A 72,089-nucleotide genomic window follows, 5' to 3' on the forward strand; every position below is an offset into this window, starting at 1 on the left:
GCAGCCTTCTTTTTGCATTGTGGCTCATGACGACTGTGTAGTCGTCTTCCTATGACTCGAAACCGTCGGAGTAGAGCTCCGTTGCCTCGCTGTCTGTGCCACTTGAGGTGGTCACACGTTTTCTAGCCGCTGCCAGACGTTGCGGTTGTCCGCCTCGAAAAACCTGAGAGGCTTCTTCATCCATTCTCGCAAGGAGGAAGCGGCAGCTCCCAGAATGTGCGGTAAAACAAATTGAAAATTTGAGACAAGGGTACAAGCGTTCTATGAAGTAGACACTTCGTTGTCGTCCAATTTACAATACAATAGCAATACGGAAAGTACAATCGAAATATGGAAAATTCAAGGCTACATAACTCTATTCATAGTCACATGCAAATTTTTTTCAAGTGGGCAAAGTGAACACTTATATACTGGGGCACGATAGTGAGCACATCGTTAAATTTTATGCGTGAGTCGGTCACCAAGAAGCAGCTTCGCTTTGAGCACGTCGGTAGCTGTCGACGAAAGATCACAGTGAAGTGAGCGCATGCGTATTTTATACGCTTATTTGTCCTTGTTCGTTGCTGTTATTTTTTTCTTGAGACAGGATGTGAGCACGAATGTCGTATGTTTGCGCGCTCTGTAGGTGACGTTTTCGTCTTCCATCTACAAACAGATATGGTTCATAAAATTAAGGAACATCCCTTTTATTTTTAGCTTTAGTGCCACGCCTGAGAGAAATTCCCATAAGATGCGCTTGCTTCAACGATCATGCTCCGATGGAGGCATTCCCCAAACATACTTAAAAAAACCTCTAATATGTCGGAAATTTGGCACCTTAGCATTCTTTTAGCAAGTGTGGATGAAATAAGAAGATGCATACAAAGAGCCAAAGAAATCAATTGAATATGTGACTGGCTGTTGACCATGTACGCATAAGGAGCTAAAATAGACAATAGAAAGTTGAATCAAAGAACGAATATTTAATGTTTGCCTTAAGCCGCACAAAACTTGCCAAAATAAAACATGGGCACGTCAGTGCTCGTAACCCCCTCGAGCAACACTTGTAGTTTCGATTGGTGCGCAACTACCTCCTCATATGCGCGAACTGTTTTACGACTCCACTCACGACTCTAAGTTTGCTCATATGATCTTCTAGCGTGCCTGAAGAGCAGAATAGTAAGAACACTCTTCTTTGAATCCATAGTATGAAGTTCCCAATCCCGCGTCGTGAATTATTTTTTTTTGGCAATAGTTTTTGAATCTTTTTTTTCTCTCGTCTGTATTTCTAATTTATGGTTGTTCTTTTTGTCTTTTTATTTACTTTTTTTCTATATTGTGCTTCGTCACTTTTTTTCTCTAATACGATATACTTCCTTCAGTTCTACATTCCCTCCTCCTCACACACACAACTTTCCTCCTCACGTACACTTCGATTTCCAACTTCCTTGATACACTATGTTATACAAGGCTGTTCACTTCTCTATCAGCAATTTGTAGTGATGTTGGGCTCTGTGATAGCATAGTGGGCTACTACGCAAAGGGCGCTGGCGGAGGCGGCGGCGCGAAAAATGGTTCTTGCGATGTCACAACCGCTTTACGTGTAAACAGCACTTACAGCTTTTTGGTCAAGCCGCGCTATTCTTCTTATAATGGCTAATGGTAAAAGAAGCGAAAACCTTTTGAACTTGAGTGTTTGATCACTGTATTTTTATTTGTAGCTTCTCTCTATCTCTACTTTGCTTTGTCTTACGTTGCAGTCAGTTGTGCGAGATCATCTTTCTCATCATCAGCTAATATTTGGAGCACATCTTTTGCTAACAAGTAGTGCATTTTGTTGAGTACGTGGTGTTATATTTATAGGGAATGAAATGCCGGCATAAAACACAGTATATGTATAATACCAGTCTTGGATTGTTATTCACTGCCAAGTTTTACGTACAGTCTATAAGTGCATAGTAGAATTCCACACTAGCAACGTTACGCTGTCCATTTGTCGCTTTTGTTTAGTTTAAAAACGATACCTTACGCTGCCATCAAACATCTTTCCATGCCAAGAAAAACTCTAAATGCGAATGCTCAAATAAAAAACGTTTTAATATCCTCGTAAAAATACCACCCCTGACATATTTCGCGGAAATATTTTGCTTTTAAAGTGGGTGAGAAGCCACGTCAACAAATTTCAGTATATCTGTGAGAAGCTAAGCTACGAAATCATGGCAGAGAAGTGAATCATGACAGCAGAATAACAGTACGCGCTTCAGCAGGAGCAAGAAGTGATGCCGCCGCATCGCGTTCTCCGGCACATGAACGGCCTTCATCGAGTCAGGTTGCATTTACACATGACCAAGTCTATGTCAGGAAGAACATAAGACATGGTGCAAGCACGCCTACTCCGAAATGTAAGACAGATCTTTTCACCACAAATCCTAGCGTAGTGAGGCGAACTATAGAGAAGTTAGACAGCAGCACAATGTTTTTTTTGTCTGCGAGTGTTCTGTACCTTATTTTCATGACAGCTCATTGAGAATTGGCAAGCAGCTGAACCAAATGATACAAGAATGGCAAGTAAGCGCTGTCCTGTCAGAGTCTTCTGTATGTGCCCTTTTGGTGCGCTTCAACCATATTTTATAACATGAAATAAGCAACTTGTGCACCCATATGCTTGAATGGAGCAAATAAACAAGTATTTGCACTTCTCAGCTGCTTGTCAAAACCCTACAGAATTTCAAGCCACGTCTGCGAGACCGCAAACAATACCAGGTTTGGTGAAACCAGGTGTCGTACTGTTGGCTCTCCTCATAATCTTCTGTGCCTATACGAGAGTAAAACAGTAGCATCCAGAAACATTACTATAGCGTATACTAAACATCAATAGCGATACACTGAAAACAATACATTTAAAGCGTTCACGTTATCCGACATATTTGGAGGGAATAAGTTTGATGTGAACAAACTGAAAGCTAGTGCACTGTGCTCTGCTGCACAATGTAAACGTTTGTGCTGTAAGTTTGCTCTCCGCAGTATTTCTTATCTCTCATCTGAGTTCTCACGTCCAACTTTAGCGCTAAAGATAAGTCTCATGTTATACACTTATCCAAGAGAAAGCTTTAATGTAGTCCAATAACGTCGCAGTGCCACCCAGAAATGGCCAGCTTAATGATGTTTGTCCCAAGTGTGTTACCTCAATTTTGAAGTATGTTGTCGTCAGTTTATCAAATCAACTCAAATTTGCGTGTTTCTGAGTCATAACGATTTGTTTTCCACACGGTACAGACACATGTAAATGAAACATACGCATTTTTCAATTGAGAAAGTTGGTACCGGGCAACGTATCAATGTTTTGTAACTCTCCAATTTACAATACTATCACTCTCCATAAGCTTGAACCCCGGCTTATTCTGTTGTATAGTTTACTGTTTGGTTCTCATTTCATTCAGTCACGTGGAATAAATTAAGGTGCTACAAAGAGTCAACGTGGTAATATTGTAACTGGTGGCAAGCGCTTCAGTTAGTATTATTTTCAGACACATAATGCCTTTTTTTTCATTCCTGTTTTTTAAGTTATAACAAAAAACTCATGTGAGAAGAGAAACATTGAACTAATTGTGTAGGTTGTATTTTGAAGTAGCAACAATTGAAATATCCCTCCATGTTCCCTCAGCTTTTTAACGCCACATGTTGAAGTCGCTCGGCTTTTTTAATTTAACAATCGTGTAAGGAGGTTTATTGGGCAAACCTAACTGACATACGGAAGACTGGAGATAGCCACAGGACGACGAGGATGGTGGTGCTCGAGCGCCCATGTCATGGTTTCTTTCTCTGTAATGACGCTTGTTGTTCCTTGGCGTTGCATTCATTCCTTCAATATAATTGCTCACATCAAGAAAAAAGAAACCATCCTGGCGATCTAACATGTGGGAATAAGTATGTCGAAGTACAGCTTCAAGCAGTTCACGTGAAAAAAACCGTGTCCACGCCGGTGATGGTCACCGAGTAGCGTAAGCGGTTCAATGGCGTAACTGACGGGTTATGTGCGCTTCACTACATGGTATGAACCATAATTTGAAAGTAGCTTGGTAGACAAACCAGGTGCACAGGGTGGCACATACAGCCATACAAGGGTTCCGGCGCAAAATTTTTTCAGCAGGAGTGTGGTCGTCATCGTGGGCCTCTTTTTGGCGTTGCTGGTCGGCCATAGTAAACTGCTTCGCTAGTTGGCGGCATGCTTCGGCGTGACGGGCAGCTTCGGTCTTGGTCGTGCAATCGCATGCATCCGGTGCGTATGCCAGCAAAGTGTCAATTGTGTGCGATGGTTGACGTGCTTATAGAAGAAAGATTGGAGAAAACCGTAAAGAAAAGGTTAGCGGTATCATACGCGTAGGTCGCAGATGTAAGAACCATGTCCCATAGTTTGTTTGGTCAGATGTAACATGCGTCGCGAGCATGTCAACCACGGTCCGATCACGCCGCTCAATAAAGCCATTCGTCGGAGGTGGTAAGCAGTACTCATCTGGTGTACAATATGGAACTGTTGGAGAAGAGCTTGTATAATGTCGAACAGAAGTGCAAGGCCCCAGTCACTAAGGAGTTCCCAAAAAGCGCCATGGCATAGCACAAAACGATTGCAGACGAAAGATGTGACGTCTCCTATCCCTCATTCGTTCTCCTATCACCCATTCCTCCTTAGCAGTTATTGGGATGTACATTGAGCACTATCTGACAAGAAAGTGTTGCTACGTTATACTCGCTGGGCGTAACCTCCTTGGTTTTAGAAAGGTTTAGCGAGCGTTAGGCCGCAGTGCCATGAATACAGTGAACTAATATATACCATGAACTCAAGGTGGTGAAAGGTGGGAAGTAGGCACGAAGCGCAAGCCGTAAGAAAGTGTGTGTGTGCCGTCTCTCATTTAGTCGCGTTTAGATGGTGGTGCTTCTATGTGGGGAATATATGATCAAAAGATGCCATATGGTGGTACCTGGAGTGTTGAATAGATGAACGAACGGACACACAGACAGATGCATGGACGGACGCACGGCAGGCTGCACGGACAGATGGATGCATACACGGACGCAGTGCGCATGCATCGAAAAACGCAGGGACGGACGCAAAGATGAACTTGCGGACGCACGAGCAGGCGCACGCACGGACGGTCACACAGACGGACACATTGACGGACGGAAACATGAACGAATGGATGGACCGATGCTTCGCCCCACTCTCCATCATTCGCTCTGTGGATATGCTGCCATTGTTTTTTTGACGACGAGTTCGTGTGTGGTTGGCTAAATGTGGTCGGTTGGTTGGTCATAAAACGGGAAGAGTACAAGTTCAGATCTTGCGCAATCAATAACGGCGTGATTACAAAATAAAAATCCCATCTAAGTATGATGTCGTCTGAGCATGATGAAATGACAATAAACTCAACGTTGTAGTGGTCCGCGATGATTAGTCGGACACTATAGGCGGCTACAGGCCGAACAGGGTCCCCATTCGATGTTTGCAAGGCCATCATATCAAGAGGCGTAGTCACTTTTCGAGCTTCCAGCATAGTTTGGCGTCAATCACGCAAATGGCAGCACCGGTATAAACTAGAGAATGTGCATGAGTGCCTTCCACAGAAACTTCAACAATATTTGACGGCAATGTTCGAAGACTTGAGCATTTAGACAGCGCAGTTCTTGCCTCCTGAACTGCGGCAGTTTGTTTCTCTCGGGTTCAGGAGCTGGCCGACGACGCATGGGTGACAGGGAGTGACGACGGGGTGAAGGTGAGTGGCCAGAGATATTTTCCGGATATTCCCGTAAAGACAAGCTTGGCTGAGGATCCCAATTTTCCAGACAAGGTGGAGGAAGGTCCATGAAGTTCTGTGTCCGGGCGTTTGTGCATCCTGACACGCGACGATGGCAGTATCGGGCGATATGACCAGAACCATCGCACGCAAAACATATGGACTGGTTATCGCGCGTTCTCCAGGCATTTGTGGCGAGGGGAGCAGAGCGGCACATGCGGTGGATGGGTGACTTGAAGCATTGGTAGCAATGGGAGCTCATGTGGTGGACGGCTGAGTAGGGGTTGAGTAATGCGGCAGTTCCTGGAACGGCGGGCCTGGTGTAGCCGGTGCCGCTTGAGTGCCTCAGCGTCAGTAAGAGGCGCGGTGACGGGAGGCTGCTGAAAGGAAACCGACATAGCATAAGAAATCTAATCCTGGACCACATGTCTGAGCGTGGAAGTCAATGGTGGTGGGTGTCGCAGCGGTTGTTGCTGCGAGAGCTCCTGGCGTTGAGCAAAAGGCAGTAGAGAAAGCTGCCGAGCCACTGTGTCTTGCACGAATTCTTTCATTTGTGCTAGAAGCTTTGTCTGGTCAGACATGACGTCCAGTGCGGTAACTGGTTGGACTGTCTGGGATGAAGGTCCCGTCTAAGCTCGTTGCCTCCTCAGTTTATCATAGCTCTGACACAGTCACCACTTCGGCCACAGTGCTAAGAAACTTCGCGAGAAGAATCTGGAAAACGACATCGTCGACGCCCTACATAATGTGCTGTATCTTGGCATCCTCACTCATGGAGACATCGATGTGCCGGCAGAGATCGATTACGTCTTCTATATATGGAGTGAAATTTTCACGTGGCTCCTGTGCCCGTGTGCGCAGAGTTGTTCTGCGTGAACCTTCCGTAAGGCAGGATGACCACAAACGGCGGATATCACCTCCTTGAAGGCAGACCTGTTCACGAACTAGGTATCATGGTTCGTAGACCATAGTTTCCCCACATCGGTGAGATAGAAAATGACAGTGCCCAACTCAGCAGCGTCGTCCCACCTGTTGGGTACACTTACTTTTTCGTATGACGAAAGCCAGTCCTTGACATCCTGGTCCCCTTAAAGATCGGGCGTCTCGCTGAAGAACCAGGCCGGGGCAAGTAGCGGCCGCGAGAGGTACTGTCTGTTGGCCAGCCTCAACTCGCATGGTCGACGGCTAGGTGGGGATCGAAGTTCCAGCGCGTAGGCGATGTGGTTAGCCAGCACGATCCACCAAATGTAAAGAGGTTTATTTGGTGAACCTAACGAACAGGCGGAAGACTGGAGATAGCCACAGGACAAGGAAGATAGTGGCCCTCCAGCGCCGATCTGGTGGTGCCTTTCACTGTGATGATGCTTGTTGTTCCCTGGTGTTGTCATCATTCTTTCGTTTTAATAGTAGCATCAATGTTTGTATTGAATATGTGGCCGAAGGTGGCATTACTTGCCCATATTTAGTTACCTTGGTCCTTTTTGTGTGTTAAAAATGGATTTATTTAGGGACCCCATTGCACTTTCCCACTTCGTTTACGTTTCAAAGCTCTGGGCGCCGCTGACAGGGATTGTCTTGTCCTTTTGTGAGCTGTAATTACGTCGCAATTTTCTGCAATACTTGAGAGTTTTGAGGGTGCCGTGTTTGAAGCTTTGTAGATGGCAGCTACATCCGCTTCGAAGGCATCATCTTCTATATTTGTTTTTAGAAATGAAACATTCGCCTAATACGAATAAAGAGAGAAAAACAAAGGTTAGAAAGTTTTGATGTACATGCATAGAGTCTTTATTACTTTTCTAACATAAAATGGTGTTATACGCAGGTGCATCACGGCTCCACTGACATATTCCCGTCATGGATATGAATTTGTAAAATATAAACTAACGCATAGCAAAGGCAAACTGAGAAAAAAATGTTCAGTCACTAGACGTTAAGCCCACGACTTCTTGTTCCAGAGTTCGAAGCTACTCAGTGACAGAGTGGTTTCACACTCTGCAGCTCACTAATGGTGAGCTATTTATGAAGACCATATACATACTAGAGACATTGGCAATCCTCAGTGCTCGGTCAATTGAATGCAATTTCCAATCACTATACAGTGTTTCAAACACCAGCTACAACGCTGTGGAAGTAATGAGAAAAGTTCGGTCAGCAGAACATATAGCTCCGCGCGTCTCGCGGTCGCTCGCGTGACATCAAACTAGCGATTACTAGCAACTGAAAATTTTATTTGGAAGCAAACACTAATATATGCATAACACGCATGTATGTCATTCCGAACCTCCCCCTGTCATCATCAACGTGATATATAAAAAACTACTCCCATAATCGATGGCACACAACCGGAAACAAACACGTGTAAGACCCCCAAAAAACTGAAAAAAAAACAAAAAAATTTACAGAGTTTTGTAACGTCCGAAAAAGCAAATTCCGCATCTGTTTTACATGGCGCGCATGTCATGATTATCATGTTATCGCGCGTCATTTACCTTCGTCGTTCGTTCGCGTCCCGTAATACCAAATTTGGTATATGTGAAGCCAGCGAAACGATCGCGAGCGCACCATGAGCGTCGCGTGTAGTCGTACCTTACTTGACATTCACGTCATAATTTCCACGTTAGGATCTGTCACGTATGTTCGCCAGGGAGTCATGTCATACCATACCAGTTTTGTAATATGTCACGTAAACCAAACTACCTTAAGAGCAGCAATGCAATGAAATGTAAATCAATACATTCATGACATACATGTCATGATTTTCATATTACTACTAGTCACTTATGTTCATCATACCATCATGTTATTTCACACCTGTTCTGGTATCGATACCTTATTCGAAACGACCAAGAGATAAAAACCGTAAGTGTCTAGATAGATAGATAGATAGATAGATAGATAGATAGATAGATAGATAGATAGATAGATAGATAGACAGATAGATAGATTCGTGACTGAGATGAATAGATGGACAGATGGACGCGTTCAAAGTAGCTGAAGTTTAGGTTGCTAAGAAATGCTTCGCTTTTAAAAAATAATCAATTTATATGACTTATACGTATAGCACATGCGTACACTCTGGTATTTATGTTGCTGTAATAGAAACTTTGCGCCTAGTTCAATAAATAAGATCTGCACTTTATTTCTTGACTCGTAATCAACGCATATATTACTTTAAACTCGGCAGAAAAAAGCGTCCCCATTCGCCGCCACCCATATTTTACACATATGCTCACTGAGGCCGTGTTGTAATGCGATTTTAGTTTCAGTTTCGTTCAGTTCTTTGTACCCGAGAGGGGGCGTTGTGTATGTGTCTCTGTCCGGTATATATGTAGGTTTCCTGAGTAATAAAGTCTTCTTCGAGTCCATGCTTCGGGCTGTTCATGGTCGCTCTGCAGACACTACAATGGCGACTAGGTAAACTGCAAGTAATGCTGCTTCGCAACCGTTTCCGGGCTCCGCTCCGCAGATCTATTTTTTAGGGGCGAAACAGGGAAGTTTATTGCAAACTGGTAACAATCTTTAGGGTGAGTAAAACTGTCTGGTGTAACAAAATCACTTCAGTGGCGTGTAAAACAAAAGAACATAGACAGTATTCAACACGCAGCACTTCCAATATTCTCACAGATCACGAATCGCTCAAGAAAACAAAGAGAAAAGAAACGCAAAAAAGCAGTAAATTGGAACAGATTCACATATTACGTGGGACGAGAAGCAATTTTTCCTCCGAGTTAAAACGGCAGTAAAGGAAGTTCAATATTCTTGTTCCGAACTCAAAAAAAAAACGTGTATGCCACCTTCTCATAAATGCTTCTTCATCCTGAGTTTCAATCTGTTCAGTAAGGTACCGAACCATGATCATTTTATTCTTCTGTAGCGCTGGGTATGCAGCTCGTTGGGGTCGTCGCCATGCTTCGGTCATACAGCGGCGAGGCCACAAGACGAACATTGTGACGTACAGTACGAATTGTTCAAATAAGCCTATTCTGCGCTGTTGGCTCGAAGGAATTGACACTCCAAATTGACGACGCACGACGTGCCACACGCCTTTGGCCGCTACGCATTCAAACATCGTGTGGTGGATCGTTTTTCTTTTCCCGCAGTTGCGGCAGTGGTCATTGGGAACGACGCCCCACTTTGACAGTCTCTGACGAGTGGGCAACGCATCCCATCGCCGCAGCCAATCAAGTTCTCTAACTATTCCCGGTACGTAGTTGTTCCGCCATTTCTTCCACTTGCTGGGCCTCCATCTCTGTTTTTACTCCTCAGTAATCGAGCGACTAATTAAGATTTCGCTAATGCGTGTGGGTGCGAGCTTTGCAAAGTATTCTTCGGTGGCGTCGCCGTCAACCGAACGCTTGAGGCCCTCTGCTGCCTTATAAAATGCATGTGGATGTTCTGCTTGAGGTCCCCGGTACCCTTCCGACATGAATGCGGCTGCAAGAGTTCCGGTCCCATATAGCAATAAGCTACGGCCAGGATAGTCATTTTCCTGAAACAATTTGTGAACTGTTTTAGCTGTAAGTGCTTTTGTGAACATCGCAAAATCTGGCAGACTGAGTTCTCCACAACTTTTTGGGAGCTTCAGGAACTTTTGTTGTTAAATATTTGGTGTCTTCCCGCCCCATAGGAAGGCTCTAACGAATGACGCAAGGCGGCTCGCAAAAAGTTTGGGTATGAGTGCAATGTGCCCAATATAAAAAGCATATGCATATACTTTGGTTTTCACTACCATCACTTTGGCGTCAAGTGACAAATTGAAGTCAGTGGCATACACGAAGACCTGCGTGGCTCGATGTACGGCGTCCTCCCAATTTCTTTTGGCCACCTCCCCGTCTTGAAAGTATACCCCGACGACTTCTACGGCATCCACGTATTGAATACCACCCGGCAAAGAGCCATGGAAGCTACCGAAACGAAGGGCTTTGCTTTTCTCCGCATTCAGGAAAGCACCCGATAAACTGGCATACTCTTCGAACAGCTCCAAGAACGCGAGGGAACTGGCTTGGTTTCGCACGAACACAGAGATGTTATCCGCATAAGCGGTGATGCTAACTGACTCCTAACCTGTCATTGCAAAGCCCTGAATATTAGGGCATTTTTCTACTTTCCTTAGGAGAGGATCTATGGAAAGAGCAAAGAGCACCGGTGCGATTGGGCATCCCCGGCGAACACCTCTTGTTACTGGAAAGCTTGCTGTTTCCACGCCGTTGATGAGAAGTCGGCTGGTCATGTTGGTGTATAGAAGCTTTATACAGCGAACGTTCTGCTCAGGCAAACCAAGCATTCTAAGTACGCAGTATAGCTAGCCATATTCGACCCTGTCAAAGGCCTTAGCTTGAACAAATGACACTAAATCACTGGTAACGTTTTTGGCGTTGGCATAGTATAACAAATGTCTTGTCAGAGTAAGTGTTGACTTACCCGGCAATGCATACGTTTGCGTGGGTGACACTATATTGGGCAGAATAGGTTTTAGCCTCAAGCCAAGGATCGTAGCTACAAGTTTGTAGTCCGTGTTAAGGAGGGTAAGAGGCCTAGATGACCGTGGATTATCAGGATCCATGTCCTCCTTTGGCAGCAAGACTACACGGCCCTCACTGAAAGACTTCGGCTTTTGCCCATCAACAATGAACCCGTCAAACGTGTCAGTAAGTGCGTCGCCTAGGACGTCTGTCACAGAACGAGCGCTAAAAATGGGCGCACCGCCAAATTCTTGCGATAACGCGCGGGAGAGAGGCTGGGAGGTCAAAAGAAAAAGAAAAGAAAACAAACATCCAAGGCTCCCCGGGCGCGCGCTCTCCCCTCGGAAGCGTCGCTTCGCCGACGAACCTCCTCACCCCACAACGGCGGCCGAGCAAGCACTAGATTTTTTTTGAACGAAAAAGGCGTGGTCACGCCGGGTTGAGTCATCCATCGCGGAGTGCATTCCAACCGTCTCGCCCCCTCCCCAGCCTTCGCTGCGTATCGCGCTGACGAAATGACGAGAACCTTCTGGAATGTCGTGCGGAAGGTATTTAACCGAGCAGCGGAGACGGGAGATGAGGAGAAGACGGAAGTTAGCGCAAGAGCGCGTAGGGTAAACCGCCGTGTAGTCGGCGAAGGTTTTGTCCGTAGAGACAAAGCAGGAGATGAAGAGGATTTCCACCTGAGGGGTGAAGGCTCGAGCTACAGGCAAGAGTGTGTGTTTACCGCTATCGAGTGACGACGCGTGGCAACAGCTGCGTGTGGGAAGCCGACGTGTTTCCGGCGAAGAAGTTTGAAGCTTGGAGAGTGGCCTATTGAAGACGTGAGGTTTCCTGGAAGAGAAACTTCGGCGAGGTTTCCTGGAAGAGAAACTTCGAGGGCTGCGGAACGACAACAACGCTGGACTTTGAGTGAGTTATTCTCGGAAGAGTATCACCCAGACTTTTGTTCCAAAAACTTTGGACTGAATAGGTTTTCTATCTCTTTAGTCTTTAAGTGTCTTGGTTGTTCAATGCATGCGACTGCATTGTAGTGCTTATTGTTGTCTGTGTCCCTTGTTTCGAGAGTGGCTGATTGTACTGTGTAGTAAGTTGTTTGTTTGGTGACATTGTACTGAACTATTGTGGAGTGTGCATACGTGTGTATTGTTTTGGATCTGCAATTATTGAGAATATAATTTTGTTTGTTTATCAACTCTCGGCTCTGACTTGTTCTTTGGGCCACAGCCGGCGTCCGCTGGCGCGCCAAAAAGGACCACTTCTAAATTGTCCACGCTTTCGTGGTGCGGTTCGGGGGGCCGATACTTCGACCCTTGGAATTAGCCCGGCGATCGCCTCCCTAATTAACGGGACCTGTGTGTGACAATTAATCTGGCGTCCGCGACGCAAGACCTTTTGTTGCACAGTGTGTCCAAAGTAGTGAGAAAGAGCCTCGAGTTGTTGATAGTGCTATCGGAACGATTTTGTGTGATGTTCAGTGTTCTCGTTAACGAGGGCAAGGGCGAAGAGTGATTTCGGCAGATACTTTTTACAAGCTGCAAGGTTTTATTTGCGAGACAAAATGGATATCGAAAAGTTAGTAGCTCTTGGTGAGAAGATGGGTCTTTCTGGCGCCGAACTACGGAAGTGGGTAAGCCAGAAGGAGAAAGAGGCAGTGGAGAGAGAGAGGTTGGCAGCCGAGAGGGCCAAGGAAGAAAAAGCAGCTGAGTTGGAGAGAGAAAGGCTGGCCGCTGAAAGGGCGAAGGAAGAAAGAGAGCAACAATTGAAGTTGGCGCTGGAGAGAGAAAAGTTGGCAGCCGAAAGGGCGAGAAAAGAAAGAGAGCAGCAATTGAAGTTGGAGCTTGAGAGAGAAAGACTGGCAGCGGAGAGGGCGAAAGAAGAAAGAGAGGAAAGGGAACGGCAGCGACAGCACGAGATAGAACTCGAGCGGCTCCGTTTGCAACAGCGAAGTGAAACTCCCGTACAACCTAGAGTTGAAAGCAGCGAACGGGAAGATCATGGCTTCCGCTTGAACCCAAGCAAGCTGCTCGTAGCGTTTGATGAAAGGAAGGACGACCTTGACACGTACCTTCACCGGTTTTAGACGATTGCTAGGAGCCAAAATTAGCCGGAACATCAATGGGCAACTGCTTTGAGTACTTGCTTGAGTGGTGAAGCACTCAGTGTGTACAGTAGGCTGACGCCGACCGATGCAGCCAACTATGCAAAGGTGAAAGCTGCTTTGCTGAAGCGATTTAGATTTACTGTGGAAGGATTCCGGGACAGATTTCGGACAGGAAAGCCAGCTGATGGTGAGACGGCTACGAAGTATGCCGCCCGACTTTTTCATTATTTCGACAGATGGATTGAACTGTCAGGGACAGCGCAGGAGTACGATGAGCTTAGAGAGCTCCTAATTAAAGAACAATTTCTTACTAGTTGCCACCCAAGCCTGTCGCTGTACTTGAAAGAGAGGAAGGCTGAGTCACTTGAAGGATTGCTTGAATTGGCTGATCAATTCTTGGAAGCGCAAGGTGGAACTAATTTGGCCAAGGTCAAGAAGGATTGTCCCGAGGATTCGAAGAAATTGGCTCCCGAAGAAAAGAAGCGTGCACCAGAGAGCATTCCGCGATGTTTTCTGTGCAACCGAGTGGGTCATCGCGCGAAAAACTGTCGAACGATCTTTACGAGCCCTACGGCAGTAAAATGTTTCAAGTGTGGTCAGACTGGGCACAAAGCAGACGCTTGTCGGAACGGAGTGAGTAAAACTCACCATGTATCTTGTGTGCAAGCGGCACCGAAATCTAATAAGAATGCCATCACCGATGGATTCGTAGAGTTGAATATAGGGGAGGAAATTCCTATTGTGGGTGCTGTAATGTCAAAACAGTCAACCGGTGTTACGAAGGGTATGCCAACGCTGCCTGGAAAGGTTGCAGGCAAGAATATTACGGTTCTAAGAGACACCGGTAGCTCCACGGTTATCGTGCGGAGAAATTTGGTACGTGAAAGTGAGTTGACAGGCAGAACGAAACCAGTTTGCCTAATTGACCGTACAGTTCGAATGCTTCCCGAAGCAAAGATTGAGGTGGAAACTCCGTACTTCAGCGGGAAGGTTACGGCTCTATGTATGACGACCCCCCTTTACGACCTTGTCATCGGAAACATCGACAGGGCGCGAGGACCGAATGATCCGGAATGTTTGGGAGAAGACCTTAAGATAGAGCCCTCGCCAACCCAACGACCGCGAGATACAGTGGAGGAGCAACCCGTGACGGATCCCACTCGAGCCCAAGGTGAAGACGCGGTGCAAGGGACTATGAATGATAAGATGATCGTGTTGAATGAGTCCACGGGCCGGGCAACTGGACTTACGTCGGCACGACCTCAACCGACCGACAGTGTAAAGGTGACAGAGTCGGCCAGCCAGGCCCAATGTCGTGACATGAACAAGCGGGTGACAGGATCGGTTGAGCGTTATCACCCGTTAACAGTGTCAGAAGTGACAACGATGGCTGAGACGCCGCCTCAGATATCGTCATTGGAAAAGGCTCGCCGAAAAAGAACGTGGAAACACAAGAAGAGATCGAGCGAGCACCGCAAGAAAGAGCGCAAGCGCCGCTCGGAATGCACCGGATAGGTGTCGAGGTCGAATCAGAATGTGTTTGGCAGTGCCGAGTGCCATATGTTGTGTTAATGTTGTGTTATCCTGTGTCACAAGTGTTGAAGTGTTTGTGCTGTGATGTATAGTGTTGTATAATTGTTGTAAAAACAGAACCTTGTACGTTTGTATTGTTTGGAATGTGTGATGAAGCGTTGTACTTATGTACCTGCGGTTATATTTCATGTGTGTGAGATTGAATTGTAATGTCCATTCGTATTGGGTGGTATATTGTGAATGTGACGTGTCATGAGCGACGGACTATGTCCCAGTCTTTAAGTGTGTGGTGACTGTTCGTGCTCGTTTGTGTGGTTTTGAATATTATGAGATAATATTCTGAAAGGAGGGGCAGTGTCACAGAACGAGCGATAAAAATGGGCGCGCCGCCAAATTCTTGCGATAACGCGCGGGAGAGAGGCCGGGAGGTCAAAAGAAAAAGAAAAAAAAAACAAACATCCAAGGCTCCCCGGGCGCGCGCTCTCCCCTCGGAAGCGTGGCTTCGCCGACGAACCACCTCACCCCACAAAGGCGGCCGAGCAAGCACTGGATTTTTCTAGAACGAAAGAGGCGTGGTCACGCCGGGTTGAGTCATCCATCGCGGAGGGCATTCCAACCATCTCGCCCCCTCCCCAGCCTTCGCTGCGTATCGCGCCGACGAAATGACGAGAACCTTCTGGAATGTCGTGCGGAAGGTATTTAGCCGAGCAGCGGAGACGAGAGATGAGGAGAAGACGGAAGTTAGCGCCAGAGCACGTAGGGTATACCGCCGTGTAGTCGGCGAAGGTTTTGTCCGTAGAGACAAAGCAGGAGATGAAGAGGATTTCCACCTGAGGGGTGAAGGCTCGAGCTACAGGCAAGAGTGTGTGTTTACCACTATCGAGCGACGACGCGCGGCAACAGCTGCGTGTGGGAAGCCGACGTGTTTCCGGCGAAGAAGTTTGAAGCTTGGAGAGTGGCCTATTGAAAACGTGAGGTTTCCTGGAAGAGAAAATTCCAGGGCTGCGGAACGACAACAACGCTGGACTTTGAGTGAGTGATTCTCGGAAGAGTATCATCCAGACTTTTGTTCCAAGAACTTTGGACTGAATAGGTTTTCTATCTCTTTAGTCTTTAAGTGTCTTGGTTGTTCAATGCATGCGACTGCATTGTAGTGCGTATTGTTGTCTGTGTCCGTTGTTTCGAGTGTGGCTGATTGTACTGTGTAGTAAGTTGTTTGTTTGGTGACATATTGTACTCAACTATTGTGGAGTGTGCATACGTGTGTATTGTTTTGGATCTGCAATTATTGAGAATATAATTTTGTTTGTTTATCAACTCTCGGCTCTGACTCGTTCTTTGGGCCACAGCCGGCGTCCGCTGGCGCGCCAAAAAGGACCACTTCTAAATTGTCCACGCTTTCGTGGTGCGGTTCGGGGGGCCGATACTTCGACCCTTGGAATTAGCCCGGCGATCGCCTCCCTAATTAACGGGACCTGTGTGTGACAACGTCAAAGAAAGTTATATAAAACCCCGTCAGTATTCCGTTTCAGCCTGGACTTGCACTTGCACTTGTTGTCTCGGAAGGTCGGACCGATTTTCCCCGTTGGCCAGCGCTCCCAGATGCTTGGGACGCTTCCTCCAGCGGTGATGCGTTCGAGGATTGTTCGTTTTCTGTGGCCTTGAGTTCCTCTGATGAAGATGTAGCAGACGGATTCGGCGTCTCCACAGCGTTGCTGGGCTCCTCTGACGACGTTGTGGGAGATGACAACGCTGCGGTGTCCCCAGTCAGCGCGGAAACGTCGTTGTCACTCGTTGTGCACGGCGACGCGGCATTACACAGCTGGCGTCCTCTGTCTCGGCGTCATAAAATTCTGCGTCAGTTGCGCTGTCTTCATCCCAATAATCTGGAATCTTCTGTGGCCGTCGCTTGGTTTTGTGTTGCAAAACTTTCATGTGCCTGGAGGTCCCAATTTAGTTTGTTCTGTTTGAAGCACTCTCTCCAAGTTCTGGGAATTCTTTCAGTGACTGTGAGGTGCTCTGCGCTGCGTCTGCGTAGACGGAAGCAATCTTTCGTCGCGTGGTTTCTATTACAGCGCTTACATTTGGACACACAATCCTCAGATGTATGGCCGAAGGTGGCACATCGTTGACAGAAGGGTGTTGTGCAAGTAGCCGCACATGACCTTCTCTGCTGCAGCGTGCGCATACTCTACGCATACCACGATACTCGAGCATCGCGCGGTGACCTTGAATTGATAGGAAGCTAGGGGCGGGCTTGGCCATCTCGATTCGGACGATGCGGGTACCAGTATACGTTGATTGATGCCTTTGCAAGGTAACAAATGTGATTCTCTTCACTTTTCCGTATGGCTGAAGAGCTGAAATAACTGCGTCATCTGGCACGTACGGCGGGAGGCGGAACACACTGACTTGTACGCTTGGCGCCCCGACTGCTTCAACTTGTACGTTGTGGCCTTGTAACTTGAATCATTGTTATACCATCAACTTGGTTGCTTATGTAGCCGACCGAGCCGCTACTAGGAACTTCGAAGCTCCGAGGTGTTGCAGGAACAGCACCCCTTCACTCCCCATGACGTCTTCGAGGCCATCGATGATCTCGTCGATGGACGCCGTCCCCTCCGGGACGGTGAAGTTGAAGCAGTGCTCCTTGAGCGGGAGCGCCACAGGCCTTGACGCCATCCTCGCTGGTACTGGCAGGGGCTGACGACGATGGGATCAGGCCTAAAAAAACTGGTTGGCAAAGTCGCTAGTGGACACTCGGCAGCGACGCCGCCGGAACGCTGACCACGTTGAAGACTGGAACGCCGAAGCTCCTTATAGCGGCACCCGTTCGTCTCTCGCAGCCGTCGTAGTAGTGTGTAACAAGTATAACGTTTTGACCTACAAGGTGGTGCTGGTGATAGATTTATTCTGTGCGTTGTTGAACAATAAGAGATAGTGCTCAATGTACCTGCTAATGGCTGCAAAGGGGGAACAAGAAAGGGTTCCTACGTTATGCTCGCTAGGTGTGACCTCCTTAGTTTTAGAGAGGTTCAGCGAGCGTTGGGCCGCAACGCCATGAATACAGTGAACTAGTATATACCATGAACTCGAGGTGGTTAAAGGTGGGAAGTAGACACGAAGCGCAAACCGTAAGAAAGTGTGCGCGTGCCTCCTCTCGTTCAGTCCTTGGAATGTCCGCTGGATGACGGTGCTTCTATATGAGGAATATATGATGAAAAGATGCGAGATGGTGGTACTTGGAGTGTTGAATAGGTGGACGAACGGACAAGCAAACAAATGCATGGACGCACGCACGCACGGAGGGCTGCACAGACGGATGGACGCATGGACGGACGCAGGAGCGAATGCATGGACGAAAGCAGAGACGAACGCACAGATGAACGTGCGGACGCACGAACAGACGCATGCACAGACGGGCGGATGGACGCATGGGCGGCCACCAGACGCACGCATGGATGGATGGAAGCAAGGACGAATGGACGGACGGATGCTTCGCCCCACTATCGATCATTTACTCCGTGGATATGCAGCCATTTTTTTCGCCAGTGTGACCAGGATCCATCTACAATGAGCTGCTCTGAGTTGACCCTGCCACCGTGATTCCTGCTCAGCCCCGGCCGTCCAGCCGTGCCATGGGAGCAGTGGCACTGCATGTTCGAGGCGTACCTGCTTGCTTCAGGAGCTACCGAATTTTCGCCGGAGTGACCCAGGGCCATCCTGATTCACTGCCTTGGAAAGGAGGGACAGGGCCTTTTCAACACGCTACCAGCCTGCGCAGCTACAACGCCAACCACGTCTGCCAACAAGCCCGACGCAACTGGGACGCCAACTTCACCGAATGTCCACGACACAGCCATCGCGGTGCTCAGGCAGCACTTCGCGTCAACCAGCAACGTCATTGTAGAACGCCACCGGTTCCATCGTCTGTACCAAAGTACAGACGAGTCTGTTGCTGTCTTTGTCGTAGCGTTGCGGGAGCTCGCATCAGTTCGTTCTTTCGTTTCTGAGGACAATGCTCTTCGAGATCAGTTTTGTGGCCGGCGCTTCATCAAATCGTGTACGCGAGCGTCTCCTACTTGTAGGTTCTGCACTTTCAGTCACTAGGGCAGTTGATGTCGCACTGCAGTTTGAGCGTGCGAGTGAAGAATTAAATGCGTTTTATGCTTCGTTACAGCCTGTTTTGAAGCATTCGCATACTCATGCTCAGCACTTATTAGAGAGTTTTAGTTCTGCGAAATGGTGCTACGTACGCATCACGCAAGCGCCTTGCGTTACGTGGCATCGTTTGCCAAAAATCGGCTTTTAGTACGCCGTAGTATCCGCGTACGTAACGAGCGAGAAGCGTGTTGCGCCATCTGGTAGATCAAAATAGAAGCACGTGTTGTTGACAGCCAATGTGAGCCAATCCAAGTGTTATAGCCAGATTATGGCCATATTTTAAGCCACAGAGCCTGTTGGAGCTTGCCTTTGATGCCGCCATTTCGCAAAACGAAGTCTCGCGCTGTCGCGAACTTTTTCGAGAGCGGCGCGATCAATTCATACGTACGCACGCACGCATCTCATGCGTGCGTACGTAGCGGCTGCGTACGTAATGCGATACGTGCGCGTTGCGGTCTGCGCATGCGCACTACGCAAAACGTGGTGTCCTTACGTACGCAATGCCGCCCCGTACGCAGCGTACGCAGTACTAAAACTCTCTATTGAAGAAAGGAAGTGCATGCCCGAAAGCATGCACTTCCTTCAACGCATGATAGTTCGTCAACCCATGATAGCGTCTCACATGCGTCGCAGAGTGGGCCTTCTCATTCACCGCATTGTTTTCGTTGTGGCTCCCGGAACCACAACGCTTCGTGGTCTCGATGCCCAGCTCTAGAAGGCGTTGCTGATTCTGCGATCGGAAAGGTCACTTTCAACGCATTTGTAACCAGAAACGGTTTGCGCAAGCAGAGGTCCATGAGCGCTTGAGAGCGACGACGCTCCTTCGACACCCGATCATGCCGAGCAAGTTCTGGCCGTCCATTACTCGTCGCGTGATGTGGTCCACATAAATGTGGAAACTTCTGATGTCAGGTTGACACTTTTAGTAGATTCGGGCTCATCCGTCTCTATTCTCTCCGAAGAAGTGTTCACTGACAGGTTCCCTAACGTGTCACTCTCACCTGCTCCCCGTGTTTCCTTGCTTGATTATTCAAAACGTGCAATCTCTGTGCGTGGCTGTTTCTGGGCCAACCTTATTTTCAAGTGTCGGAGTGCGCAGCTCCTGTTCTATGTTGTCAATCGAGGCACTTCTTTGATCGGCTTTGGTGGCATAAAAGAACTTAAGATACGTATTGAAGGTGCGACATTGCAGTGCCTCCAAACGTCCACTTCTCCTACGAGAAGTGTAGTTGAGAATATGGGACACTCTGACGTTGGTACAAATGACACGTGGTGCACCTGTAGAAGCCTTCCACCAGCTCTATAACGTGACTTTTCTGTGCTTTTCAAATCTGAGCTTGGCCGTGCTAAGGGATTCGTACACATAGTTAAGACACGTCCAAAGGAGGAGCCGGTATCTTCGAAGCTTCGCCGTCTTCCCTTTTCAGACACAAGTGTCTGCCGAGCTTCACAAGCTCCTGGACTTGGACATCATAGAACTGATTGACGCTTCCCATTGACGCTTCAGAATGGGTTTCTCCTGTTGTCGTTGTTGCCAAGAAGGATGACAGTATCAGATTATGTGTCGACCTTCGTGAGCCAAATAAGGCCATTGTTGCTGACAGTTTTCGATTACAACACACAGAGGAACTTCTTCACGCCTTCGTAGGTGCTACCCATTTTTCTAAAGTAGACTTGGCTTCTGCATACCATCAAGGTGTTTTCCACCCTGATAGCAGGGATCTCACTGCTTTCGTTGCACATGAAGGTCTGTTCCGGTTCAAAAGAGTGTGTTTTGGATTGGCTTCTGCACCTGCAACCTTCCAAAAGTTGATAGCAACGATTCTTGATGGTTTTTCAGGAGTCCTATTCTACAACGATGATATCATTGTATTTGGAAAGACAGTCCATGAGCACCTTCTGAACCTGAAAGCTGTCCTTCAGAAGAATAAGACAGCAGGCTTGAACCTAAATAACAAATGTATTTTTGACGCTCAGGAGCTGACCTTCCTTGGACATAGGGTGACTAGCAGTGGTATCGCGCTGCTTCCAGATAAGGTAGATTTTATCGTGAAAACAACAGTGCCAACATATATAGCCATTTTAGGTTCTTTTCTTGGTTTGGTGGAGTACTACTCCAAGTTTCTTCCTCGGTTGGCCCAGGTGGTGGAACCTATGAGGCTTTTACTACGTCGAAATGAACCTTTTATTTGGTCAGCTGAAGCAGACAGAAGTTTCAATAGAGTCAAAAAACTCCTTTCATCTAGAACAATACTGCATGTTTGACCCAGCACTGCCGGTGATTGTGTCAACTGACGCATCTGACTGTGGGCTTGGAGCAGCACTACAGCAGAAAGATGGGCGTGAAATGCGCACGATAGCTTTCGCATTCGCACACTATCACCTACAGAACGAAAGTATTCGATTGATGAACGCCAAGCGCTTGCATGCATCTGGGCATGTGAAAAATGGCATACCTACCTTTCGGAGCGCCAGTTCACACTTCAAACTGGCCATCAAGCATTGGTTTCTTTGCTGGCATCACATGGATCAGGACGACATCCACTTCGTATTTCACGCTGGGGTGCTAGGCTCCTCCGCTACAATTTTTTTGTCGTGTACTAAAATGGGTCGACGAACACTGCAGCAGACGCTCTTTCTTGTCTAACAAGCCCTGCTTCAGAAGCTGAACTTGCGACAGATGATGTAATTGTCGCACTTGTCGAGCCTGCCTATATCTCTAAAGAAGAATTTAAGCAAGCTGTTCTCGGTGACGTATGCTTACAACAGGTCAAATCTTTTGCGATGACTTTTCGGTCACCACACAAATGCATTCATGACAAGATCAAGCCATTTTTCAACATCCACGAAGAACTTTCAGTGATCAATGGCTTATTGTTGCGTGCGGAACGGCTGCTCCTTCCTTCATTTCTTTCTTCCCAAATCATCACCACCGCGCATGACACGCATTAGGGCATCACGCGCACGAAAGCAAGACTCCACGAACAGTTCTGATGGCCTGGATTGGACAAAGTCGAAACAGCCGCAAAGAACTGTAGGGTGTGCTTGGAGGCAGATACGTCTGCAAAAACGTCACCAGCACTCATGCAGCCCGTAGAATGGCCTCAGCGACCATGGCAAAAACTTTGCATTGATATTGTGGGCCCCCTTGAACATGTGTCTCAGAATAATAGGTTCATAATCACGCTCGTGGATTATCACTCAAAATGGTCCCAAGCTTATTTCTGTATTAGCGTGTCCACAAGCACAGTAAGGAGTTTATAACCGGCGTATTTTCGCGAGAGGGTTATCCTGAAGAGATTGTCACTGACAACGGGCCACAATTTATTTCTCGTGAATTCACAGAATTTCTTCACGATAGAGCCATTCGCTTGTCTCATTCATCAGTTTACTATCCTCAGGCTAATTGACAAGTCGAGCGCTTTAATCGAACTCTTAAGAACTATGTACAGGTGAGTCTTCTGGAGCGACAATCGCTCCGCCAAGCAGTAACTGAGTACCTGGGTGTATACAGATGCACACCACATGACACAACCGGCGTTGCACCAGCAGTGTTGTTGCATGGCAGGATGCCCCGAACAAGGCTGCACGTAGTAGGCTTTTCTTCACCAGCTTTTGAAGAAGATCCAGCTAAATAGCTCTCACGATTACGCCATAGCATCAAGAAACAGCAGCACACCAGCAAACAATATGTGGACTGCAGAACAACGTTTAATGTACTTGGATTACTTAGCGCTTGCGGTAGTTCGCTGCAATGTACCATGGAATGTACACAAAACAAGACGCGAATTACATTGCTGTCACATAACCTCTTACCGGACTAACTGTTACTTTTACTTTTATTGACAGATGATGAGTTGAGGGACTTACCTAATGTCTGTAGGGCATATCTATTAATGATGCCCACAAACGAAACCAGGACCAACGGTTATGAAAGGCTTCAACAGGAATAGCTTCGCTCCTAAAATCACTTCATCAGCACAGTGCAATGCCTGCTGTGTGCTTGCTCCCTGTAGTGTTAAAGAGTGATTACCGGGATTCTGGTGGCTAAATTCATGGCTGATTTTTTTTTGGTAAATCATTTAACTGCATCTGTATCAGAGCAAACAAGATGAGGCAACTTCTGCACGAGTAAGACCATATAAAACAAAGCAGTGCTCGAAATAAAGAACCACCAGGCCGGCGCGAAACTCGAAGTACTGTCACAGCGAATCCTAGAAAAGTGGCCTTTCAGAGGCTTTTGTAAAGACTCTTTGGGTAGCTGCTGCAAGAAAATTTGCAGGGTACCCAATCATTGTGCACTAGGCAGGCACTTGTTATGCCATCGTTCGTTAGTCTTCGGAGATGCGTGGTACCCGCTGCACACTTGTAGCGTGCTTTGTGCATTTTTTGCGTTGTAGCTGATGACGGTGAGGAATTGTGCCAGAAGCTTTTGTAATTCCTCCTATACCTCAAAGTTCTTATGCTCCACAGTTGATAGGTGCACAAGATGAAGCTTTTGTAAACGGTAGGAGCGTTTCAAAACCCACTCGTTGCGGAATTCGCATTGTGTGACACGTGGTTGTTCCTTTTCTCATTGCATATAATAACGCGATTCTGTTCTCGACACCAAGCCTGCCTAAGACTTTAGTTTGAGGAGACCCTAGCACCGGAGTCGCTTTGCGGTAGTATACTGGCTGGTCACGTGGGGTAGCCGGGTGTGAATCCATTGTGTCCATGGTGGTTTTTATTTATTGAGGTTTTTTCTTTATTTTGTGCGACAGTGGTTACAGACATCGGCGATGGTGGCGCACAGTTATGGCGCAAGCGACCCGTGTTGTGATCTGATTAAATCATTCGATGTAAAAGGGGATCTAACGCAACTGAAGAACCCTGTTTTGTCAGCTGCAGATTATTTGACGTGTGCACTGTTTCGCGTTCGGTGAAGCAATGTCATAGGAGTAGAAAGCAGGCAGAGCTAGGATGTCACCGTAATTGTCACAAGTACGTAGGGGGTGGCAAAATCATTATTATAACCGTGCGCAAAGCATTGAATAGAGAAAGAAGGCTACAAAGCGGCAGAAATTACTAAAAAAAGTGAGAACAGACTACCTTGTACTGGTGGAAACGCCGGCGAAAGCAAAAAAATCTACACAAAAGAACTTCACCGAAGATTGCTGAAAATGACGGGCTTTCCATTACACTAGCGCTGTTGAAACTGCAGCCCATTTACCTTGTGCATCTGACGTGCCAAGGCATTGGGGCTACAAAGCAAGTTGTTCTGTCCCGTCATGTCTTGCCACTGGTGAACAGTCTTGCATACGGCTAAGACAAATGTGCCTCCATTGCTACGGTATCATTTGCTACGAAGGAAAAGGCGACATGTGTGACGACAGCAGGAAGCATCATTGGGAAGAAACAATTATGGCCTAGGTCGCGAAATAGAAAGTAGAACCCTGAAAAAAAACGTGGCTGATCATTCTTTGTAGGGTTCGATATAACACAAAAAGTAAAACTTGTCTTCACAGTGCTAGTTCAGCGTTTATTGAGAATTGTTTCGCCACAAGGGCGAAGGAAGGGATGCAATAGCAGCAAATTACAAAGTCCCATGAAAAACGGTAAGCATCATGAAATTTGCAGCATGTACCTAAAGTGAAAGCACGCACGAAGTAGGCGTACACGAGACAGGCTGCGGAGTAACAACTATCATAGCTCAACCCTAAAAATGCGCTGTTTAAACAGAAAAAAAGACGCACGAAACGAACACACAAATACACACCAAACAAGTGCGGAGAAGGGTCACGATTGTTACTTCATACGTGAGTAGCCTGCTCTTTTCGTAAACGTGGCCACAGCAGCGAGGAAAGGGACTTTCATGCTCTCCAGATTTACGAGTCTGATAAACGTACATACAGAAGAGACCACGCTTCGTGTAAGGGGCGCTTATCAAAACGCGAGAGGCGAATACCTTTAGAGCGTGTCCAACACAAAGCCGTCATGACATTTCGATACTGATGACGAAAACCTACTTAAGTTGCGGAGCTCTGAGGACCGCCAAACGGTAATGATGTATAAAATAGGTTGCCGTTTGTAAGCATCACAACGTATGCTTAGTGGCCTAGAGGTTAGCGCCATACGCTGCGGATCAAAAGGTTGCTGCTTCGACGCCTGAAGACAAAACTTTTCCTATTCGTTTTCTTAAAACTATAGATTTTCTTGGGATACTTCAACGCAAAAGTTTTGTACGGCTTGTCTGTTTATCTTTCATCTTTGTGAATTTTCGGGTCTGTCTGTCAACCAAAACGATACAGCTACTAGGCTGAAGTTCAACCACTTCCTCAACGCTACTGTCTTGATCTGCTTTCTTCGTTGATACTCGTAAGCTTTGTCGATTAAAAAGTAAATATTGCATATATCTGAGGAACAATATCAACACGTTAATAATCTGTAGTGTGTTTTTTATAGTTTAAAAGGCATACATAAATTCTAAGAGCTGTAGGTTTTATTACACTGCGCTGAAAATGCGATGCAAGCCCCGCCGTGGTGGTCTAGTGGCTAAGCTATTCGGCTGCTGACCCGCAGGTCGGGGGATTGAATCCTGGATGCAGCGGCTGCATTTCCGATGGAGGCGGAAATTCTGTAGGCCCGTGGGCTCAGATTTGGGTGCACGTTAAAGAACCCTAGGTGGTCGAAATTTCCCTTCACTACAGCGGCTCTCATGATCATATGGTGGTTTTGGGACGTTAGGCCCCACATATCAATCAACAATACGATGCTATGCACGAAAAGGAGGATGTTTGCCATGCTCTGCTAAGACGGCAGGCAGCTGCCACGTAACCATGGCCTCGCATTCTACAAACTATAGTCCTCTAGATGGCATGCACACACCACGAGCTCGATATATTACAGGCCATCTTTTCGTTTTCGAAGATTACAGCGAAATAGCGCTCATATATCACGCAGCGCCTCCAGAGTGTTATTCTGCAATTTTTCTCGCGCACATAATCAAATAAACGTTTTATTCACTTTCTCCAGGTGGAAGACGATTGCCTGTCGACGACATTTGCAGTGAAACTTGCAGATACGGAGTCTTTTTTTTTCCTGTTTTATCGTGTTAGTATATGTTTTACGATGCCAAATCCGTAACGAAAATACCTCAGCCGAGTTATATGTGGAACTTTTGTTCCAGGTAGACATTTACTCGCGTATGGGCCTTCTGCTCACCTATGGATGGAGATGAGAAAAGAACTAGAATCTTCACTGTTACTACACTACCATTCACTATATCATGAAGAAATTATTGACACATAATATTTCACGCCAAGCTACGTAACTTAATTCGATGAGCATGCAGGCCAATCGTATTTTGGGAGATTATTCAGACGCCATACCAAAAGTTTTGAAGAAACCCGACGTTTCGGAACCGGCTTGGTTTCTTCCTCAGGACTGACTGCGGAGGCTACGTAGCAGCGTCCTAGGACGCTCCTAGGATGCCCCACTTCAAGTAACTACAGCTTGACTTGATATGAACAATGACTAATATATATGTGCTTCGAGTAATCCCGCCTTTTCAATGTTCCAGATTCTTGAACGGGTTCACTGTTTTTGTGTAAAAGAGCGCAGTGACGAATCGCACCATTTTAACAAAAACCTAGAAAATAACACGCCCATTATTCATTACTTTCATCTGCACTGAAAGATAATAATGCAAGCGAATACCCATGACCACAGATATGACAAATAAGCTTAAGTGAGAATATAATATAGACTTTAATATGAAGGTCGCTGTACATCTGGTTCGAACAGTATTTTATTTCCATGCATTTTTCAACCCACGTGCTCAGAATTAGATTGTGACGCCCAAATAACTCTATGGAGTATGCTTTGTTTTTTTTCTCCCACCGCTCTATATCTTTCTCTCACATTCCCTTCTCAATCGGCTGCAAAGAATAGATGGAGATTTTTACGCAGAGCTGCTTCCAGAACGGGAGAATGACACTCGCTCGTTTGAACACGAGTTTGAATTTTGGTTCTCGATTGCGACAGCTACATTGCGATTGATTATACGACTTCCTTTATACCCCACGCATTGCGACCAACTCCCATAGAACAAAAGCAGACGCACACGCGCCATAAACGTTTTTTTCTTTTCCAACCATTCACCGTTACGTACAATGGATTCTTTTGATGTTTCCATTCACCATCATGCTGTAGCCTTAATTATTCGCCTTCATTTTATGGAAATTCACGTTAAATGACCCGAGAACAATGCTAGTGGTCATATCTCATTTTTCAGCAGGTATGAGCACAAAGAAAAAGTCGAAGCTTTCTGCCTCAGACGGGGAGAATGTGCTACCCCAATGTAGTTTTTCTGTCCTATTTAAGCCCAGTTGGAAGTGAGATGCACGAAATATAAATGCTTATGAAGTGGTTATTTATTAAATGTTTGTTTTCTGTTATTACGGGAATGGTTCAAGCTTATATCTGTTAAAATATTCACACACATATCTCAGTGGTTCTTCTAGGAGCTCTATTTTTATTTTTTTAGGATATACGTCTCCGCGTAGCACGACACAAGCATCACCATACCTTTTTTTCTAATTTCACAAAATTTGCACATCTCAAGTTTTTTATTGTAATACACGTGTCTCAATCCTTTCAAGGCACGCATAATCCTGCTCACTTATTTGCAAATTTTCACTTGTTTCACTGATGTTTATAACAACAGTCTTTTACTCTTATATGCTTTTTAGAGTTTTTAGGTGTGTTCAATTATTTCTTCTTGCTATTTTTTTTCGCTGTCAATCCGCACCTATTTTGTTTCGCTGAATTGTATTTATGTATTTGTGCTTTCTATTGATGTAATGATTGTATTTTCACATTGTATTGTTTTATGCATCTATACTTCATATATATATATATATATATATATATATATATATATATATATATATATATATATATATATATATATATATATATATATATATATATATATATATATATCTATATATATATATACTGAGTGTCGTAACTCAGTTGCCTTTTTGTCACCCCTTCTCATTTAACCACCTGATGAATGAATGGTGTATGTTTTCGATTGTGAATAAACTTCAAGCTTCAAATTATCGCCATTCTGGTTGTGTATATCCATGCAGCCCGCTTTCTCGTTTTCTTGGCAAGAATAGGGGGAGAAAACAACGTCATTCAGGAGCAGACATCGGAGGTCGTCCTCGGGTGGGCGGGGTTCTCAGCATAGAATGACTATGCAAACAGACGAAACTGTGAGGAACCAAAGCTATGTTACCAACTTCATTGAAGTCTCAAACCACTGCGAGATATGTTGAAGTGGACATATAGATAAAGGAAAAGTGGGGAGGGTAACTAGGACAAGCTGTCGATTTGTTAAAGGTGTGAAAGAATGAAACAGAAGAAAAGTGTCTGACACTAGGCGACAAAACAAACAGATCAAGATTATCACCCTGAAACCACCCAAGTACGGCGCAACAAGGTTGCCTGTGAACAGTCAAAATTTTTTTTGTTATTACGGTTTCTCGAACAAAGCCTCAACAGCGACATCACAGTAGCTCGCGCTGTAGATTGAGTAGGCCATTGTCCTACGTTGTTTTTGGTGGTAGCGTCCTGTTTACAAAGCTTATTTTTTCAATTCAAACTTCTGTTTGAACACGATATCATTCCCCTGGAATTACATAACTGTAGCAGCGTTTTTCTGACTGCCAGCATTCTCGTTTAGGTAACAGATGAGCACGTGAGTTGGCGCCTCTTCGGTGAAATTTTGAACGGTCAGCGATGATTTATTGATATGTGGGGTTTAACGTCCCAAAACCACCATATGAGAATGGTCAGAGAGTTTTCCTGGTTTGATAAATACGCGTAGAAATATCTTCATTGCAGAATGTGGGTGCAAAAAGTTTTGCTCATACACTTCCATAAAGTATTCTGGGAGGGGCTTTAGCCAACATCATTCGGTATTTGGGCGAACTTCCATAATCATGCTTCTCATTGAAAATATGTGGAGAGTATACTTTAGGCAAGTCAAAAGGATAGCAATGCGCTTTCTCTATGTTACCAATAACTTTCACCCCTTTTGTAAGCTGTACTCCCTTTGTCAAAGACTAGAGTAAACTGAACATCTGACAGTATATATGAGTCTGCCTTTTATATAGCCATCTTTCACTTTAATCTATTTGTTCATTTTGATACAGTTCAGTAGCTTCGTGTAAATAAGCAAACAAGGTTTCTTGCCATCACTTTTCGGCGGCAGTGTATCCCTTTTTTTTGCATGATGTATTTTTTGAAAACACATAGTCCTCTCCATTGTATGGCTGCTAACATCATACTTTCATTTCTGAAAACAAACTGCACGCATTTTTTGTAATTACTCCTATAGCCAAAGTAAGTATGATAGTATAAGCTACAGATATGATATTTAGTTCAAGTATTAGTGGTCGACGCACTAGGTCCAGGTGCACTGGTCATCTCGTCGTCTCACTCAGCTGCCCTGAAATACAAAAGAATCACCAAACTACAAGTAGCCTGTGTGAGCAGTTGAAATTGGTATAAAAATGAACAGCTTAATGTTATAGTATAACTATCTAGTATTGATACTAAACAACAAATCAATTAGTACTAAGCTTCAAATAGCTCAAATGTAAGCAGAGAAGCGGGGGAGCACAGTAGTGGCTTTGTTTCGCTATCTACAATATGTAAAAAAACCATTGCGAGTTAATAAGCAAAAGCTTACGTAGTGAAGTACGGCGAGAAACGTTGCCTATGTGGGGTTTATTCGGCCCTTTTTTAAATCGTTTTTGAGAAGACACTTTAACTACAGAACTAACGTGTCAGTTGAAAATTGTAGCATTACATTTTTACTTTAAAAAACGTATACCTTATTGGAGAATTACTTCGTTGCTTATTAGCACGCCGAACGCCTCGCGTGCTGCGCCAAGTATACACATGCTAAGCTGACCTCATAAAAAAAGCTTAGCTTTTTTAGAAATGGTAATGTAATCACAACGAGGGCATTAACGTGCGTGTAGTGTAGTCATAGCCCTACCAAAGTACGGGAAATTTTTACAGTGCCATTTCACTCTTTGAAATCTGTTCCTACATTAAGCTCACTTACCTTCACCAAACGTATCAGCTGATGCGTACTGAATGCATGCAGAAGACCACTCCCAAAGAAAGTGCACTTCGCTAATTTGATGCGGAGCAAGAAAAGAAATCGAGAATGTACGCTGCGCCATCTGATATGGAATGGTCATTCGCACAAGGTGACGCGTTCTGGCGAATCACACTTGTACACTGCAACATGAATCTGCGTAACCATGATGGCAGTAAGAAGGCTAACACTGTTTGCCAATATGCGTATATATGCTTTCCCAGTGGCATCGCTACCCAAACACGTACTCCCTGTTCCTCGAAGAAATAAATGAGCATAATAAATGAGCAGGTTTGCAGCCGCACGCTAAGAAGCGGCCTGAATACTTGCCGTCTCGATGCCAGCTTCAGTCAGATTGACATGCCCGGTGTTCTAGAGACCTCTAAACCGTGACAGATGAATGGATGGCTTGGTTGTTTGCTTCAATTTCTTTATTTTGTTGCGTACCCTTTCCGAAGCAACTGCTTGTGTGTCCAATGTCTTGACTCTCACTGCTTCTTTATCTACTTTTGTCGCAAGGGAATTGTTTTTCTGAATAAGAAAAGCCTTTTTACGTTCCCATTCATGGCTCAGGCCAGATTGTTTATTCAGTGAACGTTTAGTAGTGCTGCAATAAATTGATCTTGATAAAACACCCTACCATCCATCGTTTTTCTGACTTCGACTAGACTATAGCAAACATGTTCAATAGCTAACATTCTTTTCGAAAGCGAAGGCTAACTTTGACAGTTGAATCCGGTTATTGGGCAACGCATTTTTACGTACCTTTCCTTCGATTATGATCATTATATTGCTGAGTAGCTTGTTATGCACCACCATCTTGTTGTGCCCCTACTTTCCGTAAAAAGGTCTTGCCCTTATACACCATGACAATGTGAAGCTAAAAAATAAATAAAATCTGACTCTCGCACTTTTTTTATGACTAGTGGACTTCGCAACAAATTGTGAATATAAACTTTTTTACATTGCGAAGCAATGGCACATCTATTATCAAGGCAATGCTTTCTTCTTTTCATCGTTTTTTTCTTCTCATTCCTGAGCTGCTGTGCAACCGAACAGCAGAGCTTGGTTAGCGTTCCCTCTTATCCTGCTTCTTGTATGGAGAACCAGCAACAAGGAAAAAATCAATCGCCATGGTATCAGAAACAATCAGCGCTTATTATAAATTGAAAAGACAGACATAATTTTAGCTTATTGACGTTTTGGTTTTGCGCCTAGTGGAATCGATAACATATATTGCACGATATTCTTCTCGCATATTCTATGTGCCAAAAATAACCTTATAAATACCCAGTGATCTTCAGGTGTTCACCTAAAGAAAACAGCTTATGTGTATTTCAGTATGGCGGGTGCGTCATTTGTTCACCAAATTACTTCAAAAAGCAACGCCAAAAGGTATGCTCGTCCTTTAGTGCACTCAAACTGTATTGCCAGAACTGACAAACACAAAACTGCGTTTGTCTTTTGTGATTCTACACTCCTGCTGATCATCCGTCTTACCACACCGTAAACTGTCTTGTTTGTCAAAAGAGAATATTTTACAAGTCTAGCTACCACATATCATTCGTGTGACCCATCTCCCCGCCTAATCCTACCTTATAGTGACTTCAACTGTGGCCACCCAGTTTTTTTTTTGTTACACGGCAGGCTACATTTATTGTTGCCATCATATACGTACTGCAGAAAACATACTTCAGCTGTGCCAAAAAAATGAAAAAAAAAACGTGTATGGTCCCCTTTGAAGCTTCAGTTTTTTTTCATAAGAATAATTAGAAATAGAGATTCATCCACGTCAAAAGAAAGCAAGGTGAAAAGCTTGTCTGCGTTTTAGCACCTGTGAGCATGGGGGCGGAAGCGGATACAGGTAAGCGTAGCAGGCGATACTGCATCAATATAATTAGCATCTTCTTGATCGAGGTCACACTAGTGTAGAAAGCTGCAAGAACTGACTCAATTTCAATTTTCCATAAGGACTAAAGCATAGAAACTAGAAAAATCCGGACACGTCGTGACTGCTTCGTGCTTCCAAAGAAACAAACAAAAATACGTAGAAGCCCTTCTTCAAAATTCCGCTCATTGCGGCGCTCAAGTCAAGAAATGCGGTACGACTCTTTCGTAAAATATAGCGTAGCGTTTCCCTCGTAAGTAGAGTAAGGACTGCAAAATTGGACTGTCGTTGCGAAAGTTTTAAACGGGAGCCTTATATATCGTTAGCCATAAAGAACAACGTTTTTCTGAAGATACTACAGGATTGTACAAATGTGTAATAAAATAGCGTTCCTTATTAACGAGTAAAGTACAGAACCAGAACCCCTGCTTTGAACACGATTATCGCCCCATTTCCCGCTGCAAAATCGTTCGTATATATATATAAATATATATATATATATATATATATATATATATATATATATATATATATATATATATCAAGGGCGATTTTTCTCTTGTCCTGAATGGTAGCAGTGTTGGCGCGGGCGATTTCATGGCAGCGGGCGACGTGAGCGGCGAACTCTTCCGGGAGAGATGAAGATGGATTGGAAGATGTGGACAAAAAGGTGGTGTCCAGAACAAAAGTTGGTCCACGGCCATATACGAGAAAAAAGGGCTGAAATTCGTGTTACGCTGTATGGCAGTGTTATATGCGAACGTGACAAAAGGAAGTATTGTGTCCGAGTTTTTGGGATCTGGTTGCACGTACATAGAGATCATGTCGGACAAAGTTCGGTGAAAACGCTCAGTCAGACCATTAGTTTCTGGGTGATACGCTGATGTGGTCTTGTGGATGGTGTTAGAGGCCTGTAAGACTTCAGCAAGGACATGTGAAAGAAATGTCTTGCCACGGTCACTAAGGAGCACACGCGGTGCGCCATGTCATAAAATAATGGCGCGAAGGAAAAAATCGGCTACTTCACAGGTAGCACCAGATGAAAGAGCTGCCGTCTCTGCGTAGCGAGTAAGGTGGTCTACGGCAGTAACAATCCAACAGTGACCAGCTGGCGTAAACGGAAGAGGTCCGTATAAGTCTATGCCCACAAAATCAAAGGGTGTGGACGGGCACGGCAGTGGTTGCAATGGCCCCGCGGGAAGAAACATGGTACGTTTTCGGTGCTGGCATGACGCGCAGGAAGCGACGTACTTGGCGACAGAAGTGGAGAGGCCAGGCCAAAAGCAGCGATTCCTGAGGCGGTCGTAGGTTTTGTGGAACCCTAAGTGGCCAGCTGTCGCATCGTCATGAAACGGTTGTAAAACTTCCAGACGAAGTGAGCGAGGAATGACGGGAACCCATTGGTTACCGAGAGGATGGTAAATTTGCCGACATAATGTTCCCTCTTGAAGCTTGAAACGGGCAAGTTGTCGTCTTAGGCGGCTGTTTGGAGCACGCGATAAGCCAGTGAGCGGATCGATGATGTTGCGGCAGTAGGTAACGTCGTGTTGGAGCGAGGCGAGATCTGTGGACGAAAGAAGGTCCGCCGAGGCAACTAACTGTTTCGAAGCTGCAGCCGTCTGTTTGGTCACTTTGGCGGGCGGTGACGAACATATGGAAGGTGACACTTCGGCGCTTTGCGAGAGCGGGCAACGGGACAAAGCGTCAGCATCTTGGTGCTCTCGGCCCGACCTATATGTGATGCTGTAGTCATACTCTTGCAATCGTAGTACCCAACGAACAAGGCGTCCCGACAAATTTACGAGAGACGATAACCAACACAGAGCACGATGGTCAGTCACCATTGTGCCATGCCGGCCGTATAAGTAAGGACGAAACTTTTGTATGGACCACACGGTGGCGAGACATTCTTGCTCAGTGATGCTGTAGTTTCGCTCAGCAGGTGACAGAGTACGGCTCGTGTAGGCCACGACTTGTTCTTCGGAAGCGTGGTTCTCTTAAGAAGGTCAGCACCGATGCCAAGTCCACTTGCGTCAGTCTGTAGCACAGTAGGTGCTGCAGGGTCGAAATGATGAAGCACTGGCCGTGATGTGAGGCATCGCTTGAGGGTGTGAAAAGTGGCTTCGCAGTCATCCGACCAGACAAAGGGTGCGCTCGTGGTCAGAATTTTGTGCAGAGGGGCCGCAATAGTAGCGAAATCACGTACAAAGCGGCGGAACTACGACGCTAAGCCAAGGAAGCTGCGGAGGTCTTTCTGTGTGGTTGGTGTAGGAAAGTGCAGTACCGCAGCAACTTTGTCGGGATTGGGCTCAACGCCATGTTTACTGACGACGTGACCTAATACCTTGATGCTGTGACTGGAAAACAGACACTTCTTAGTGTGGAGCTGGAGACCGGCCTTAGCTAAACACGTGAGGCCTTCGCCTAGCCGTTTCAGGTGCTGTGAGAAGCTCGACGAAAAGATGACAATGTCGTCCAGGTAGCAAAGGCAGGTCTTCCATGTTAATCCCCGCAGTACCGTGTCTATCATTCGTTCGAATGTGGCTGGGGCATTGCACAGGCCGAAAGGCATTACATTGAATTTAAAGAGCCCATCTGGCGTAGCAAACGCAGTCTTCTCTTTATCAGACTCGTGCATTGGAATCTGCCAATAACCAGAGCGCAAGTCGAGACTTGAAAAGTACTCGGCACCCTTGTAAAGTATCAAGAGCGTCGTCAATGCGAGGCATTGGGTAGATGTCCTTACGAGTGATTTCGTTGAGTGATCTGTAATCAATGCAAAACCGTACCGAGCCATTCTTTTTTTTTCACTAGTACGATAGGAGAAGACCATGCGCTGGTCGAAGGCCTGATGACGTTGCGCGCGAGCATGTCGTTGACTTGTTCTTCTATAGGCTTGCGTTCAGAAGCCGACACAATATATTGAAAGGCATTGATGAAGATGCTTTTCATATGCTTGCGGCCAAAGACCCACAGACCGTGGAGGGGAGGGCGACTGACGGAAGGTGGATGGATACGGTGCGGGATCTCGTATTCATCGGGTCTGGGGGCAAAGTCTGTCTCGTAAGCTGAGTAACCACGCCGTTTATCCTGCTGACGGCGGCGGCAGAAACGGGATACATGACCCCTTATGCTACAGTAGAAGCAGATGGGGCGGGGAGGACGCCATGTAGAATAGTGGCATGGCCTTGGCGCTTGCGTTGTCATCGCAGCCACATGGTCGCATCCTACGTCCGCAGGCACGGTTGGAACTGGTGCAGGGGCCCGCGCTGCAACTTCTGCGTACGAAGGCACTGGGAAGCGCACAGGAGACGGGGCATGTGCAGCGCTTGCCATTGATGCCAGTTCGTCCTTGATTATCTCTCGCAGGTTGGGAGGAGGTGTGTGGACAGACGCAATGGTAGGGTTGCCTGGAATAAGGCCGTGAACTTCTTCTCTGACAATTGTGAAGATAAGGGCTCGCAATTCATGCTCTTTGGTAAAGCGAGCGTCGCAGGAGGCGTGTGGAAGGCGCATGGAATGAAGCGCGTCCAGGCGTTGGCATGTAGTGATGACGTCCCGGACGGTAGTCGGATTCTGATTCACGAGAGCATTCAAATCCACAGAGTTGATACTTTTCAGTAGATGTCGGATGTGATCGGCCTCCGTCATGTCATTTTAAGCTCGGCGACAGAGAGCCAGAATATCTTCAATGTAGGACGTATACGATTCGTCGTCCCCTTGGATGCGGGTTCTGAGCTTTTGTTTCGCTACTACAGAACATCCTGCAGACGTGCCAAATACCTGACGGAGATGCCCCGTAAAGGCCGACCAATTGGAGAAGTCGCTCTCGTGGTTGTAATACGAGGTTTTAGCGACGCCATCGAGGTAAAAAGGAACGTAGCGTAGTTTGTGTGCCTCGTTCCAATAATTACAAACGCTGGTTCGATCATAACTGTCCAGCCATTCTTCGACGTCTTCGTTGCGAAGGCCGGAAAATACCGGAGGGTATCGATGAGAGGTATTCACGGTGTAGTGAAGCCTAAGTGGCTGAGAAGGATCGGTTGCAGCAGCGGACGCGTTGGATTCTGCCATCGCTGTTGCTTGAGGGCACAACCGTCGACATGACCGGAGCTCCAGGGGTGACGGGTAGAGCAAAAGGACGTGGGAACCAAAGCACGCTTCACCACTTATGAGACCACGTCCGGTACGGCAGCAACCAGGTTCTCTTTTTTAATCCAGGCGCACGAGCCAGAAAGCCAGCCCGCGTGACACAAGATGATGATCACTACAATGGTTTCGTCATACAGATGAATATGAAGTACATAGTCAGCGCTCACAATATATATATATATATATATATATATATATATATATATATATATATATATATATATATATATCTTTGCATTTATATCACTATTCGGTCAAATAATTTTCTTGGAATTCTTGTCTGTTATATCTCATTAGTATTCTGTCAAAGCACAGGAAAACGAACGAGTGCCCTTAAGTATACCCTTCTTTCTTTGGTGTATATATATATATATATATATATATATATATATATATATATATATATATATATATATATATATATGTATATATATATGTGTTTGTGTGTGTGTTTGTGTGTGTGTGTGTGTTCTTTTTGCGTTTTGGTATTGCCACTGAACATGTTGGGAGTTCACTACTTTCCACTTGTTACAAGAGGCCACTTTCTCAACATCTTTAAGCTGCGATCAGTTCTTCGCACATAAGCTACAGTTCCCTAATTTTCTTGCCCGTGTAATTTTTTATTATTAGTCAAATAATTTCACAAATTTAATAACCATTCTAATTGATGTCTTTAGTCGCTTTAAGATGCTTGCGGCTGCAAAAAAGGCAATTGTGAAGGCTAGTGACCAAAATTGCATACACCTGATATTTAAAGGATTTTTAACACATTCCCAGAAACAAGCTGCATCACAAAGAAGGACCTGAATAGGCAATTAGAAGTCATTTCCCAACCTTTCTTTTGTATTGTTTTAAATGCGAAGTATTTCTTAGCGAACTTCAGCGACTCTGAACGTATCTATCAATCTACCTATCTATCTATCTATCTATTTATCTATCTATCTATTAATCTATCTATCTATCTATCTATCTGTCTGTCTGTCTATCTATCCCCCTATGGCTTTTAGCTCTCCTGGCCATTCGATAATGGATGGTATCGATACTGTTACAACCGGCCCCGCGGCTGGTTGCGCGCCACGAAAGCACGAACAGAGTGTCCAGGGCAACAAAAGAGCGTTTATTGTCCGGCTTGGGTTTTTATAAGAACGAAAGGTAAGGGAAGGGAAAAAGGGAGATAAGATAGAAGGCGCGCGCAGCGTAGACTGGCAGCGCTTGTTTAGCGGTGGCCAACAGTTCGTGGCAGATACCAAACTTGGTATGGCATAACATGACTGTATGGAGAACATATTTGACTAGTCATAAGAATAAAAACATGAAGTTTATGTCATAATTGTCATGATTTACATTTCATGGTCCTGCAGCTCTTGCGGTGGTGTTGTTCACATGGCATGTTGCAAGACTGGCATGGTATGACATGATTGCATGGCGAACACATGACTACATGGCACGCTCACGATGCACTCGCGGCCGTTTCGATAGTTTCACTTACGCCAAATTTGGCATTGTCAGACGTGAATGGCTACGAAGGTGTAATACTGGTACGAACAATATAAACATTAGATGCGTGTCATGTAACAACATGGCTGCATGCCACGCTCATGAAGTGCTCACGGCCGTTTCGCCAGCTTCACTTTTGCCAAATTCGGTATTACGCGACGCGAACGAACGACATGGGTAAATGACACATGCAAACGTGATAATCACGCCATTCGTGTCATGTAGCTGCACGACTACATGCCACGCTCTTGATGTGCTCGTGGCCGTTTCGCTAGCTTCACATATGCCAAAATTGGTATTACGTGACGTCAATGGATGACAAAGGTATGGGACTGGTGTAAACATGATAATCATGAGATGCGTGTCATGTGAGCACATGACTGACTACATGCCACGTCAACGCGAAAATACGACGCGAAAATTGTCAACGCGAAAATACGTTTCGACGTTGCGCGGTGAGCGTGCTCGCTGGCGTTCATTTAGTCGCGTCGCGCCGGCGTTGCCACGCTAGGCACTGGTCCTGCCATGTACTCGCGGGCGCGCGCCACGCTGCGCTGCTTTGACGCATGCGCGTTACAAGGCATCCAGTGTCCCTCCGTCGGGAAAAGAGGGAGTCACAGTGGTGTCTGGGTAACGCACCGGTGCGGAATGCAGCATGTCGCATTTCGCGCCGGTTGTCGTTGGGCCGCGCTGACGAACGCTGGTCGCGCCCGTCGCGTCTGGCGTCAGACTATACAGAGTGCTCGCGTTTTGCTAACTTAGCGTCGCTGTGCCCAGCGTGCGTCAACGCTAGATTTGAGTGTATTGAGTGCTTCATGATGCGATTGCGCTCGTTTTGCTAGCCCCACATATACCAAATTTGGTGTTATGTGACGTTAATGGATGACGGAAGTATATGACTGGTGCCAACGTGATAATCCTGACACTCGTGTCGTGTAAGAACAAGACAACATGCCACACTCATAGCTTGCTCGCGGCCGTTTCATTTACTCCACTATAATAAATTTCGTATCACAAGACGTGAATATATGACGAAAGTAAACGACACATCCAAACGTGATAATCACGGCACGTAAGTCATGTACCGAATCATTTACCCCCACCTTGTAACGTTGTGTTGATTTTAAAGTGACATATCAACATTTCTCATTTGTGCTTCACATATCGATTCCACTGTGCATGTTTTTTTCTTCAAATTCACCAAAAACGCATTCTACTTCATTTCTGTACTACTACACTTCTGATAACACGTGTCGCATTTTCATCATTTTTTTTTGTGCCACAGTTTTTTTTTAGTTTGCCTTCTTTGAAACTTCATACCAAATGGGTTGTCATAACGCATGCGTCTATCAGCATGTATAGGCCTGTCGTACTTATGAGTAATTTGTCTGCTTGCGGGTATTGTTGTTTTGTTTGTTACCTCGCGATGAGCCAGAAATGAGTGATGAGTGACCAGAAAACTTACAACCCAACGTTACCTATAACAGAGTCGGCGTCCGCCGTACATGCGTTTTAGTGAGTATAGGACATTCAAAACCCTACATCGGTGATTCAGCCAACGCGTTCTGAAGGCACAGATATCCGATAACGTTCTTATATCGTCGTAGTGATCACGAAGGCAATGACGTCTACCGTGTCTATATTTCCTACTATTTACATAACGGCCCCCTCAAAGTTAAACAGTGATAGCTTCAGAAAATCAAGCCGGCGCGGAAATAAACAAAACTTTCAAGGCTTTTTTTTTCTTTTTTTGTTCGCAGATTTTATGCTCTTTAATTCTGCGACTATATGCTTAAATCAGTTTTGATTTTGTTCTTTTTTTATAGGAAAAGTGCAAAATATTTTGGCTGAAATGTTAGAAGTACGTATGAGTAGTTGGCACTGCAGAATAATAGTGAGTATTTTAGCGATTGTTGGTGAGTAATCAAAATAAAAGACACTGTTAACAGCTGTACACGTGATATTCCAATGCACCTGTACACAATGAGCACTTTGTTGCTGCTTAGGCCAACCATTTTAGCTGTTTCCTTTTGCCCTATGGCCGTGTCTAAACCTGTACTTGAAGTTTATAGTGTAAAGCTGGGACTTCCCAAACGGAACACCGTACTGGGCATCAGTACCTGTCCGGCAAGAAAATGGTCCTTAGTTTGTACGTCTAACAAGCGCCAGCGCAGACTAACTGTCATACCAGCGTTCATGCGGATGCTGGCGGGCTTCAGAGCGGCCGTTATTGAGCGACTAGGGTATCTAATTTACCAATCTGCATAACTACGTATTGCGTCATACAGCAAACGAAAACAGCTTGCTCTGCAGCGAACTTTTGATGACGCACCAGAGCGAATTCTTACTCCTCGGTGGCTTGGGCAGAGTTCCTTTTCAGGTGGGAGGAGAGTTGAGATGGTTCATCGTACCGTCCCCACCGCCACTCCGCTTTGCCATTACGTAAATATGCGCGGCTTATTTTGTGACCCCTCCATCTTAGGTGACTACGGGGGGCCTACAACCCCCCTAGACCTTTTCGGCACGCCTATGACCATTCTGGAGACAGTAATCCCCCAAGAAGGCATCAGCACCGTGCGAATATGCACAGCAGGGAAGCCCGGAAGGACCTTTACTCTAGTGTTCTTCATGAGTCTCCATGTCGTTGATTTCAGTGCCACTCATCTTCAAGCATCTAGAATCAGCAGCACGTCACGCATTGCGCGTGTGAATGCATGCATTTGTTTTGATAAATATTCAGGCTCATCCCCACCGCTTTTTTTCTACTCAAAAAAGCACTTAAACAGAAGTTCTCAAGTGGGTTGACGTGCACTGTAATTGCCATAACACGTATTTGCTACTTCAAATGATGAGGAGTCATCCAACTAGGAATATCGCTCAGGACACTCCTTGAACAAGAAGGTTTGTTTGAAATCAAGAGTATTACTTCTCGAAAAGTGGCCCGGAGCGATATTTTCTGTTGAGTGACTTCTCGGTAAACCAAAGCATTATTTTTGAGTTTCTCTAACAGTTTTAGATAGTCTACTACAGCCCCTGCCACCTCTAAAGACACCTTTCCAACAAGTGGGTATTGAAAGGTTGGGTGCTGTTCCGAAATCAGCTAAGGAAAAATTGCTGGATAGTTGTATGCGTTGATTACCTCAAACGCTGCTTCAAGACGGCAGCCAGCACCTTCAATCATCTTCGTTGTCCTTCTAGGTATGCGCAACAATAGGTTATGGAGTTTTAATAGCATTAACATATGATGAATACGATTGACTTTCTTCATTGTGAAAAATAAAAAAAAAACAAATCCCAAGACCGCATTAAAACATGTAGCAGACCATAATATTGACAAGTGTGCACGACCTTTTTCGCCTTATATTATGTGCTGTTTCATTGTGTTTCCGTGATAAATTTTTAGGAGTGAAAAATAAGCGCAGCCATAAGATTCGTGTGATTATTCGTGTGCTTAAGAGTTTTATACACTGAGACGTGGTTACCTGCTCTGGTCTGTGTGCCATGTACCTTAGGTAAAATGAGTCCTTGATGAAAGTTGTATACTTCGACTTAATGATTAGTGAAATGAGTACAGATGTCGTCATCTTAAGGAAAGGTTTAAAGCATGTGGAAAATGCTGTACTATACAATCTAGGTGAAGGCATATTTAAAAAGCAGTGGCGTATTTCAGGTAACCTTCTCGTTGGTCATAGTAGTATGGAAGAAAGAAGGAAAGAAACAGCTGCGGTGTAGGCACGGATGTCAACAAGAAAAACTTCCGGATGGCTACCCCTTACTGGGGGACTAGGCAGACGGTGAGAAAAAGACTGCGAAGAGGTGGAGCAGAAAGAGAGACTGGGGGATGTTGAGAAACATACCAGAAAGAGGGGAGAAGACCAGACAAAAAGAAAAGAAAAGATCCAGTGAGCTTACTGCAGTGTGAGGGGCGGCACTGAAAATCAGAAGCGGTCACACGACCTTGTCATAGCTGTATTACAAACCGGGCTTTCGAAGTTGAAACCTTTGTGAATTCAGCTTCAGATATTTTCTGTTGCAACAACACGCATTGCTCAGCACACTCTACAGTCAATTACTCAAAAGCTAGTGGGAAAAGTATTGAACGTGCACATTTGTACGGCGCAATCTTACGAAGTCTAGCGGTATCTGACTGTAATGCTGTCGGAGTTGTCTTTCTGGCTTTCCGTCTGCTACGTGCCGAGGATGCGTTTGTAAGTATACATGTATCTGCGTGCGTGTATTTTGTTTGGCGGTAAAAGCGCACAATACAACCAGTAAGTACCATGAAGGTTAAAAAAATAGTTTCTTTTCAACCTTCCTAGTGACCACTATCTTTGTATAGCCTAAGTGAGACACATTATTTGCCATTGCCATTTTCACACACTTCCTGAACAAATTATCTTGAATCCGGTACTTTTACGACGTGTGAAACCTATCAGTAGCACGAAATACCACACTTCATCCGTCTTTTTATTACTTTTGTTTTCTTCCTCTCCTGAAAGAATACAGTTTTCCCATCAATAAGGCGCTTCTTCATAACGAAAGATGCGAGCCGGGGCACATACGGATCACTTGATCTAAGGTAATTCCGTCCCAAAAGGCGTCGAAGCACCTCACTGCGTAGTGGCAGAGTGTATTGCACGGACGGAATTGCAGCAATCATCACAGGCAAACAGCCGGCGAACACAGCTTTCAACACGACGGGTGTCCTGGCGAATGCACTTCACAGCACGCAGTCACCATAAATGGTTGTCTGTGGTTATACCAAGGTAGCGCACGGAGCTTTTCCAGACAATCAGCGTGACAGGAAGCTGGAGGATTGGGAGATTGTGGCACGGAGTATATCTGTGGTTGACCGAAATTGCCTCAGTCTTCGTGGTAGAGATTGCCAGGACGATGTCATCCAACAAAGGGCAACACAGATCACAACTGCCTGCATGCATTCACGTACAGAATTGCACTTCCGTGTGAGTCTGCGTTCGTATGGTGGTGTTAACATAGATCACCGCACGCACGAAGAGGTAGCCGTTTCTAGGTGGCCCTTCACAATAATAGCGAGCGCCAGGTAGATCAGAGACGGACTTAAAAGACTGCGCTGTGTATAGATAGGATCGCACATGTCCCGACCCCGCACCACTTCAACCTCAGTTAAAGTGGTGCGTGTCCCTGTACCTCACGTGGCTGCACGAAAGTGCAGTGGTACGAGGCGCGGCATCAACATGTAGCTGGCCACGGTCACCTGGCAAACAAACACACATACGTACTCACGACCGAGGTGTAAACACCATGTATGCCCAATACATGGCTGCAACACACCTGCACAGTTCTATGGCGACTTTTTCTGTTTGGATGAGGGCATGTGACAGCGTGAGGCAATTGTATAGTGTGGTGCAGGGTGGCTTGCAAGGGGGATTTGGAGCGTTACCGCATGGCACACTCTTGCAGTCATGTAGCGCACAGTGCGTTGAACTGCTATATCCGAAGTAACCAGAGAGATAAACTTTGCTCGTGCGAATTTTCTTTTCTGGAAGGCGAGAACTTCGTATCTGCGCAAGTAGAGGATCATTGCAGAAAACTTCTTCATGGCGGCACAGTGAGTTGCAGTCTAACTGCAGTTTGCGTAGCCTAATTTTACGACGTTGATTACTAGCGATCTCTGGGCAATTGGTTGAGTGGCCTGCACTGCTACGCAGAGCGGCTGGAGCGGAAATTTGGAGGGGGAGAAATTCATTGCCGGTTGGAGTGCTGCCCCCCGAACTGTGATGGCTGAGCCCACTTTGTCATTAGTTTTGCGGCGCCGGAGCGCAGTGGCGCTGGGAGTTGTGCACACTGCTGCATTACAGGTGACATAGGTGGCGGCAGCGTTGGATAGACCATGAGCGTTCGAATGGGAACAGTGGCGTTGCTTCACAGGTTTGACTGAAGCCTTAATGCCCTATGTCTGCTTGAGAGGAAGGATGTAACTTGGTTAGGCAAAAATGCTTGCGGAAGCTATTGGCGTGGTTTGTGTTACAAATTGTGTAGAAGACGAGGAGCACATTATCATTATCGGGGATTAGAGCGGAATTCGGAATAAACAAGGGGTCGATCGGGTGGGCTTCGCCATGGGCACGGCGGCTTGTCTTTTCCTCAACATTTTGGTGCCGTTAAACCCGGGAGCAAGGGCCTTCGGCGGTGAGACGGAGTGGACTTCATGAATTTCGACCACCGTCATAGCCTCCAGGACTTTTGTGAAGCCTCCGTGGGCAAAGCTGATGTGCGAGGCCTAACCACCGCCGAGACCTGGGAGCGTGACTCTTGTTGCAACTGAGACCACTAGGCGCACCCATGTACTGACGTGAGTGCAGGAATCGTCTGGAGGCTCGCGAGACGGGAGCTCTTATGTTTACTTTGGCTCTGTCCTAACTCGCCCTTCACGACGATGGCCCGATAATCGCTAGGCAAGACAGTCCATGGAGGTCGACTACACACATCTGGAAGGTGCATCAACGTGAGGGCAGGCATCGTCTGGAGGCTTGCGAGACGGGAGCCCTCACGTCTACTTCGGCTCCGTCCTAACTCGCCCTTCATGACGACGGCTCGATATTCGCAAGGTCGTGAAGAACGACAGCCCGACAACTTACGGATATTCGTTGTGCGAACCTTCTGCGATGGTTGCCGTGTTGACTCTGACTTCGCCTCGTGACACGGCCAGCCAGTGATATCTCCTGTTTCTTACACTGGACCAGATCATGGAGGCCCTCTACGAAAGGCGGAGTCAAACACGCAAGGCCGTCACGCAGCTGATCGCCGATATCGGACAGCTTTGGCATATGAACCACCCATCAATATGTGAGTAGAAGAAGTTTCACCGAATTTTGTCTGATCAGCACGAACTTCTCAGAGGAATCAATGAGGAGATCGCAAAAACAGTTGACATCGATCATTTGGAAGCCGAAATGGAAGAAGCCGAAGTTTGTGAGCACAAGATTATTCTAGCATGGGTCAGAGCGGAATGTATGATCGCAGATACATTAAAGGCTCGGCAGACGCACCTGGACCTAATACGACAGCGTATGAGAACGGAAGCTCAGAAGAGAGTGCTTTCTCTGACAATGTCGCCGCAATCTAACAGCTACGTCTTTAACGGCCATCCTGTCCCACAAAACTTGGATGAGTGTACTACAGGACAGATAAAGGGACAAAATCGCAGCACACAAGCTAGAGCTTCAGCCACAGAGAAGGCCTTTTCAGCGCTGTTAGAGATCTCATTTGCGCGTTGCACCCATCAGGCTATTGAAAAGAAGGCTACAACAACTGCAGTGTTCAAGGTGGAAGGTATTCCTATGATTGAGAGCGAAGAAGACTTCGTAGATCTAGAAGGCCATTCACGAGATATTAATAATGTGTCCAAGCGAAGGCTGGCAGACTCGGACGTTACAAAGCCCTCACCGCCGTGCGCACAAGTGCCCGACCGAGAAAAATCAAGGCCACTTCATAAAGCGAGAAGGAATGAAAAAGAAAGAAATGTCCATGATGACAAAAAGCAAGCCCCTTGTACAGCGCCAAGCTTCTGCTCAATGAGAAAGGGGCACAAATCAAGATTGAAGAGAATATGTACGGCACTGCCGATTACCGCGAAGCGGCGATATGCCGAGACAGTGTCACAGCGTCGAAGGGAAAGGATCAGGCGAGGACGTAGGCAACGTAAATGCAAGGCAAGTGGAGCCAGGAAAAGAAAGCGAAGAAAAAGTTGCTTGAGAAAGAGCTACACAATATTTTTCTGGAAGCGCCTTCAATGGGAATTCGGATACAAAGGAAACCTGCTCAATGACAACAGAGGTGCATCGATTTCAATGCACTCAATCGCACGAACGTGGCACAAGCGTCGAAAACACCGCTGGAAGATCAAGTGCAGGAGAAGACCCAGATGACACTTCTAGGACTGTCGTGGAACTCTTACTAATACTGACAAATATTTTGTACTCAGACTCATGCGAGCGTTCAGTTTTCTTCTCGTCAGGCGCCACTGTGGGGGCGTGGAGGATGTTACAAATTGTGTAGAAGACGAGGAGCGCATTATCGTCATCGGGGATTAAAGCGGCATTCTGAATAAAGAAAAGGTCGATCGGGTGGGCTTCGCCATGGGCATGGCGGCTCGTCCTTTCCTCAACAGTTTGTTTCAGAACCATCTGACTTGCGCGCCCTGTGCCATGTAGAACGCCGTCACCAGTGTTATTACGACGGTTTCTACATCATCCGACTTTGTGTAGGACTATATTCGCGCGTCGCCCGTATCCCACCTTCCTACGACGTTGTAGTGGTTGACCTAAACATGCCCCTTGCACGCTAGCCCACCTCCCATTGCCTCGAGACCCTGCGAATTTTCTTAGAGCTGTCTAGTGTTCAATCTAAGTGCAACCTCCCGTATTATGCCATCGCGTAAGAAGCCGTAACACGAATGCATCACTTAAACCCACATCTTCTCTGATGTGTATGCCCTACAGGACCACTTCGCTTGTGTAGCCTGCGGCTTTGGTGCAAGAAAAAAGTTTAAACAAACTCCATCCTATATGAACAAACAGAAAATTGAACACTAAAGTAGACATATCAAGACTAAAATCCTAATAGATTGAAAATAAGTTTGTTGCACGCATATTTTTACTGACTGCGGTCACGAAGTGCACTACAGCGTGCCCCTGACTAAAGCGCAGACAGTGGAGTTACATGCATTTTTTATCGAAAATGTTTTATTCAGCAGACAGTGCTTGAGAAAAAGCTAGGGCCTGAAACGACACTCACATTAAAGGTCGAAGTTCACAGCCTCGCAGAGCAATGCTGCTGTTTCCGTTGGAATGGTGGGCACTAGCTGCAATATGCAGCATGGCGCCGACCATGCTGGTGAACTTTCTACACATGGACGCCTGGGGAAATTTCCGTGAGATAGCAAAGCGGTAAAAAAATTTTTGGGAAGTTGAAAAAGAAGCAAAGAGCATTGCTTCCAACTTTTTCTCTAAGACACGTCTCTTCGTAAAGAATGTCCTCTATAATAACATGTTGGTTCTGTTATTTTCTACAGCGAATCAGTTTAGGTCGAGCATCGATCTGTGAGCGTTGAACAGAAATGACTATGACTATGAATTGGGGTGCGTTCTCATCATCTTCTTTGACAACTTGTGTTTCACGGCGAGAACCCCTTGCTGATTTGTGAGGCGTGGCCTGCAAAGTCTGATGGATAAAAGAGTGAGTACAGAAAGAAAGAAAGAAAGAAGGAAGGAAAGAAAGAAGGAAGGAAAGAAAGAAGGAAGGAAAGAAAGAAACACCGAAAAGAAAAAAGGGGTTAGAAGGAAAGTGTTAAAATTATTGGGGATATATTTCCTCATTACAGCCGCAGTTCAAACCCGCGTATCCACAATACGAATGCCACCATTGTGATGACTCGTCTATTCGGGCACACTAGCAGATCATAGCAAAGCTATGTGTGGTATAGTATACCGGTAAGACTTGAAAGGGAAGTGAGAATAAGGATTAGGAATAAGAGGGTGATGATTAGGGAAAAAGAGGAATATTTAATTATAGCATACATAGAAAAAGAAAATTGATAGTGCACAGTGTGGACACGAAGTGAAAGAGGTAGAAAAAAGTGAAAAAACAAACAGAGACAGAGAGAGAAGCATAAAAAGAAAACAAAGAAAAAAAACAAATAAAGAGAGCTGAGTAAAGAAATATATACAAAAAGAAAGAAATATGCACAAGTACAGACAATGTCACATGGCGAGTATAAAGAAGAGAGCAAAAAAAAATATGTAAAGAAAGAAACATACAGGGCCACCCGTCTCCACACTTTTTTCACACTTAGCACAACTGTGGCAAGCTGCCTTATTTTTTAAATGCTAAGCACCTCAATATCTGGAGGACTTGACGTGTCGTGTAGTGGCGGTATGCCTTGTGGTCATGGTCCATCATAAACAGTGAGAAAGACGTAGGGTTTAACGTCCCAAAACCACTATATGGTTCTGAGAGACCCCGTAGTGGAGGGCTCCGGAAATTTCGACTACCTGGGGTGCTTTAACGTGCACCCGAATGTGAGCACACAGGCCTAGATCATTTTGACCTGCATCGAATATGCAGCCGCCACAGCGAGGATTCGATCCCATGACGAGCGGGTCAGTAGCCGAGTACCTTAGCCACTAGACCACCACGGCGGTGCACGGTGAAAAAGAGGGCTGCATCGTGATGAGAAAAGTAAAAGATTAAAACCAAAGGAGGCTTTGCAATGTTTCACGTCACGGAGTTTTGTCGCCAACTCATGCGACGAGGCGTTTCGTGTTGTCACTGTATGCCACGCAGTTACGGCCTGAAATGTATCATGTGACACCAGTTCATCATAAAAACAGGTATGCAACACAAAGGGTAAATATCACTACTGGACAACGACCCGCAAAAATGAAGAAAGAAGCAATCAGCTTAACATACAGGGGACAACATTAGTAAAGCTCAAACAGTGTTCCCTTTGTACGGAACCTAAACAGGGAAGATAGGGAAGAAGCTGAAGAAACAAAACAAGAAGCAGGAGAAGCACAACGGAATGCTTCTCTTTTCTCATTTTTCACGTTAGTAGAGCTTAATTGCTCTTCCCTTCGTGCTTGGTTTCTCTCCAGTACCAGCAACCCGTTTCACGAAATAGATGAGCGAATTCCTGTTCGGTGCTTGCGTTTGTACTCGGTCTGACTGAGTCGACGTTTGCGGTGACGATGCCGTAGTGTGTGCACGCATTCAATCCTATGAATGGTTGGCGTCCATTTGTGGCAACGAAGGTAGACTTGTCTATCGCTGTGCCGTTTATCTTCAGTGCTTTCCTGGTGACGCCAGCCTGAGTTGTAGGCAGTCAGCACTGCTGTGCTCTTGCGTAATGCGTTTGCGTTCCAGATGCGCCATAAATTATTAAGATGGATCGAGTGCGCTTGAGAATCTATACCAATCTTGAGAGCTATTGCTAGAGCAGAAATGATCTCGAGCCCTATCCAGCTCTTCTCGGGATTTGTTGTTACTCCACGTACGCTGACGCGAAGGCAATCGAAGCTGTGTTCGTGATTTTTTAATGCCATGTACTTGCATGTTCTTGCAGTCTATGGATAGTGAATCTTCTTGTTACGTGTATAGCACGTTTTCTCGTAGGCCGCATGTTTGCACGGTGCTAGAACACAGTTGTCGCATATGCTTTATCTACTCCAGACTGAAAGGCATCGTGTAGGTGTTAACCTCCCAACGTTTTTTTTTTCATCTACTTCTCTGTTTCTTAGCACCACAGAGGTAGTCGACGATCGACGAACGAACGTGCTCAGATAGTCTAAAAAACAATCGCACGACAAGCAACTTGCATCTGAACTTTCAAACAAAACCTATTATCCATATTTCAGAGTTTTTTGGCGTCGTGCTTCACGTATTGTTAACATTTCGTTCAGCTTATCGGGATACATTAAGCGAAAAGTGCATCTTTGCAGGATTCTCTCGCAACCAGAAAACATAGTGGGCGCTGTGATGTAACAGTAGTGTTGCGTACAGGTGGTATCTAAAGGAAATGGTACTCTCTAATTATAGGCCGGTGAAACCTGTGGAGCTCACTTAGACTCACTCATGAAATATATCTCTACCTCTTGGCTCAATCGGACTCAGACTAACAAATATTTCTTCACCCGGACTCACTTTGAGTCAGACTCACCAAAACACCACTCACCTGGATTCACTCAGACTCGGACTCAGGACATCATCTGAGTCTGAGTGAGTCTGAGACAGTAGACTAATCAGTCCGTCAGCCTAGAATCGGCTTCTTCGAACAGGTGCCAACGCTCTTTAACACCAGTATCTCACGCAATTGGTGCTCTTCTTTGTGTCGTTTAATATATGTAGTATCTTCGAAAGCGAGTTCCGAGCGCTTCCAAACCAGTAATGTCCTTTTTCTTAGAAGAGATGACGACACAATGTATAATAATCAAGAAATTCCATGCAAGAGTTGGTGGGAGTAGGTCGAGGCACCCCCTACGTAATTCGCGCCACTAATCAATAAATATTGAAACGGTTTGTGAATGACACTGCTTTGGAACACCTTTGCGTAGAGGTGAGTGTACACTTGAATCCGCGTAATGCTAATAGTAATGCTAAAAATGACTGGATAGAACTTAAGTCAGCAGAAGAAAGCAGAATTCACTCAGACTCATAAACGAAATATATTTCGCACTCGGAACTCACTTAGACTCAGACTAACACAAAATTTCCTGAGCTGAACTCACTCGAACTCACACTCACGAAAATTTTCTTCAACGAGACTCACACAAACTCACACTCATGAAAATATCAATCACCTGGAGTAATTCAGGCTCAGACTACTGGCTTGATCTGAGTCTGAGTGAGTCGGATGAGTGAGTTTGTTTGCAGACCTACGCTCTTTAATTATGCATTATGCTCGCATTAAATGTTATCGCTCTCTAACCGTATTCCTACAAACACTCTGAACAGCTTAGTAAACATATTTTGATTAGTTTGCGTAGCACTTCCTTCAATGCACTATATCAAACAGGGGTAGTGAGATAAAAAATTTGATGAAAGTGTGAACAAGTAGCTACGAGCTTCGGGTACTCTAGGCTCCATTCTTGTAAACAAGCGAAAATAGAAGGGAGTCGAGATAATCTTATTAGTGTGCGAAGCTCTTTGTGTTGGCGTTTTGGTTGCGACGCCTTACATTGATCATCCGCGTCAAGAGCTTACGCTGCAGTATTTGACATTGTTGATCTGACTAGTTTATAGTTTTTTTTAGTTTTTATTGCTTTGCATCGGACATGTTCGTTGACTCTCAAGTGGCCCCAGGGACATCATGCGTGATGTTGACGCCGGGGATAACATGGAAATCAGGAATTATCGCACCAGAAAGAAAGGCAGGAAGGGAGAAAAGAGGCAACGCCTACATCGCCTTAGGGCGGTCTTGTCGTTGCTGATAAAGGATAGGATGGCTATGTCGTCTTTATGGGCAAACAATTTTTGCTGATTGGAAACTTCACCTTCGTATAGAAAAAAAACGAAGTGAAGTACTCTCACATGTATTTTTTATATTCTTGGGATGACCCCTATATCATTTCTGATGAAATGTTGTTTCCAATAATAAATAACGATAAGAAAATATTGCAGGCAGTTGACAAGAAACAATTCGTCGACAATATATTTGCACCACTAAATACTAATGTACGCTGTTCAATAAAATATGTGCGCCAGATTGGGATAATGGATAGGGATTACGCGATGTACCGACACACAATCGGCCGGCTACCGTTGGTGTCAAATCGACGCACTATTAGTTTGTAGGCACGCTAATGGCCAGAACACCCTTAGCCACAATATATGAGGGTTACCGTGGTCTTGTTGTGTGGGATTTCATACAGTCTCCTATCTGTGAGTAATTTCTCACTAAAGGGTTCCGAGCTACTAAAATAAGTGGTTCTCAACGAAACATTGTAAAGCATGCTTATTTTTAGTAAACGTTCTCTGCTTCGAAGTGCTTTGTGGGACTTTTTGTTATTGCATCTTCACATTCAGCTGCAGTTTGCTTAGCGAGTGCACAGAGCTGGTTGTTGTTTATTGCGTGTTGCCATACTTTCAATCCATATTTCATTTTAGGTAAGCAAGAAGAGCATTTTCAACTGGTTATTCTTCAGAACTACACCATATCATTCACACGTATTGGCGATTCACAGCGTTGCTAGGACAATATAAAAATGCTTACGCCATCTAAATTTTGTATTGTAGTTGTAGAAAACCATAATATTTGTGTCTGGTTTGCAAAACATTTTTTCAATCGAAATTGTTTTAGGGGGATACTAGCTGAATGACTAGCAAATAATCTCATCGCGTCTATTTAGCCCATTTATTTTGTAAAAGCTTTACAGTGCCGTTCTTCGATCGCCTTTTTGTCACTCTTGTAATGCGATCTTGTTTTCCTAACTTTCAGAATAACCTACGCATCTAAGCACCACCAGCAGAAAGACGAAGAACTACAAAGTAACTTCACGAACAGTTGATATTGTTAAAAAATAAACACCAAGCTGCTTACGTAGTCTGGCTAATGTCCAAATGTCAGAACCAGGTAGCCCAAACTTTAAAATTTAGGAAAAAAATTTTTGGTACAGTTGTTCGAACGTTGTATTCTATATAAGGCGAGCTTATCCACTGCTCTGGTTTTTGATAAAAGCTGAAACGCTTTTTCCCGGGATATAGTACAAGCGCTCTGCATCAAAAAGAGGGGCTATTCGGGAATACGTGAAATGTCACTGGTTTTTGGTAAACCTCAGCTTTAATTACTTGCCTGCTACCAATCGCTTAACAATACACTCATCTTTGATGTGAATTAACTTCGAGAGCATCATTGCGTGTGCATTTGTGGTGCTGCGGTTATCCGCAGCGGTCCTCCATCGTCGGTTTCGTTGGCATAATCGGTCTAGAGGGCAAATAAGGCTGTTTCATTACTTAACACAACAACAACAACAACAATAATAACAACAACAACAACAACAACAACAACAACAACAACAACAACAACGATGATGATGATGATGACGACGACCACAAAGACAAAACATTGCTCGTAAAACAGAACTACCAAACCCTCAAGCCACGCCATTCAGTGTTGGACGCTATAACAATATCGGCGCGCAACGTGCGCGCACGCACATACGCCGGTATTTTCGATTTTTTTATTTCAGATGGCGGCTCTGCGTTTCTGGACTCTAGCTGCATCCAAGCTCTGGTCGCTCATAACCATGCATTGTCTATTTAATTATCCTATAGAAAGGAGACAGAGAAAAACAGACAAAAGGAAGGGCGACAGAGGTTAACCTAGATGAACTTCGTTTGAAACCCGTAATGATCCATCTCATGAATTATATTTGAAAGGTTCCACGAGCTAAGAAAAAACTTGTAACAACTCATACAAAGAAGTGGGAGGGGTAATATTAATCTGTCGGGATGGTCTAGCCTTAAGTGCACCGTGTCTGAGCAACCATCCGTTTTTGAGGCCAAATCATAAAATCGATGAACCTTAAGTAGCGGTCTTGCCTGGTCGTCTAGCTTTTTCTTTATTTTAGGATTTTAGCGCGGTTTTCAAATGCCAGAGCGCGGCGAAATTGAAAGGGCGCACAAATAAAATTTAATGTTAACTACCAGATAGCCATTGTTTTAAAAATATTTTTAAGAGAAAAAGTGTACGAGCACTCGTCGCAGCGAAACGTGACAAATATTTTTTCCCTCTCTTGAAGTGCTGCGCAGTAATCACAGGACGTTGCAAGGAGCTAGATCACATGTAATGCGTTAAAGTGCTAGAAGGTTTTCCGATGTAAGTATAGGGGCCTGCTGAACGGGCCTTTTGCAAAATGCGCACGTTTCCTGTGCTTCTAGCAATATCTGCCATTCAACAGTATATTACGCGCTTTTTGATGCTTTTATTTCTATATTCAATGTCCACAAGCAGCTCATGCATTATGCCTTAGCTAGCAAACGAAACTCTGGGAAGGGTGGAGTACTGGAAAAGCTTCGGATTATTTTTTAAATGCGAAATAATTTCTGGATTTTTCAAACAACTGAAAGCATTGTGATTTATTCGGGATCACAAGTTGGTATCGTTATCCAGCGTGATTCGGAATGTCACAGTTGATAATACACCATTATATGAGTATTTAAATTAAATGGTGCAGACACTGTGTATGTGTGGACATTTCTTGATTTTAAGCGCCATCGCCCTGCATGGAGACACTTTGCATTTTTTATAGAAAACGGCCAGAAAACAGAGGGTAATGTTTCCACTACAAGCGAATAATTGCGCTCATCAAGATGAACTATATATACAACCTAACAGTTACCATACAAATATGGGCTGTACTGTTTTCTACTCCTTCACTGCCGAGAAACGCAAATCTCGATTTTCGCTACTACTTCCCTTTTGTATGGTGTTGGTGGTGGACGCTTACTGTGGAGTCAAAAAGGGCACGTGAACTGGCAATATTTATCCGAGTAGTGTTGTTGTCGCACAATGCTTCATGGCACAATCTTACAATCAAGGGTGACGCGTTATTGATTCTAATATTGATTCTATGCACTGCTAGCGTCAATATCTGATCGCTTTACTAAGATATAGTCGTAATAATAATATTGACAATCAGAGACTAACTCTTAAAATCACAGGCCGTCATTTTCATTGATGTGCATGGTTAGTTTTCTACCGGCTATAGCGCAATCAAAAACAATGGTTGAAGCAACAGATGACCCTGGCTACCATGGAGAAACCTGTGTTATTTTTGAGATACATTTCATATCAATGATTCACTACCAGACAAAAAAAAATAGGATGACGCTTGAACTTGACCTTCAGTGAAGAAGGCCATGGCGTATTATAGCCCTGTGCCCATAACCTTCTACCATGTCTCAAGGAATGTTTACACGCGTGACATTGGCCGTCTCAAAATACTTGTGATTATCTACCGAATTTATATGAACTAAGAGTACAGCACGCCATAAATATTCGATTTGTAAATGACCAAAGTTCGCACTCCTCAACACTTTGTAATAATTTGGTAGCTCTAAATCAACCACTTTTTGTGTCATTCACTTGTTGTGATGCCCGGTGTGACTCTACGATCGTGTGAAGCAATAGGACATGCGCTAAAGACACATTCTATGACATCCTGATTGTTTTCTGTTATGAATCAGTTTCAAATACTGTCACGGTTTTGTGGTCGAACATTTGCTACCCACTCTGCAGGCCTTGGTTTATTTCTCATTTAGGCTTAATTTTTTAATTATAGATTTCAACCAAACAGGTATTTTCATTACCAAATCAACGCTGATTTTTCGCTTGCAACGCACAACTCTGACGCCGATACCGGAATTTTTGTGAAGCGCAATGGTATTGATAGGTCAAAAGAAAAGACGGAGACGTAGACGTGGTACTATTCATTGTTTACCTACATGGCACAGACCATGAAGAAAGTGGGTCGCAAAGTGAGCCGATAGAGAAGGAGAGACATAGAATAAAAGCTAGAAATATACACACGCACACACAGACAGGCCACTATCATTAGAGCTACTCTGACGGAATAGTGGAACGCTGAGAGTAGAGTAACGACTAGACAGCCTTTTTCTGTGACACTCAATCCCGTATGTAGCACAAAACTCAAGTTCTGTCGGGGGTGTGTCTTGCAACTTATCGGGGACATTGAAAAAAGAATTGTATATATGACTAATAAGCTACAAAAAACGATTGAGAGAATTGAAACAAATAGACAAATAACACCTGATTAGTAATGTTGACTAGTCCGAAATTGTGGAAAGGTATATAATACAAAAAAAATGAAACCTCTTTTGCAAGAACGAATAGGTACTGTAGATTAGTCCTCGTCATGAAGAACAATAGAAGAGTGTGTAGTGAAATGCGGTATTTCTTTAATGATTTTATTATGTTTCCATAAATGTTATCAATAATTCGACGAAAAACTAGCATTTGTGGTACTAAGAGCTAGTACGGTAAAAGACAAGCGTACACAAAAGATTAAAAACCTTGTCTAACAGCCAGCATATGCGGCTCGCACTCATTTTTATCTTTAAAAAATTTCGCACTACCCAAGGACTACCTTGGCAACGTTGTTTGCTTTAACCATGAATTATATCAAACAAAAAGAAACAGCCATTAGATTGTCTTGTTTCGGTAATAAATATTACGTCATTAGGCGATGAGTAGACTAGCTGTTCCTGTGTAACAGAGTGCCGCATGGTGTTGGTAGTGAAAGCCCGCATGATTGCATCTTTGTAGTTTCTTCATTTATGTTTTGTGTCATTAAGTGTCATCATTTTTTTTCACTGTTTTCCGCTCGTTCTCGGAAGACAAAAAGTAGAACGGGTGCATTCTAGATTCAGTTCAGTCTGAGGTAGTGCCTACGAAAAGCGCGAAATCGCGGCTCCATGCAGGCTCCTTCTTTGACTCACAATATATCCTAAAGGCTGCATCCCCACAGAGACGTCAGTGAGACGCTCACTTACTCTCGGAATGGAAAATGAAGAGAAGATCACATGAAAAAGGAAGAAGCCGACTTCTATGAATTCGGGAACATCTCCGGCCTCATGTCAGAACAAAATCAAAGGCGATAAAAAATAAGCAAACGCCGTGCCACACACTTTCATATACGCATTACTTTTTTGAGGCTACCTACTTGGTTTTTTTTTTCATTGTACTTCTCCTACATTGCTTATCATAGTAATCAATTTCTCAGCGCCGTTTCCCTCAGAATACCGAGAAAATGTTTGCAGAGTCAGCCACTGCCAAGTAAGGCGCCAAATCACCAGCACGCTTTCCTGAAGGAACCTCTCAGTTCAGTCACTCCTCAGGTATGCATTCCAGGGCACGGAACCCCTGAGTTTGGCAAAGACTCAATCTGGTGTTATCCTTTCCAGTCCGTCTATTTCTGTGGCTGCTGTGTCAGGACACGTTCCACTGAAGTGGAGTTTGCACAAGTCATTTTTAGTAGGCTCAACTGATCCGCATGATTAGAAAAGCACAGGCATGCTTCGGCCTCAGATGCAGCCCAGAGTGTATTCTCATTTATTAGAGATTAGGTGTAAGAATACATGCGGATGAGAAACAGGCAGAGACACGTCATTAAAATGTAGATAAAGTAGTGCTAGTAAGTGCAGTGTGAAAGAATTTCATTTGCTTTATATTTTGCCATAAGTATGTTTCAAAAGCTGGGATCAGATTTAGAAAAAACGAGTGAAATGGTGTAGTAGGAACTAAGTGCAAATTCCTGCGTAAAAATTGATAGTTTATGAAGTTGATTGCAACAAGTAGGGATTGAACATTACGTATCTCTGCAGCATAATTTCTACCGCATAATTGGTTCAGTTATCTCAGCGAGAAAGACAAGCTTTTTTGTCTAGTGAGTGGTTCAAGTAAGCGACAGTTATTGTGAGGTCATTGTCATTCACATGCTCGCCATGTTCCAAGCCGCCTAGTTCTCTGTCTTGTCTCCTACATAGTGAAACGAATAAGCTGGATAATAAACCTTCCTGATAAATGTCTTAGTTTCTCTTTACCATGAGTTTATGTCCCTGAGCTACAGAAAGAAGTTTTTCTCTCATGCAAATAACCAGTTACACTGACAAACCTAGTCTCATAACATAAGTTAGTGCTTACGACTCACGATAATTTCTTAAACGTTCGATTTAACAGATCAGTTTTAGTGAGGAAGCCTCGGGTGTCTAAAAAGTGCGTCCGAAAATATCAACAACCAAATGCTTGCCATTTTTTTTATTTGATGCCTCCAGAACTACTTTTTGTAGCCGTAGGTACATTGAATGGCTAAAAATATTATCTGAAAGAGTGACCGGGCAAATATTCAATTTTTTAATGAGGGTAGTTGGGCGGTTATGTCAAAAGGCAGAATGGAAGCCTTTATGCGAAGAACTCATTGCAACTTTGTTACAGCAGCCGAAAAAGTAGCCACCAATAATTGTGAAAAAGTTAAGTTTAACCCAGACATGCGGGAAAGGGGAAACTCAAGCGCCAAATAGAGAAAAGTTTGTCCTTTTTTTATAAGCCCCCAATAAGCAAGCGTTATTATCCACCACCAACCAACTTTACTATGTGGTTGTGCGGGTGGCGCTTACAAATATATATAACCTACATGACACCTTTACGTTATAGAAAGCGGAAGAGTTACAGCGCTTGTATATTCTCCAATGGCGACGTCATTCTGTTTTGTCTGCTTCTTGCTTTCGTTGGTGCTTCGGTTTCACTCTCAATAATTTATTTATTGAAGAATCAGTATTTCGTAATTATTTCCAGAGGCTGCTTTTGCGATACCTCAAGCTCTAATGGGTTCTCCGCAGGACCGACCTCAATATTCTAAAGGGGTATAACACCTCCACTAATTAAAAATCTTCAATAACAAACATTCCAAGTTACAGTCTAAAACAGTGTCTATAGCCATCCTAAAATATCTTCAGCGCCCGAGGAAATGATTTTGAAGGAATCTAAAAAATGCCACATATACCTGATGTTTCATACTTTCAGACACATATTAGGAAACCCTCGGTACATGTATGAATGATTCCTCTAGATCCTATGATGGTTGCTCATACATTCAGCCACTTTCTCTTTTACCCAATGACCCGACTGCTGATAGTGAGCTTCGTCACGTGTCTGTATGTTGTGACAAAGGGCTTGGAAAGCACATTTTATTGGCGAACCTTTGTTTTCTAGGCAACAAACAAGATTAAGAAAAGCGGCGTGCCCGACTGGATGAAGTGTTATTGAACAGCAATGGTCGCTGGCGGTGAGCTTCTGACATGAGGTGTACTTAAGAGCAGCACAGCAATGGCCTTCTTCCCTGGCAGTGTACTTGTGTTAACCTTGCTCACTCTCTCTTAACCTCACACATGAACGAACAGATGAACGCTCTTGTACACATCCTTGGAGGGTGTGTGAACAAATGGATTTTCTGTGGTTTTAGGCTTCATTTCTATCGACATAGTAAGCATACAAAGACAGAAGTTTAAGCATACGAGCTGTATTGTTATAGTTAGTTCATCAACTGTCTATGCACACGCTCTTTATTTGAAAGGTTCAAGAACATTGGGCTGAAATACTGTTTATAGATACTTTTCAACTCTGTAGAGCAAAGCGCCACTCTTTTTAATTTATTGGACATTTTGTAAGCTGATCTGTTCGCTGTTTTGCAGAAACAGGTATGAAAATAAGAAAAGTAACAATTTCATCGTAAGGGCGCAGAAATGCATGCGATAGCGAGAAGTAAGAATCGGCCTTTTATACTACGCTTGTCGCTTCGTTCTAACAGTCAGAACTTGAGAATATTGTTATCAATTTCCGTGACGAATATCGGCAAAAATTCTACTTTGACTCTCACTAACGCGAGATGAAATAAAAGCATCAAGGAACCGATGTTCTAAGTTAGATGAATTAAACATACGTAAACCAGCATATTCGTAGTAGAAAAAAGTATATATATATTTTATTTGACAATTTTGAAGAACTCACTAGGGCTTAAAATTAGGTAAACCTTGAAGCTTCGCCTTTAGGTATTGAACGTGATTGCGATATACCATTCCTAGTGCATTCTTCCAACGCTTAGTGCATTAAACCTTTTCAACTTGCTATGTACCCACTACGTGGCCTTGAGCAAACTGGTGCAGTAGCGTGTGTGCCTTTTCTAATATATTACTGGCTGGGAACCTTGAAGCAATTTATTTTATCACAAGTTCTGACGCCCGATGGCACTGGGCGCTTGAACCGTTTATTGTAACTGAAATAGCTCATGTTCTATAATGAAGCATGTACACAGAACACGTGTGTTTGTAAAGCATGTGTTACTTTGACTGCGTTTCTAAGCAAAAAAAAAAGAAATTTATTTGCACTGCATTCACAAGCAGACACGTGACCATCCGCATGGTGGAACATTCGCTTGCCACCCAAACGACCCGAGTTCAATCTCCACTCACACCCAAACGACATAAATTTTATCCCCACTTTGGGGTGTAATTCTTTATCATTTGTTTATTTGCAGCGTTCTCGATTTTGGTGTGGCATAAAATGATTCTTTCTTGCTCCCAGCCAACAATGTCGACATCAATGCCGGCGCCGGAATTTTCGTGAAATGAGCATTATGACGGTATCAAGTAGAAACATTTTGTTCATTCCTGTGGCTATAGAGTTTATATCTATTGTTAACTTTGCCATGAAACTCAGTCAACAACACATCACTTGTGACCCCGGCAGCACCGTTTGAAAACGTTTGAAATGTTTTATATACCGTGTTTTGTTTTTCTGCAAGTTTACGTAGTTTACAAAGTACAAAAACCTTTCAATAATGAACGAAGGGTTGCGGGGGCATATCTTTAAGGGAAGGCGTCAATCGAGTCATCTGGGGTTGCTCATTAAACTCAAACGCTGCCCCGAAACTGACAGCTTAAGGTATGAAACTCAGAGGTATCCTGCTATGACTTGTGGACGCGCGTTACGTTTTGAGCATTCACGTAACATTTACTTGCAGATTCCTTTTGGCAGCCTCGGCTGCTTCAAGCGATATCTCCTAGGAACGAAAGTATTAGAACATTAGCGTTATTTCAGCAGTCACTTATCTTGATGAAAGCTTTAGTTTCTTGACAGGTGAAACCCGGTTTCGAGTTACCTCTAAACGGGTTGATGTTAAGATTAAAATGAGAATAAAAACTTACACTGTCCACCTTCACTTTCGAGGCATGTCACTGATTGGTCTCACTTTTTTGAGGACGATAGTCTTTTTTGGGGTACTTCGGCAAAAAATATTCCCTGACTTTCAGTTTTTATATTTGTCTGTCAATCGTTACGATAACCCAAACGGCCAACCGTATCCGCAGCGCCCACCAATGTTGCTCTATTTTCAGCATTCATACTTGTGCGATTGTACATTGAAAAGCAATTATTGAGCATATCTGAGGCACCATGACAACACATCTATATTTTGTATGTTTGTCTTTGTACTGGAGAAGGCGTACAAAAGTAATTCTAAAGACCGTAGCGTTTATCACGCTGCGCTGACGATGCGAAGCGATGCTGAAAAAGGCAAGTGTTGCCAACGATTTGCTAAGACGACATGGTGGTGGCAGCTGCCAGTCACTTTGCGTTCTACACCTTATCGCCTCCAAGACGAGCGCGTACGCCTTCCTTCGTTTTAGAAGGTAACTGCCAGATAAGATAGCGCTTGTGTCTAGCGTGCATCGATGCGCTCGTTCGCTTCATGAAAACAATTCACCTTTTTCGCGCAGAACATCCAATAAACGTTTTTTTCACTCTCTCTAGACGCAAGACTATCGTCTTTCGCCGACATTTGCAGGGAAACATGCAGATACAAGGTCAATATTGTATACCTTGGCAATTCTCTTTGCATTTTCAGTAACCCTTAGCAGAGTGACGACATTCATATAGTTGAGGTTTCAGTGCTTCTGGTCACAACGCAATTCAATAAAGGTTGCATTACCACTTAATATAGAGGCCCCGCCACACATTTTCCAAAATTTATGGAAGGGATTAAGTAAAGTAGGCTACTGCCTCAAACATTCATCCCCGCAAACGTTTTTACAAACCGTCCAGCATGAGCGAAGTTACAAAGATTTGTCACACGCTGCGATTTCTTTCTCTGTTCTCTCGTTCCGACGAAAGCGATGGCAACTAAGCCGGGATATATAGCACGGGAAAAAACAATACGTCATGCACACCTCGTGACATGGAACACTATTATCTCTCTTCTTTTTCGATTTGGTGATAACGTTTCCTCTCGGTAACTTTCAGCGGACCTGCCCCCCACCAGCCCTCTTGTGGAAAACTTCCATAGCGCGCTCGAGCTACGAAAGTCAGGCAACTTTTACTAGTCACTACGCTGCCCTACAAAAGACATTGGCAGCGAACCCTAATAAAGGGTGGTATGTTGCGAAATTTCTTGTTAACCATATGCACGGTGTGCTTAGGCTGGGATAGAGCGCGTGCTAATTCATAATATAAGCCATTTTATATCCACGACACATGGCATAGCTCGACCTGAACAGTGTTCTGCTGTAGAAGAAGTAAACATATCCCCCTGGTGCTAGACAGTCTCTTAACGACACTTGTAACGAGCGGGGGGCAATCGATTGTCTGTTTCCTATTCCTGCTTCACGGTGAATCCTAGCCAAAATCATCACCATGGCTTGAATCACTGGCCCAGGAACACTGTAAAAATTACCATCCTACTAGAAACTCGTGCTATGAAGTTTATGTTATTTGATTTTAGTGTCAGCGTCAAGGTCAAGAGAATGCCGAACAATTATACTATAAAGGGATTTCCGAAGAAAGCCTTAGGTCTCATAAATCTTATGTATACACACAAGTTTTCCTAATGCTAATTCAAAATGCACCTTTTTTCTGGAATGTATACTACGCACCTGCAGTCATGTAACCTCAACAAACTTATTGGGAGGCATCGTAATCAGTATCATCATAAACACATACCTGTCGACCCTGCCGGTGTTCCAATACTCACCGTAGAAGACTAAATAGACAGCTAAATGGACGGCGGCTATCTTAAGTCCCATTCCAGTTCTCGCGTAGCCGGCAAAATAGACAGCTCTGAGAAGACCGCATCGTAGACAAATGCGATGCAAGTTACTTTGCTGTCAAAACAAGATGGCGGCTCAGCGAATCACTCAGATAGATTAAATCTCACCAGAATGGCCGTCTGCACACAAGCAGACGCTTTCCCAGACGCTCAATGTGAGTAAAGTTTATTTGTTTTTGATTTCAACTCGCAACAAGCCAGAAATTACAACTGTTACGCTTGTTTCTTTTAGCTTTTTCTTCTCGACGTGAGGTGGCGCATCGCCGCCTAAGAGCTGTCTAAACGTGTTCCGATTCTCGGACAGCATGGGCTTGGTGCGGTCTTCTGAGCAGTCTGCGTAGACTGTCTACGTGCTGTCTAAGAATTGGGCATAGCCCCTGTGTTGGAGGTGATAAAGCAGATATTCATCATTTAATATTCCTGACATGAAGCTGAGCGCATCACTTAGATTGGCAAAGTGCAGAGCCCGACTTGCTACAGCGCGACCATTCTCGGCGGGATTCAATGGTGTCTTCAGGTGAAAACATGGTTAGAAATTCTAACATTGAGAAACATCCATTGAGAATAAAACGTTGCACAAAGGTTTAAATACATCTTTACGAAGAACGTATAAAAACACCCAAATCGATTTATGTATATATGGGTGTGGACGTTTAGGTGAATCAGACTTCACAAAAAAGCATTTATCTCTCCGTTCCAAACGTTCATTGCAGAATCCTCATGATCACTTCACCTCCGCGTCAAGCCTCAGTTCTCCTCACAGTCCGATTAAGTTGTCGCTGTACCAACTCTGCTTCTCTAGGCAAAAAGATCACGCTGCACGCATGCTTTCCGGCCATGCTGTTTTGGTTAGCTAAGGCGTTAGCGTAGAGTGTCTGGAAACATAAACCGAAAAGACCAAATCACGCTTCGAGGTCTTTTTGGATCGTGTCGTGAATAGCCGATTGGAGGAAATCGCTTTTTTCTTTCTCTACTGGCCTAAGTTTACGTTATAAAAGTGCAGCACACAAATCTCTCTTTTCAGACATTCAGTTTTTTATCACTCCACCTTGAAAACGAGCAACGGTTCGTTCAGGACTTTCAATCACCCTACTTCGACGTTACCGCAATAAACAGAAAATATAATACATCGCTGGATGCATGAACGCGCTCCTTCTTTCGCACTCTCTGCGGCACAGTACTTCGTGGCGGCAATTGAAATGTGAAAAAACTTTGTTTTGTAATTGAATACAAGGAATCCGACGCTACCAATGCCAATGCTTCGGCTCAGGATATATATATATATATATATATATATATATATATATAAATAAAACGCGTTATTCGGAGGTCATGGGTGTTCGATTCCTGCTCACGGCAAGTTATTTTCTCACCCGAATTTCTTTCTTCTTATTTGCTTTACATTGGTTCTAATAACTTCCCCTATACATTCCTTGGCATTATTTTCTGTTAAATCTCATATATATATATATATATATATATATATATATATATATATATATATATATTGCCGCGAACGTAATAACAGACACTGACGAAACGACGTCTTGCTTGCCCTCAGACCAGGACGCAAAAGCCCTCTTCTTTCTTCACTTCCAAGGGATTCCACCTACAGTTGATGGCTCATACCCATTACCTGTGACATTACTCCCTCTCCTCGAAAAGCATCGGCTCGATGCTGGTAGTGAGCGTTGAGAAAAAAAAATGTGAAAGGAAAGACGCTACCGTGGAACCCAACAACTCCGTCGTAAGGAAAACAATGGGCTGGCGTCGTAGAAGTACTGATTAAAGAAAGGAGTAAGTACACAAGACAATAAAAAAAACAGTGACAAAAAATAGTCATTGCATGGTAAGTTAGTCCACGTTCGATGGATGACGCGAGAAATATGGCTTTAGTCTTGACACGTGCACCACATCACTTTGTGGAAACCAACGGGAACGTCTTGAGGTGCCCTCAGGGAGAACTTCATACGTAACGTCACTGAGTCGGCGCAGAACTTTGTAAGGGCCGAAGTAGCGCCGAAGCAACTTCTCAGGGTGACCACGCTGTCGGATGGGAGTCCACACCCAAACTTTATCGCCTGGTTGGAAGGTAACCTCTCGGTGTGTAAGGTTGTAGCGGTGTCCGTCGGCAGTTTGGCGAGCCTGAATACGGCATCGGGCGAGTTGACGGGCCTCCTCGGCGCATTGAGCGAACAATGCAGCGTCCGTGTAGAACATGCTCAAGTTGTTGGGAAGGAGCATTGCGTCGAGCATTGTAGTGACCTGTCGACCATGAACTAAGAAAAATGGGGTGAAACCTGTACTCTCTTGGACTGCCGTATCGTAAGCAAAAGTTACGTAAGGGAGTAGTTACAAGCTGCCACTCTAGTGAAAGCCAGCGCGAAGTCGGCGACGGGAATGACAGCAGGTTGGTTCGTTCCGTACGCAAGCAGAGACAGTGAAGAGATCAGAGACGTGGGAAAACAAAACAACTTTACTCTAGCGATATTGCAGCACACGGGATCTAATAGAACACTTAAATACAACTAACAAAATACATCGACTCTTGATACAACTAAAGAAATATATAACAGAAACAATAAATCAGCTTACGAGAGAGAACTATTACAAACTACACAAACTAACAAGAATAGAACGACGGAGGAGAAAGTTCGAAGATATAAACAGGTGAAGGCATACGTGTGATGACCGGCAGCGTTGTGTCCCCGACGATCGGATGCGAGAAGTCGAAGAGAGTTCTGGCACGACTGTGATGTCGGCAGTGTTGCAACGCCGGTGGCTCCGGGAGGCTAGTGCTTGCAAGTGACTTCGAGCAGGTTGAGCTAACTCGAGGCGAAGTCCCGATGTCTACGTTGCAGACGTTAATATCGCGTCACAACTAGACGAACGGCTAAGTTTAGGTGGCCAGCCGATACAGAGCCACACTAAAAACTTCTAGAAGAGATGCTTGTTGATCTGTTTCTACACCATCTTGGTCAGCGACTAGTCTGCCTAGCAGGGCAAATACCTGCGCTTAAATCCCCCTCGTGTCTCCTCGCTCTCTTCCTTGGGGACAAGAGACCTCTACATGGGTCCAATCATGTGCGTTTATTTGATGGAAACTCCGCCCCAAAAAATATTTTGACCCCACCCCTTTTTAATTGGGAGAGGGCCCGCAACCAGCGAGAGTGACAACCTGTCGGGTTGTTGTCATACGGCTTGGCCACCAGAGCGTTTCCCACGCTTTTCCCCGTGGGAACGGTCAACCACTTAGCTCTCAGTCGGTGCCTCTTGTAGTCTAATCCTTGTTCGGGGTATACCGCAGCCTTCTACGACCTTGCAGACGTCGCCACAGTTACAAAAAGATTAACTGTGGGCTGCGACGTTCTAAGAAGAGCACCCCATTTTGCACTTCTCGGATCCCTTTCATGCGCCGCCATTTCTCACGGTCAGTCGGGGAGTATGGCGCCCGTTAATTGCCGTGACGCGGTGTCGCCAAAAATAGCCGTCCGTGACATTGCCCCCCACTTTCAGAATGCTATTCATAACATTTGTTCACACGGAGGGGAATTTTTTCGACAACAAGGAACAAAACACCACCAACAAGGGAGACATGAGGGCTGTCCCTCTCCTACACAACATAACTAGGCAGAGTGCATCAAAGTAACAACAAAAGAAAAAAAACAAACAAATTGTTAGAGTACCAGCTTCAGTTACACGCAACAATATCAAGGCGCAATACAAACAAGAAGAGGAAATAGCCGTTTACGGCAGCCATCAATACAGAATACACTGCACGAATGTATGCTACGAAACAACATGGGACAGGTGCGCTCCTCTACTGTAGTGCAATCCTTCAATGTGCATTACAGCAAGTAAAAACAACCAATACACCAAGCAAAAAGAAAATAACTCAAAATACACTTCTTATACAATGAAATACGCACATACAAACAGAAAACAACCGAAGAAAGGAAAAAAACAACATGCTCATAGACCTCAAGAACTATATCCGGCTCAAGTAAACGGCTCCCACGTTTTCGCTACCCTTAATATGCGTAATGGTGAAGTGGTACTCTTGGAGTAGTAAACTCCATCGAAGTACTCGAGCGTTCAGCTCTTTCGCCTGTTGGATATAACTCAGAGGCTGGTGGTCTGTCTGGACACAAAAATGTACTCCATATAGGTACATGGAGAATTTCTGAATTCCCCATACCAACGCGAGACATTCGCGTTCGATGGTACTATAGGAAGCCTCCCGTGGAAGTAGCTTTCGGCTGGCATAAGCTGTGGGGTGGAGCTTGCCTTCGTGGGCCTCCATGAGCACGGCTCCGAGACTTGTGTCCGATGCATCCGTTCGAAGTACGAATGGTTGGTGCAAATCTGGTAGCCGTAGTATCGGCTCCGTCGAGACATGTTGTTTGAGACTTCGAAAAGCCTCCTCGTGGGCTGCTGTCCATTTCACCGAGTTAGCTTCGCCCTTCCGAGTTAAATCTGTAAGGGGAGCGCTGACTTCTGCGTAATTCGGGATAAATTTCCGATAGTACCCGGTCAAACCGAGGAAGGCGCGCACTTGTCGCTTGGTTGAAGGACGTGGTGCAGCTTCGATCTTGTCGAGTGTTTTCCCCAGTGGTTGCAATCTGCCCCTTCCAACTCGGTGTCCCAAGAAGTCGATTTTTTCTACACCAAGTTCGCATTTACTGGGGCGCACTGTAAGCCCGGCCCTCTGTATGCGCTCAAAAAGCAGTGTCAGGGACCTTAGGTTCTCTTCCCATGTCTCGGTGGCTACCAGTACATCATCGTAGTAGTGGTCCACACCGGGTATACCTTCTGCAACCTTCCGCATCAATTTAGCAAATACAGCAGGCGCTGTCTTCATGCCGAATGGCATGAAGCGCAACTGATATAGTCCCGATGTCGTCGAGAAGGCCGTCTTCGCTTTGGACTCTTCGGTCAGAGGGATCTGCCAATAACCCTTCACGAAGTCGAGCTTCGAGAAATACTTCTTCTTTCCCACTGTAGCAAACACCGCGTCAGTTCTTGTCATAGGTTCGGAGTCGGCCACCAGAACGTTGTTCAGGCGTCGAAAATCGATACACAGTCGATTTGTCCCGTCAGGTTTCTTTACCAAAATGACTGGCGAATTATAAGGGGACTCTGATTTCTCAATAATGCCGAGCTTCTCCATCTCCCGCACCTCTTTCTCTACACCTTCCCGCGTTGCAAAGGGAAGAGGGTATTGTTTCACGTGGACGGGGTTACTCGTGGTGAGTTCGAGGTTGCCGTGGACCAAGTCAGTTTGGCCCGGGACATCCGAGAAAATACGAGCGTGTTCCCTGACAATTCTTTGCAGCTGTCCGATCTGCTGAGCGTCCAGTTGGTCGGAGAGCTTCACGTCTTCTTCCCCTTCTACTTTCAGCCAGTCAGGGGTCGGAATATTCTCGTCCTCGCACGATTCCACCACACCAAATGTCACGTTGCACACCTTGGTGGAGGGGCTGTCCCTCTCCTGGTATCTTTTTAGTAAGTTGGCGTGGAAGATTTTTCTGCAGCCAGCCGCGTCTACGACGTAGTCAGCTTCACTTTTCTTTTCCCGGACTTCAAAAGGGCCCTTCCATTACAGCAGCAGCTTATTCGTGTCGGTTGGAAGTAAAATCAGTACCTTGTCTCCGAGGTTGAAACTCCGCTCCTTCACCTTTCGATTGTACAGCTTCGTGTACCGTGCTCCGGCGTTTTCCAACTCCTCGTGTGCCAGGCGGCACGTTTCCTCCAAACGGTTCCGAAGGTCGAAGACATGCTGGTACGTCGTCTTAGCTTCTTCAGTCAAGTCGGCGTTTGTCCACAGCTCCTTCAGTATCGCCAAGGGTCCCCTCACATGGCGGCTGTAGTGAAGCTCGAAGGGTGAAAACCCCATACTGGCCTGTGGAACCTCCCTATAGGCAAAGAGGAGAGGCGTCAGGTAGCGGTCCCAATCTCTCGGTTTTTCGGCGCACATGCGCTTCAACATTAATTTTAGGTGCCGTTGAATTTTTCCACCAAGCCATTCGCCATGGGGTGATATGGGGTGGTGTGGAGCTGGCGCACGGAAAGGAGCCGCGCTACTTCCTTCATCAGGTCCGATGTGAAGTTCGTGCCACGGTCGCTCAGTACCTCGCGGGGGACGCCAAATCGGGAGAACATCTCGACCAGGGCTTCGGCCACTCGCTCAGTTTCGATACTCGGGAGCGCCACTGCGTCTGGATACCGGGTGGCATAATCCATCAAAGTCAAAATGTATCGGTTCCCATGCTTTGAGGGCGGGTGAATCGGTCCCACTATATCGATCGCCACTCGCTTGAACGGGGTGTCGATTATGGGTGCCCTCCCCAGTGGAACATGTGGTACACGGCCCTTTGGTACGGTGCGCTGACAAATGTCACATGAGGCGACGAACCTTTTTACGTCAGCTGTGATGCCTGGCCAAAAGAACTCCTCCGAGATCCGGTCTTTGGTTTTCTGCGTGCCCAAGTGTCCTGCCATAATACCATCGTGTGCCGTTTTAACCACAGCTTCTCGGTGGCAGCGCGGAACGACTAATTGGCGAACAAGCCGTTCGTTGGCCTCTGTGTACTGTCGGTACAGCAGTCCCTGTTCTTGTTTCTACTCGATGATTCCCTTCTCATTTCGGCATGTTTGCTTCCTGCCGATCTTCTCAAAGCACTGTTTGAGTGTCACATCTCCCCTCTGCTCGCAGCCATAGTTATCTCCCGGCAATCCCGCCGTGGTCTCAGGCGTACGAAGCTTGGCAAATTTTCCCGGCTGTGCGTGCGCTTGGGAACGGGTTATAGCTGCTGCCAAAGGCTCTTCTCTTAACTCCTTTGTCGCGACTGGTTTTTCAGTCTGCTTTCTGGGATCATTAGAAGGTCTTACGCCCTCGATATTGCCCAGAATGAGGTCATGCAGTGGATCTTGCAGACATAGTGCTGTCAGATTGCCAGTAAAGTAGGGGGTGTCAACCTCAATCCGTGCTTCGGGCAGCATCCTCGCTGTTCCGTCAACCAAGTAGACGAGTCTGCTTGTACCTGTCAGCTCGTCTTCTTTCACCAACTTCCTCCGCACGATTACTGTGTTGCACCCCGTATCCCGCAACACTGATATGTCTGTGCCTCGGAGGGTCCCTGTGGCCACTGGTAGGTTCTCGGCCAGATTTTTCGGCGGTGTCGCCCTTACGGCGTTGACGACGGGGACTTTTTCGCCATTCCTAAGCTCGACATACCCGTCGCATATGGGATCCTCACGCGTTTCCCCTGGTGCGTAGAGGCAGGATGCCTGGAGGGAGTTATTTGCTCCTGACCGGCAGTCGTTTGCCCTATGTCCTTTTTTCCCACACTTGAAGCAGACGATGGCTACATTAGCGGCAGGTCTGTTGTGACACAAGTGCGGTGGGTGATTCCCACGATTGCAAATATAGCACCTTGGTAGTCGTGAGTGGCTGTTGCCTCCTTTTTCGTATTTCCCCTTTTCGTCCGTTATGGGACCATCTTTCTTTGTTTTCGCTAGGCTTGTTCCACCCTGAGCTTCCAAAAACTGGTCTGCCAGCTCAAGCATGTCTTCCAGGGATTCCGCCCTCCTTTCTTTCAAATATAATGCCAGGTTCGAACCACATCCATGCAAAAACCTCTCTCTAATCAACAATGCTCGGAGGGACTCGTATTCTGTCTCAGTTTTGGACACCTCAACCCATCTATCGAAGTAATGTCTTAAGCGGGCCGCGTACTGTGTTGCTGTTTCACCCCCTACTGGCCTCTCCTTATTAAACTTGTCTCGGAACCCATCCGCCGTGAAGCGAAAGTGCTTCAGGAGGGCGGTTTTAACCTTGGTTTAGTCCGCTGCATCTGCAGGTGGTAGCCTGCCATAAACACTTAGCGCCTCTCCTGTAAGACATGTCGAAAGTGCCGTCACCCATTGGCTTTCAGGCCACTTTTGCCCTCTGGCGATGCTCTCAAACCGGCGTATAAACGCATCTAAGTCGTCCCTTCCTTCGTCAAAGGTGACGAGCAGTCTACCTGCGTGTATTCTCAAACTCGGCTCCTCCCCGGCATCGCCGTGCTCACTGCTGGATCTGCTCACACTGCTACTCTCATTGAGGCGAATCTTTAATTGCAGTAACTGCACTTCCCGTTCTCCGGCTTCCCTAGCCGCTTCCCTTGTCGCTTCTCGTTCTTTCTCCCTTTCAACGCGTTCTCTCTCCTTTTCTTGGCGCTTTCTCTCCTTTTCTTCGCGTTCTCTCTCCTTTTCTTGGCGCTCTCTCTTCTTTTCTTTTTCCTCCCGGGCCAGGTCCCGCTCTTCTCTGGCTAACCCCTGTTCCTGCTGTTCCTTAACCAATTGTCTCAGTTCGGCGCCCTCGAGGCCTAACTGTTTATTGTGTGCGATCCACTTATTCAAATTCATACACTCCATACTGCAAACTGTCACTATAATGCCACTATAAAACCAGCGCAATCTTATGCAGGCTGCAACCGCTTCAACTGAGTGGCTCTATCACCACGCTATCCGCACGGTTCTCGTTCACCCCTCACTGTCTTATTCTTGTACGGAACGTCCTGTCTCGCGGACGCCAGTTTTGTTACAAGCTGCCACTCTAGCGTCGCCAGTGCGAAGTCGGCCACGGGAATGACAGCAGGTTGGTTCGTTCCGTATGCAAGCAGAGACAGTGAAGAGATCAGAGACGTGGGAAAACAAAACAACTTTATTCTAGTGATATTGCAGCACATGGGATCTAATACAACACTTCAATACAACTAACAAAATACATCGACTCTTGATACAACTAAAGAAATATATAACAGAAACAAAAAATCAGCTTACGAGAAAGAACTATTACAAACTACACAAACTAACAAGAATAGAACGACGGAGGAGAAAGTTCGAAGATATAAACAGGTGAAGGCATACGTGTGATGACCGGCAGCGTTGTGTCCCCGACGATCGGATGCGAGAAGTCGAAGAGAGTTCTGGCACGACTGCGATGTCGGCGGTGTTGCAACTCTGGTGGCTCCGGGAGGCTAGTGCTTACAAGTGACTTCGAGCAGGTTGAGCTAACTCGAGGCGAAGTCCCGATGTCTACGTTGCAGACGTTAATATCGCGTCACAACTAGACGAACGGCTAAGTTTAGGTGGCCAGCCGATACAGAGCCACACTAAAAACTTCTAGAAGAGATGCTTGTTGATCTGTTTCTACACCATCTTGGTCAGCGACTAGTCTGCCTAGCAGGGCAAATACCTGCGCTTAAATCCCCCTCGTGTCTCCTCGCTCTCTTCCTTGTGGACAAGAAACCTCTACATGGGTCCAATCATGCGCGTTTATTGATGGAAACTCCGCCCCAAAAAATATTTTGACCCCACCCCTTTTTAATTGAGAGAGGGCCCGCAACCAGCGAGAGTGACAACCTGTCGGGTTGTTGTCATACGGCTTGGCCACCAGAGCGTTTCCCACGCTTTTCCCCGTGGGAACGGTCAACCACTTAGCTCTCAGTCGGTGCGTCTTGTAGTCTAATCCTTGTTCGGGGTATACCGCGGCCTTCTACGACCTTGCAGACGTCGCCACAGTTACAAAAAGATTAACTGTCGGCGGCGACGTTCTAAGAAGAGCACCCCATTTTGCACTTCTCGGATCCCTTTCATGCGCCGCCGTTTCTCACGGTCAGTCGGGGAGTACGGCGCCCGCTAATTGCCGTGACGCGGTGTCGCCAAAAATAGCTGTCCGTGACAGGAGTATATAATCCCAGTTCTTGTGATCAACGGCCACATACATTGACAGCATATCTGCAATTGTTTTGTTCAACCGTTCAGTGAGTCTATTTGTTTGGGGGTGATAACCCGTGGTTTTCCGATGTTCTGTACCACTTAGTCTCAGCACTTCTTGAAGCATCTCTGCGGTGAAAGCTGTACCACGATCAGTAAATATCACAGCTGGCGCTCCGTGACGAAGTACGATGCTGGTGACAAAAAATGTGCGATTTCGTCTGCGGTAGCTTTGGGCAGGGCCTTTGTTTCGCTGTAACGCGTTAAATAATCGGTGGCAACCACAATCTACCGGTTTCCAGACGAAAAGGTGGGAAATGAGCCGAGCAAGTCAATGCCAATTTGATGGAATGGTGGCTTCGGCGTGGCGATGGGCTGTAGTAGTCCTGCTGGTCGGACAGGTGGAGTCTTACGGCGTTGGCAGTCGCGGCATGTGC

The sequence above is a fragment of the Rhipicephalus microplus genome, chromosome 2 (assembly GCF_043290135.1).
Source record: "Rhipicephalus microplus isolate Deutch F79 chromosome 2, USDA_Rmic, whole genome shotgun sequence".
NCBI classification, from domain to species: Eukaryota; Metazoa; Arthropoda; class Arachnida; order Ixodida; family Ixodidae; genus Rhipicephalus; species Rhipicephalus microplus.